The 72,089-nt window shown below is 40.2% G+C and overlaps 1 protein-coding gene and 1 long non-coding RNA gene across 7 annotated transcripts; one reads left to right on the top strand and one right to left on the bottom strand.

The window, feature by feature from the left end:
- Nucleotides 1-42,765: 42,765 nt before the first annotated feature.
- On the bottom strand, nucleotides 42,766-48,780 carry LOC108389067 (uncharacterized). 3 transcript variants are annotated; one of them, XR_012128250.1, is made up of 4 exons: nucleotides 48,641-48,780; nucleotides 47,375-47,424; nucleotides 44,870-44,901; nucleotides 42,766-44,350 (listed from the first exon to the last, which is right to left on the bottom strand). It is a non-coding gene; the product is annotated as an uncharacterized lncRNA (long non-coding RNA). The 3 variants fall into 3 exon arrangements; XR_012128248.1 differs by lacking the exon at nucleotides 48,641-48,780 and adding an exon at nucleotides 47,895-48,034 and having other exon boundaries at nucleotides 44,031-44,350; XR_012128249.1 differs by lacking the exon at nucleotides 44,870-44,901 and having other exon boundaries at nucleotides 44,039-44,350.
- On the top strand, nucleotides 47,899-50,744 carry MSC (musculin). Of its 4 annotated transcripts, none has more exons than XM_017647642.3 (2): nucleotides 47,899-48,810; nucleotides 49,569-50,744. In XM_017647642.3, coding segments are annotated over exons 1-2 (618 nt in total). In that variant the 5' UTR covers nucleotides 47,899-48,193; the 3' UTR covers nucleotides 49,570-50,744. The 4 variants fall into 4 exon arrangements, 3 of the variants coding, with proteins under 3 accessions (XP_017503131.1, XP_017503133.1, XP_017503132.1); XR_001851186.3 differs by having other exon boundaries at nucleotides 47,900-48,890; XM_017647644.3 differs by having other exon boundaries at nucleotides 47,900-48,691.
- The last annotated feature ends 21,345 nt before the right edge of the window (nucleotides 50,745-72,089 follow it).

Raw genomic sequence — 72,089 nt, 5'->3', positions numbered from 1 at the left:
CAAATGTCCCCCACTGACCTTATCTTAAGAGATCTGCTAGTTTCAACAGTACCAGGTTACAGATTACATCCAAATTGTAGGAGTGGAAATGACATTATAGTAGATGAATCATAAGTTTATCAAATTATTGGGGAAATATTTCATAAAAAATTGACAGTGAGTCATTTTTGGCTAATGAGCCTATCATTTGTAGCTCAGCCATGCAAGTATATTTTACAATTTCTTCAGATGATTTCACAGAATATTGTCGAGAAACATAGGCTCTGCCTTCTCTAGCCCACCCAGAAATACCTAAAACACAGGGCAACATTAACTGAAAAGTTATATGGGAAGTTTGAATCAAGAAAAAACTCACATGATATACATCATACTATAAGGAACATTTCAACAGCAAGTACCAAAAAAGTTTTACTGTGGTCTGAACAAACGGGGGTTTATTTATTTCACACAACAAGAATTCTGTAGGCAAGTAAATGCTGGTGTTAGTTGAGCAGCTCAACATGGTCAGGGACAGTGATTGAAGTCCTTCCCCTCCTTTATATGATAGTTGCCACACATCCCCACTAAATACAGAAAGAAGAGAAGAAGGGGGAGGGTACAAACAGGCCACATCTGTCCCTTTCAATAGGAAAGCAAAAGTTTTTCCAGAAGCCCACTCCCCACTCCACTGCAGTCTTCTTCTTATACCTCCTGCCTGCTCCATGCTGCCGGGGAGGTGGTGAAGGTGAACTCTTAGCTCTCCCTGCTGCTAGAGTAGAAGCAAGCAGCTGGGAATGGATGCTGGGTTAGCCAACTCATGTCTGCCCATGAATTAACTTTAGGTGAGAAGACAGTCGTGGTTGGCATTGACATTTCACCCTGGCTGTCCTCTTTGGGGCTTATTACATTTCCCCATTGGGCTGCTGACACCCTGAGGGCACTGGTTCCTGTGCTCAGGTTCACAGTTGCTGGGATCCCACTCTGTGCATGAATCTTGAGAGCGACCAAGAATTTTTGTAATTCTTCGTGTCCTTGACATTTGACAACAAGTCTTGGTTGATCACTTCCCATCTTCTAGCAAGATGCAGACCCTAAGCAGCTAAAACATTTGGTCTTTTCTTAGCCTGAGGCACATGTGCCATTAAAATTTCTCCAGAGACCCACTAATTCCATTACTTGCTTAATCATGGCCAAGTTTTTCCTCTTTTCTCTCCTTGCTTTGCCAGAGTGTCTGCACCTATTAGTACCACCAGGGGCATAGAGGGTGAAAGACATGGCAAGTTTTTCCATGCAGTCTATTAATATATATAAAATGTTACTGAATATCTGCATGTGGAAGAAAGGCAAAGGCTTGGAGTTCGTTAAGTGGAATTCCTCAGCAGACACGATTAGCCGACTGGTTTGTCTGTAGGTTATTTTATCAGCTTTGTAGGACTCAGGCACAGCCTCCAGCTGTTCTGAAATCAGTCCTTCCCATTCCCATTCAGGAATGTTTCCAACTTATCACACATTTGGGAAATATTTTACTTAATGCAGCAGCTAAAATAGCCACAAAAATATCAGAAGCCTTACAGCTATTGCAAAGAGGAAAAAAAGAACACTAATGAAGCAGTTTGTCAATACAGAAATGATCACCTGAGTTTTCCTGGACTGGGAATAGGTAATCTGCAAAAATGTTTCCTCCACCTCGGTTTGACCACAGGTGAAGCTCCACTGAGAGATTTCTAGAGCTCCTCCTCCTGGCTGTGCTATAGCATCCAAGTAGATATTCCTGGGAGGGATGATAGTCAATCACTAGCACTTCAGTGTTGTCTTTAGCTCAACCTTGTCATCAAAATCACAGGGACTGGCTCAGGATAGGATGATAAGAGGGAGAAATTATGGCCAAGGGCTCAATGCCTTCAGACACCTCCTTTACCTGCCTAGATGCACCCTAGAGCAGATCCTGAGCCTTCAGCCTGGGTGAGCAGGTCTCCCGCAGCTCAGCAAGGTCATCATTCCCAACTGAATGGACCCACTAAGACACTCTGAGGGTTCTGCTGGACTTCTGTGAAATGATGTATGAGATTATTTTGCAAAATATAAAGCCCTTTATAAATGTCAGGTATGTGCCTGGCATGATGTTTAACAAATGAATGAATAAATGATAAATGAATGTTATAGTTTGATATTTATCTGTGTTAAACCTATGAATGTCTATAAACTAAAATTCATTGTGTTGTTAGCTTCTCAGCTCACATTTAAATAAAGCTATTTATTTAAAACATAAATGTGAATACTCAAAATAATTTTATTAAAACCATGCTTTAAGAACTCCAAAGTCAACTGATAGAAAATGTGTGGAGAGTCCTTCTGTTAGTGATCAGTGGTTTTGTTTTTGCTTTTTTAATAAGGGAACATAATCTGGGAGTTAAATGGCAAAAGGTGCAGTAGGTTGCATGTAATCTCTGAGTGTAGATAGATGGAAATTTGTGGATTTCATAAACCTCTTGACAAGCTCCAAATGGAATTTTTTTCTCTCTTTTTTTCAATTGCCAAACTTGCAATAGAGCCAGGACCAAAAATTGGCTGCTTTATCTCCTACCAGTGTTACTCCCTTCTCCCTGGATTTTATGTGCCCCTCTGCAACATGGAACATTATTACTGAAATGTTATGAAAGTATTATTTTCCAGGCAGCAGAAAGGCCCACCGAATGTTAGAATACATCTCTCTTTAAGCATGACTGGGAGACCTCCCTCCAAATAGTGCTTCTAAAACAACTGTAGAGGCTGCACACTCAGAAGCCCTAGTGATGCTGTGGCCCGGGGCTCAGCTTTGCCGGCTTCCTTTCTCTGTCTCCCCTCCCCATGCAGGTTTGTGTGAACATGTTTTTTTTTTGTTGGCAAGTAGCCAAATAATTTGCCATAAATAAATGTGCTGCCTGTTTACAAGAAGATAACTTAACTGACTTCCCTGGTTTTCATAATTTGCCTCAGCACTGGGAATGGCCAAGGGCTTGGGGATGGCGCAAACCTCTGAAGGATTGTGTGCATGGAAATTTAGAAATCTTATACTCCTAAACCTTCCACATGCCAGTCAGGGCACACCAGTCATACAGAACAGGTTCCTGGGCTTCCCAAACCCTTAACTTACCTCTAGTGAGTGGCATATTTACCAGAAATTTATTTCAAAGATTTAGAAGAATGAAAGAAGCAGATTCTAATCTCTTCCTATCATTCTTCATGGAAGACAGTGGAAAAATCAAGGAATTACATTTCAGTCCAAATTAAAATAGAAACAGCAAAAAGACAGCACCAGGAATTCCTTCAATGTGTTACAGACTTGATCCCAAAGCCCCAAACCCCACATTTCATCTGCTAACTGGTATTGCTAAAGTTTCTGCTGAATCAGATTAAAACCCACAGTAGAGTTTTTACCACGATATGCATATGCTTCTCAAAGTTGAACATTGATCTGGACAATTTGGGTCAGTTTGGGATGTGAACTTTTGATTCCCATCACTTTTTGTTGTATACATTTAGCGTAAATCAATTTTTTTCTTCTAAAAAAATCTCATGTACTAAAATGTCCAGAAATGAAAACTTCTGATTTCTTCTGAAATGTGTACATTTTGACAGACTGAGTAGATTCACTATAATTTGGGTCATCTTTGTGAGCTTTAAAATTAGGTTCCTGTATAATTTTCTTTTATTAAAAACATGGACTGTAGTAAACCAGAAAAATGTAAAAATCTGACTGTCAAATGTTAAGAAACCTGTGGAACAAAGGGAACACTTTCACCCCATGGCCTTCACCAAACACCATCTAAGGAGCTAAGTCCTTACGGACTGAAAAAAAGAATCCCTGGAAAAAAATAAAATGGAAATCATATTTTCAAAAAGAGAGATTAGCTCAGTACAGCCGATCGGAAATCAATTTGTCAGTGTTTAATAAAGTGGGGTGCATATTCTGCAACCCAGCAATTCTATTCCTGGTGCCAGTGCAGTATTTTAAGAACTGTTAGTTGAATGATTATGACCTGATAGCAGTTAAAAAAATAAATACAGAGGAGCATAAACCAGAATTTTAAAAAAATGAAATGGAGTGAAATGGACTGAATAAAAAATGTCAAAAGGCATCCTTTATAATCAAAGTATTATTTTGTAAAAATTTTGCAAAACCAATTTATATCTTACTCAGACCATGGTTAGAAAAGCTTATAAAATGCTATTCTAGAAACTCTTGCATGTCAGCTCACATTTATAATAGGAAAACAATATTTCTAAATTATTTCACATTCTATGGGTTTATACCCACTAACTGTAGGCCCTGAAATATTTGTGCATTATAATTAGAATGGATAAAAATATCTGTGAGACATTATTACAAATGAACATTATACAGTAGTAAACATGAATAACTGAATCTCAGGCATCAACATAATTAAATGTAAAACATAACAGAGAAAAAAAGCAAATCACAGAGGAACACATACAGTAGATTCCACTTACATATGCTTCAGCAGTATGTAAAAATGTTAAAATATTTATTGCATATGGATACAGACATATGTAATAAAGTCCTAATGAAAGGAAGGAGAATGATAAACACTAATGCACAGGAATAAAATGCAGGTTCACAACCACAGCCTTCAGGAGGGAGGCAGAGGAAGGGACCTCAGAGGGAAAATGGGGATTATAAAGATACTGGAAAACTTCAATTTCTTAAACTGGGCGCTGGGAAAATGGCTATGTATTTTACTGTTCTCTAAAGTGTCTGTATATGTTTTTTACACTCTTCTGTAGGAATGATCCATGTCATAATAAAAAAATACAGGTTGTGATGTTTCCAGAATTTCTCACTACGTTTTATGATTCATGTGGCTCATCTCAGCAATGTCACAAATTAATTCCTTAATGTAAGTTAAAATACAGCTCTGTTTGATCTATTACCTCTATCTCAGATGGTGCTTTCACCTCTCTTGTATAATTCGTGATTTGATACAGATTTCATTGCTGCGAGGGTTAAGTGAAATACAATATTCAGTGAGGTCATAACATTCCAAGTAGGAATCCATTCTTTGGCTTCAGTAGTTATAATAAACATGCTAAACTGTGTCTACAACACATGAAGAAGTTCTTTGCAAGTTTCCTTTATGCCCCTTTCATTGATATCACTCCTTACCACCCGTAAGCATAATATGGGTGAGTAGGTCATGGGAGTGGTACCATTCCTGCGAGTATAATCAAATGTACACTTTTAAAATTCATATCTCTGTCTTGTTTTGCAACTGGGTAAAACTCAGTCTCAGTATGGTTTTAGGAAAAACTAAAAAAAAACAAAAAAACACCTCACAATCAAAAAAAACAAAACAAAATTGAGAGTACGATTTTGTAAAGAACCTAGTGCTAATATGTTGGATTGAATTCTCTTCCTAGGCCTGACCATTTAGTCCCTCACAATGGCCATCACACTTTTTCAGGGCAGAGAGGTATACACTTACACCAACCTAAGGTAATAGACTGTGTTAGAGTCCAGGATCTATTTCCTGCCCAGTTAGAATGGTTAAATATACAGGTAATGAACATGCAGAAAAGATATTCAAGGAATATTAGGTCGTCTATTTGAAAAAGCATAAAACCAAAATTCAGCAAATGACTGTTTAATTTAGATTATAATTTATCTGAAAAATTTTTTTCTTTTTTGCTTTTTAAGACCTAACTCAAATTTTGTATCTTCCACAAAGCGTTTCTTGCTTTCCTCTCCCCAACACCCAGATAAATATTATTGTTCTCCCTCTGAGTCTATATAATTTTTCTTTTTATAATTAGCACTGTTCCACATTATGTAATATTGTATATCACTAAGAATAGACATTGAAATGTATATTAAATATTCTATGAATAATCACTGACTAAAATCATTTAAATTTTAAAAAGCAAATGATATCAGCCAGGATTCTAGGTTGTTGGAAAGAGATATCTGGCTAAACAAAGCAAGAGGTAGTTTATGAAAAGCACACTGAAGGTCTAAAAGGGAGTTTGGAGAACCATCCTTGAGAACAGAAAAGAACCATGGGGAGACATAGCAGGAAGAGTGGTTAGCACCGCACCTCACGACCCCTGTCTTCCCTTCCATGCATGTGACTTTGATGTGTATAGGAGGCAGGAAAATAAGCATCCACGGAGAGGAGCAGATACCTACCTGAGAACCCCCTCAGACAGAGAGGAAAGGGTAATTCTCAGATAAGGGAAAGAAAGGAGGGGTACAGGGAAGAAGGGAAAGAGAGAGGGAGAGGAGGAGGGAGGAAGAGAGATCTCAGAATGGCCAAAATAACAAAATAATGACACCAAATGTTAGGATTCAGAGAAATTGGACCACTCACACATTACTGGTGGGGATGTAAGATGCTAAGCCACTCTGGAAAACAATTTGGCAATTTCTTATAAAACTAAGCATGCAATTACCAAATGACCCAGCAACATTGCACTCTTGGGGCTTTATCCCAGAGAAACTGAATTTGTCATCACCTAAAAATCTGAACACAATTGTTCACAGCAGCTTTATTCAGAATAGCCCAAAATTGGAATTAGCCCAGGTAACTTTCATGAAGTGAATGGTAAAAACAGTGGTATGTACATGCCTTAGAATACTACTAATAAAAAGGAATGAAATATTAATGTATTCAATGACTTAGATGAATCTTCAGAGAGTTACATTGAGTTAAAATAGCCAATCCCAAAAGATAAGTACTATATGATTCTATTTATGTAACATTTTTGAAAGTACAACATTTAAAAAATGGAAGACAGATACATGGCTCCCAGAGGTTCAGGATATGGTATGAAACAGGAGAGGGTGGAAGTACATAGATTATGAAAGGGCACAGGAGGTATGCCTGTGGTATTGGAACTCTTCTGGACTTTGTGATGTTGGATATACAAAACTACAGAGGAGATACATTTTTATGTAATCTCAACACACACACACACACACACACACACACACACACACACACACACACACACACACACATGCAAATGAGTCCAAGTAAAACTAGGGAAATCTGAATAAAATTGGCGGTTTGTATCAATGTCAACATTCTGGTTTTGATATTATACTATAGTTTTATAAAATGTTACCACTGGAGGAAAATGGGCAATGTATCCAGGGGATTATTTCTTACAGCTGTATGGGAATCTCAAATTAGATAAATTATTAATTTAAAATTATTAGAAATTTCAACTAAACACACACACATGCACATTAAACATCAGCTAGGATGCAAAAATTTTCTGCATAAATCACTTAAGGGTAATAATAGTATAGTGAAAGACACAAATGAATCATTAATTTCCAAAGAGCATGAAAAGTGCAATAGTTAGAAGTTTGTACCACAGGCTATGGAAGTGGTACAGGCTAAAGGAGGGCCTGAAACAAGCAGGAAAGCATTCACAAAGGGTCTGACATAGTTGCCAGACTATAAACAGAAGCTAAAACTTACAGGTCAATGGAGAAAGAAGAAAAGGGCATTGCAGGCTGAAGGAAGAGCACATGGAAAGGCGGGGAGCATGGAAGAAAGTGGAATGTTTAGGGAACAGCTTCAAGTGCAGCTGAAGTTTAGAGGAAAGGACAGGAGAGAGAGGTGCGACCTGCTGTGAACAGTGGCACACTCTGCCCTCAGACGTTGTTGGTTCCTGTGGGCAACCTGGAGCCAACCAAGGGAGTGACCTGGTTTTGTCTGATTAGCTACTTCTGCGACCTAGGGGGATCTCATCTTTTCAAGTCTCAGTTGCCCCATATGTAAAATAAGGGAATAACATTGTTATGAAGTTTAAGTTGATATAAAGTTGTTAATTATTAGTAGTCACTCTGGGGGAAATACATCTTCCCAGCCTAGGGCAAAATGCCTTTGAAATCAAAATCAGTCAAAGGGAGAAATAAAGTGGGAGAAACCCATTTATTGTTTACAAGCAGTCATCCACTTCTGCTCGCTCACTTGCTCATGTCTCTTGTAACCACAGCTGCAAAAGGGCCTCACCCAACCTCTCCAGTCCAGATATGCCCATGCCCTGGCTCCCCCTTGTAATTGCTATGGGGATGGACTACTTCTCTCCACCCCTTGGAAACACCTATTGAAGGAGATGCACTAAGGCCAGGAGAGAGAGTTTTTGGAAATGTTGCGAATTTACCCACATTAGTTAAGAGGACATACATCTAATGAGTTTAACACTGTACTCAAAAAATATTAACTTAGAGTAGGAGGAGCAGAGGGGAAGAGAGGAGCCATCATAGTCCGTGTGCTGAGACCTGAAGGAAGGTGAAGGAGCACTGGCTAGGTAATGAGTGACGACAGAGAGAACAGACATAGGGACCCGGGGCAGGACCCTGAGCCAGAGGGAGCAGGGGAATGATCTTGGAGAAAGAAACATGAGGTGTCACAAAGGAACAAAAACCAGAATGAATTGTCTACCATGGACTTTACATCAGCTCATTTAATCTTTGCAGCTACTAAGGCAGGTATCATTATCCTGTTTCAAAGAAGAGAAAAATGAGACTCAAAGAGGCAAACTTGCCAAAGTTATATAGGTAGTAAGTGGGAGAGCTGAGGTTCAAAACCAGGTCTGTCTGTACAATGTCCATGCTCTTCCCACTGACCAGGTAAATCATTTCCAAGTTTTAGAAAATGGCCCATAAAAACAGTTCACCATCAGTAATAAGTAATTCTATACAACAAATAATTTTCTGTGACGAATGGGGTTTTATGCCTCACAGCTCCCTTCCCCACACCCCCAAAAAGTCCAGTCACTCAATTAGAAGAAAAAAAGGGAAAAAGTCAACAGCAAAGGAACACGTAATTGATTATGATAACGCTGGCATTCTAGATGCAGAGAAGATAAATGATTACCTAAATTGAAGCTGAGTGTCTGATAGCATCGTGTACTGCCATCCAGTAAGTTACCCCTCAGCTCTCACCTTTCTCCATTTAAAATCCCCCCATGTTTTAAACATATTCTCCCAACCTACACACCAAATTAAACACAAAGATCCAGGAATCTGAAGGAGGAAATCCATCAGAAGTGAGAGAGGAATGGTTGTCCACTTTGTGGCTCTTACCCTAGCTGGGTTCAGACCTTTCATTTCATATATTAATTCACCATTTAGAGTCCAGATAATAAATCTACTCAATCTCTAGGTACCATATAGACCAGAAAAAAAAATTTAGCAATGATTGATCTTGATCACTTTCTATTACATTGAACAGTAAAATCTATGATTTATGATTTATCCAGTTTGCCTTTTCTGAACTGTGGAGATGTATGTTCAAGGTAGCTGATTTTCCATGATTTTATATATATATATATGATATATATATACACACAGACATATATTACATATACGGATATACCGTATAAACCAGTGAGACAGTTTTTTTCATAAGTTACAATAATCTAAACAATGATACAATGTCTATTTTTCCTAAAAGTACTTTTTAGCATGTACTTGTTTGAAACTGTATGCACAAAACATAATTTTATTTTATAATCTATTAGATAATGTGAGAAAGCCTGGGCATTATAAAAAGGTAGAGAATTCAAATCCATTTTAGATAATTGTGTTATATACCCTTTCTTTACTGAAAAGTGTTTCTCAATCCTGGTTGTATTAGAAACACCTGGCATCTTTTAAAATAAATACTTAGGTTTGTATAGCCTCTCTGCTCCCTCAAGTGATTCTGATTTAATTACCTGGGGTGGAGATTACAAAATTTAATTTTAAAGTCCCTTTCATGTGATTTTTTAAAATTCATTTTATTATCATTAATCTGCAATTGCATGAAGAACATTATGGTTACTAGACTACCCCCTTCACCAAGTCCCCCCTCACAAACCCCATTACAGTCACTGTCCATCAGTGTAGTAAGATGCTGTAGACTCACTACTTGTCTTCTCTGTGTTGCACAGCCCTCGCCGTGCCCCCCCACACATTATACATGCTAATCGTAAGGCCCCCTTTCTTTTTCCTTGCCCTTATCCCCCCCTTCCCACCCCTTCTGCCCAGTCCCTTTCCCTTTGGTAACCATTAGTCCATTCTTGGGTTCTGTGTTTCTGCTGCTGTTTTGTTCCTTCAGTTTTTCTTTGTTCTTATACTCCACATGTGAGTGAAATCATTTGGTATTTGTCTTTCTCCACCTGGCTTATTTCACTGAGCATAATACCCTCTAGCTCCATCCATGTTGTTGCACATGGTAGGATCTGTTTTTTTCTTATGGCTGAGTAATATTCTATTGTGTATATGTACCACATCTTCTTTATCCATTCATCTACTGATGGACATTTAGGTTGCTTCCATTTCTTGGCTATTGTAAATAGTGCTGCGTTAAACATAGGGGTGCACCTGTCTTTTTCAAACTGGAGTGCTGCATTCATAGGGTAAATTCCTAGAAGTGGAATTCCTGGGTCAAATGGTATTTCTATTTTGAGCTTTCTGAGGAACCTCCATACTGCTTTCCACAATGGTTGAACTAATTTGCATTCCCACCAGCAGTGTAGGAGGGTTCCCCTTTCTCCACAACCTCGCCAACATTTGTTGTTGTTTGTCTTTTGGATGGTAGCCATCCTTACTGGTGTGAGATGATATCTCATTGTGGTTTTAATTTGCATTTCTTTGATGACTAGCAATGTGGAGCATCTTTTCATGTGTCTGTTGGCCATCTGAGTTTCTTTGGAGAACTGTCTGTTCAGCTCCTCTGCCCATTTTTTAATTGGATTATTTGCTTTTTGTTTGTTGAAGCATGTGAGCTCTTTATATATTTTGGATGTCAACCCTTTATTGAATCTGTCATTTATGAATATATTCTCCCATACTGTAGGGTACCTTTTTGTTCTATTGATGGTGTCCTTTGCTGTACAGAAGATTTTCAGCTTGATATAGTCCCACTTGTTCATTTTTGCTTTTGTTTCCCTTGCCTGGGAAGATATGTTCATGAAGAAGTCACTCATGTTTATGTCCAAGAGATTTTCGCCTATGTATTTTTCTAGGAGTTTTATGGTTTCATGACTTACATTCAGGTCTTTGATCCATTTCGAATTTACTTTTGTGTATGGGGTTAGACAGTGATCCAGTTTCATTCTCTTACACGTAGCTGTCCAGTTTTGCCAGCACCATCTGTTGAAGAGACTGTCATTTCCCCATTGTATGTCCATGGCTCCTTTATCATCTATTAATTGACCATAAATGTTTGGGTTAATATCTGGGGTCTCTATTCTGTTCCACTGGTCTGTGGCTCTGTTCTTGTGCCAGTACCAAACTGTCTTGATTACTGTGGCTTTGTAGTAGAGCTTGAAGTTGGGGAGCAAGATCCCCCCAACTTTATTCTTCCTTCTCAGGATTGCTTTGGCTATTCAGAGTCTTTGGTGTTTCCATATGAATTTTTGAACTATTTGTTCTAGTTCGTTGAAGAATGTTTTTGGTAATTTGATATCCATGTGATTTTATGTGCATGCAGGTTGAAAACCCATGTACTGGACCAGAATCTCCAAAAAGTGGCTATGTCAGTTTTACTTACTTTGTATCTCCAGTACAGGTAAGTACCACAAGGAGTAAAAACTGAGTAAGACAAACTGCTTCTCTCATGGCGCCTATGACCTAAAGCTTTGTTGTCCACTATGGTAGCCACACTAGCAACACGTGGCTGCTGAAATTTAAATCTTAATTAATTTAAGTTACATGATGTTAAGATTTCAAGCTCCCCAGTCATACCAGCCACAGTTAAATGTTCAGGAGTGGTCACCATATTGCACAGTGCAGCTACAGAACATTTCCATCACTGCAGAAAGTTTTAACATTTGTGTCTTTTGGATCCTTAAAAGCCACGGCTGCTACACGGTTGCAGTGTGATTCCCTGTCTGCCTTGCTCCTCAGCAAGAAGAACAGTGGTGAGTGAGAAGCAGTGACCACAGTGTCTTCCTCACAGAGAACTGATGTCTCTTTTGTAACATTTAACTTCTGAATGGTTAATGAGTTTACCTTCAAATAATATTATCCCACTGTATACACAATGTAACACTAAACCCAAGTGCTCCTGTCCTTATGCCATGTTACCACACATTTCACTTTTACTAATGGGATAAACAATTTGTCACAAATTTTACTTAAAATAGCTTTTAGAGCAATTAAAAATAAGAAAAAAATACTCAATTTTACCTTCATTCTTCATTCTGCATATAAATCCAAGTTTCTGGTTAAAGATTTCTTCTTCCTGAACAACTTCCTGTAACATTTCTTATAGAGTAGATCTGTGATAATAAGTTATCTCAATTTTTATTTATCTAAGGAAGGCTTTACTTCTGCTTCACCTCTGAAAGATATTGTCACTGGGCATAAGTCAGTTATTTTCCTTTTCATCACTTTACAGGCATCACTTCATTGTTTTTGTGTTTACATGGTTTCTAATGAGAAGTCTGTGGTAAATCTATCTTGCTACACATATGTAATGTCAATTTTTCTCTGTCTGGCTTTGAGGATTTCTGTCTTTGGCTTTCAGAAGTGTGAATATTATACTCAGAAGTTCTAGGATTTTGGAAAATTCTTACTCATTTCTTCAAATATTTTTTCTGCTCCCTTCTTTCTGTTCTGGATTTAATTCATGCATATGTTAGATCATTTGATATTTTTCTACAGCTTTTGGGTGTTCTGTTTCATTTATAATTTTTCCCCTCTGTTTTTCACGTTGGACAATTTCAATCGATTTATCTCCATTTTCAAGCTTACTGGCTCTTTTTAAAGCTGTGTCAAATCTACTGATGAAATTGTTGAAGACATTCTTCATATCTATTACTGAACTATTCTTTTCTAGGATTTTCTTTTACAGATTCCATGTCTCTACTCAAAGTATCTATCTGACCATGCATGTTGTCTACCTTTTCCATTAGAGCCCTTAACATATTAAACATATTAACTATAGTTACTTTTAAATAACTTGTCTAATAGTTTCAACATCGAGGTCATACCAGCTCTACTGAATCCTTTGTCATTTCAAACTGTTGTTTTTTCTTCCCTCTTCTTATGGCCTTATAAGGTTTCGTTGGACACTGGCACATTATACAAAACAATAGATGTTAAGATAAATCATTGTTATGCTTAGAAATGAGCACATATTTCTGTCCAGCTGGCCGTTAGGGTAGAGATTCATGTCCATGTAGTCAGAGGTTGGGCTGGGTTTGAACTGCTTCCTACTGGATGTTGGGTCTCCCCACTTGACTTCGGTTTTTCCCTTTGTGCAACAGAGCATCTGTCTCCTGCAGCTTCTCCAGCCTAATTTTCTTTGACACTTGATAGGGTGATAGAGGTAGGAGGGTAGGGGAAGGAGGTGGTGTCTGATATTCTCATTAAGCCTCAGATTTAGGCAGACATATGAACCTGGGGCTGTCATTTTCTCACAGATTCCTGTTCCTTCTCCAGGGGTAATACTAAGACTACACAGTCCCACCCCTATCCCAGGGATTTTTACTCTGTTTCTACTTTTGTTCTACACTGTTGTCTACACGGTTGTTTCTTTTCCCTGCATAGTAAGGCTTTTGTTCCTCTGAGATGATACAGGCAGAAGTGTGGCAGTGTCCCTGAGGGACTTCTGTCCCCTTCAGCGCTCCAGCCGTATCACAGGTCAATATTTCTTAGGCCTCTTCCCAATCTTCCCTGTGAGTTCTTAGGGTAAAATACTTCAAGATAGTGTGACCCCCTACACGCACACACACATCTTTACTGCCAAGGACTTCACACCCGACCCAGCTTTAGCAATTCACTAAAAATTTCTAGCTGAATTTTCTTTGTGGCTTATATGGAGTTTGGCAACATCTTTGTTTAGAAGCACTTGGCTCTCCTCATATTTCAGGGTAGTTGTTTGCCCTACAATCTCAGTTCTTTCAGGCCTTCATGATCATTAATTTCCAGCTTGTAAGCTATTTTTCTTGTTGTTCAGGTAGGACTGATAGTCTTCTCAGCACTCTTCATCTCTAAGCTGAAATATGGATTTTTCTACAAAGAGAAAAAGCCCACATATTCTGACATATCCCACTTATTTCTCATAAAATAGTGAACAAGTACAAGGTAAAGACTTATGATTTTTTTAAAGGAAAGGAAAAAAACAAAAACAAAACACAAAACTGGTTTCTAATTCCTGCCACATAATTAATTACATGGAGTGAAAAGGACTGGTAAGACCCGTTGGAGCCACCACCCCAAAAGGATCAAATGATACAATGACGTGAAAGTGATCTGAAAGGTAAACGAAAATATATGGGATAAATGCAAAGTATAAGCTTATATTTTATTCCTTAGTTGAAGGTTGTATGGTTAAAAATAAAATAGTATTTTACATTTGGCCACATAAGGGTTCACATCAGGTCAGTAACATTTAGTGAGCACCTATTATATGTCAAACTCTGTCTTAGTCATTTGCCCATTTGAGGAATGAATAGGACATAATCTGTGCCTGCAAGGATTTTTTTAGCCCAGTAAGAACTCAACCATTTAATTATAAATTAATTATAAATATCTAAACTAATTTAGAACAAATCTGTCTACTTCATTTTAGAAGAAAACTGAGTAACACAATGTACACATAGCAAAAATTTTTTTACAGTTTAAATTATTCCATCTTAGGATACTGTTTTAAATTAGAAGAAAATGACAACTGATCTTCTCTCAAAATATCACCCTAATTACAACTTCATTAGAGATATAAAAATTCTTCATACAACTAAAGGCGTATTCTACTTCTTAAACAATTGATTTGTATTTCAGATATTTCAGTAGCAAGCTTTGAAAAATTAAAACTTATCCTCACCAGAAAAATTACATTAATACTACTCTATTTTTAAACAGGAACCACATTTTAATGTATTATTTAGGTAGCTTCTTAAAGAATTACTCTTTTTTTTTTCAGTAGGTCGTTTATAACTGATGGGATTCCTAAGGCTGAACAGTCAGTTGCAAAAACATGTGTTCAAAGTTGAGACAGAAACGGCAAATGGCCACATTCTTAAGATCATGTAATTGAGTGAAATAGGGAATTCAATACCTCAGCAGATGACAAGTTCAAGGATGACCATGTTTTAGCAAAAGCTAGTTGGAACACATGAAACCATCTGATTTTGAGTTTTCATGTGAATTGTTTCAGAGCACAAGGATTAATGAATGTATGAGAATGTGTCCTTGGATTAGAACGCATTCCTACAGAATGAGAATAAGAAATGTGAGAGATATTAAAAAGAAAACAAGTATAGCATTGTTAATTTCCTACTATGTAACTACAAGACTTGAAGAAAAGGATTCATGTGACTTCAACTGTGGGTTATTCCCACAATGTACCTGCGTGCAAAACACAACTGTAAACATTATATGATTCTGTTCAGAAATATTCACAAGCTACCATCAAACTTGGTTCTGTTTTACACACTGCTAGGTTTGTCTTCTGGAATTTACAAGATGAAAATTTCAAATCTTCTTATGCTTTGGGCTAAACAGAATTATCTAAAAACAGATATATACATGTACCAAATATATACATACACATATACAGACATATATAGAGAGATTTAGATATATAAAAAATTATGACCTGCACAATTTGAGACCATTTGGATAGTTAAAAAATATGTGAGATTAAATCAACTATGTAATTTAAACTCAGTTGGTATGTGGAAAAACTATCTTCAGTTTATGTGAATTATTTCAAAAACATAACAAAAAATGATAAGCTAAGTAGTTAATATAAGTAATTTAGACCCTGCTCTGTTTATAAAAAAGGTAAGTCAAAGGTCTCTAAGGATTGTAAACTTTTCTATGGTTCAGGGTCATCTGAACAAGGGTACCAGCTGTTCTATTAGGTAATGTCTTGGATAAAGTCACAGGAATAAAAATGTTCACACTTTATAATAACAATGCATCACTACTGAAATGAAAAAAAAAATGACAAATATCTGAGATAGTCAGGAAATGAATTCTTTTCCATGACCAAATTTATCTTCTAAGCCAGAAAAGAAATAACCAGCATTTTGCCAAACTCCATACTTCTGCAACTATTTAGAAATTAGTAATACAGTATTAGTACAATAAGAACATGTATTCAAAGTGCATTGCAGTTTATCTACTGTGAACTTCTCATTTTAAGGAGAAACAAAAATCAATGAACAGCTATGACAATAACTTGGAAAAACTAAGGATGTCATGCAATGTCATACTGGAATTGCTCCTTGTTCCTTCTTCTAAAAGTATCATTCTTCATCTTCCAAAATCTATCAGTTGGTAATGAGAGGAAAGGAAGAATACTCTTGTCTGTCATAGAGACACAGGTGGGAATGTTAATAAACTTATTCTGGCAGCAGCTGCTCTTGTGGTAGTAATGAGATTTAAAGAATCTATTTTACTTGTTCAGCCAAAACATACTTTACCAGTTGAAATGGTTAGCTATATAAATGAGGTGTTATTTTTAGATTTTCTTTTTATACTACAGATTTCTTTTTAGATGGCACAAAATCAAGAATTGTTTGTTAAATTTCCCTCAGTCAGGTCATAATGATTTCTGGGAATTAAGAAGCACTGCTGAAGATTTGCTAATAGTAAATCATGTTCTTTATTCCAACTGTGGCTTTACAATGATGTGAATTATGCCAGGATTCTGTTCTAGACAATTTGAAATCAAACATGAGAATATTAATTTCTTGCAAGCAAGAAATCTCATACCACAATATGATACGCATGGCTGCTATTCAGTAATAGCCGAGCAACATTTTTTAAGCAGAGAGCAGTTAGTGTTCTTAATCAGGGCAGATGTTTTCCAGATTTGCTATTGTCACTCATTAAGAAAGTAAGAAGTCTGTGAGTTATGATAATGTGAGGTACGATACTGTATATGCCCATCATATCCATAAACCACCACTGATTTTCTCAGCTAATTCCTTCCTTTGCTTGCTTTAATTGGTTCAGTGTGACTATTTTTCCATTAATGTAGAAATACTTATTTTATCTGTGTGATAAAATGCACCCAGAGAGAATAGATAGGCAATGGGAATCTTGATAAAGTAGAAGGGAGCAGGCATTTTAGTTAACAGAACTTAGTGTATATTCAAACACTGTGTTGTTTTAAAGTAATTTTGAGAGGAAGTGATTTTGTGTATTTCATGACTGTATTTAATTGAATTTGGGGAACAATGAGTTTATCTGGGAGGAATTAAAAACACTACAAATATTATCCAATGAACATTTCCATTTAAGAGAATAAAGGAGGTCTTATGTGCCCATAGTTACGTGGAGTAAAATGCAGTTCAATGGCTTGGTAGTGACAATGAAGCACTTAGGATGTATAACAATGAGACAGAATAAAACAATAAGGAATGCTTTTCCCCTATTGAAATTGCATCTAATGCTTGAGTTATCAGAAAGATAATGTGTTAAAATACCCTTGGGTTGACTGTAATTTCCTAATTACATGCCTTCTTCAAGTTTTATCTGTACCTAAGGTAAAATCTGAAATATGATGAGATATATAACATCTTGTTCAATAATCTATTGTAGACCTATTAACATTACCATCCTAAAATTATAATAATTTATATTTAATATCATCCTTCTTTCATATTTTTCTTCTAAATACTTGAGTTGAAATGCCTTCATCTTAAAAAATAGAGATTTCCCAATAGCTTCTATTAAAAAATCTCTTTTTAAAAATGTATTGAATCTATAGGAATCATGAAGTAATGAGACAAGTTTCTATTTCCCACAGCAGTGGAGCATGGTATCAGCGCATGACTCCCATCCGGTCTGCTGCACAGAACTGAATTTGCACACCCCCATTCCAGATTGCCTCAATACTGCAACATGAGATGACCTGAAGTAAAAACACAAATATCTTACAAGACAATCAATGGAAATAAAACAACTATTTTACGAATAAATGGAGAGCATAGAAAAAGCACTGTTTTTCTTAACTGAAAAATGATGACAAGACCCATATACTACTCATGACACTTCAGCAAGTTTATGCAAAACAAAGAACAAAATATTGAGCCTTATAATACAGAAGACTCATAACTCATTAACAACACCCCTTGCACATAACTTTTAGCAGTAGCACTCAGGAATTTATATACCAAATGCCACAGACTCAGCTGTGGGCATAATAATGGCTCCCAGAGCTTAGTAATTCCAAGTATAATGCATATCTCTTTTTTTTCCCATTATACTAGAAGCGTAAAATTTATTTCCATCCCAGGGAGCAAGCATGTACAGTCAATTTATTGTGATTATAATGGCATGAAGGGAGGGAAGGTTGTGGCTCAAGAAGAAGGGACATCACAAACATGAAACCACTTCTTTGCACTGACTTCGATATCCCGGGCATTCTGAGATTAATTGGAGAACCCAGATGTCATGGATGAGTCTTCTACATAGATCAACTGTTGAGCAGTCAAGGAGATTTTTCTAACGCCCTTCAAAGACAGCCAATGGCTGAACTACACTCATCTCTGATCTGAGTCTAGTTTGTGGCAACCGTGGTGGTGAACTGAGAAACCCCGTGCTGAAAGAGAACTGCAGTCTTGCAGAAAGATGCTGAATTTATTACCTTTAGATGACAATATTCCTCTACAAAATAAATGATTCTGGCCCCAGGCAGACTGATACTATCTGTAACAATCTGCAATAATGTCGACTCTGGAACCAAGAAGAGGCAACCAGAGTTCATGAATTAGCTTTTGAGCACCCAAAAAGCCTCCACACGGTGAGAGTTAACATGGCGACAAAACCCCATTATACTTAATAACCTGTCACATTCAAAAGAGATTTCACTCTTGGCAGAAAGAAGACATATAATCAAAAGACATATCTCTCTAAAGAAATCCAACTACAACTTACTGAATGACTTTTATGTCCGAGGCATTGTCCTTGGGCACTTCACACAACTCTTTCACTTGATTCTCAAAACTCTATGAAAGAGGTTTTATTAACCCCTATTTTAAAAATTGAGGCTAAGTAATCATGGATAGGGAGTGACGAAGCCCTCCTGAGACAGATTTGTCCAACTACAAATTTCAAGTTCTTCCTGCGTTAGCCCACCACCCTGTGGTAGATAAAAGATGGCCATTTTGATACTCTTCTCACTGAAAGATGAAGTCTAATTCCCTTCCTCCTTGAATTTGGTTGGCCCTAGTGGCTTGCCTGACCAAAGAAAGAGATGAAAATGGCATCCTTGGGCTTCTCAGTCTAGGTTATCAGTCTTGCAGTTTACACCCATGACCTGTGGAACAATGAACTGCTGTGAGAGGAGGTAAAGACACCCTGAGACTAAATGGAAATCGGCTCTAGTTGAACCCAGACTTCCAGCCACCACCCCAAGATGCCAGGCATAAGCCATCTTGGACTGTCTAGACTAAGCCAGCCATAAGCTGAACATTCAAGTGAACCCAGTTGATGTCATGTAAAGAAGAAAAATCATCCAGCTGATCCCAAGCCTTGGGAGTAGATCGGTGCATCTTTACCATGTGGACTGACAGTGGTGTTCCCAAAAGAAGCCGGTGTAAATTTTTCAATACAAGGACTGGAGACTAAATACTACAGAGAAGAAAATGCTCCCTTGAAAGGCAGTGAGAAGGAAATATTTGTTCATAATTAAAATTCATGTTTATTTCATCTTATCTAAATCATGATGTATATTTGAAAAAATCTTGATTTAAACAAAATTATGATCTCTGTCTCCTCCACCTCCATTTAGCTCTCCTCTCCCCTGTTTGAGACATACTCGCCTGCTCTCCAGAGTGCCCAGTGGTCTTATGCTGCTTGCTGGTAGCCCAGGGCCTCCAACAAAGCCCTGCTCTCTCTAGTGAGTGTCCTGTTTTCTGGACCTTATCTTATGAGAACTAGACAATTGACATCAACTAGTTGAGCCGGTCCCTACCTGCCCTTGGCCCTTTCTTCCTGTAAAACGAGAGGACTTTTTAAGTAATCTGTAATACTCATTATACAAACAATTTCCCCAGACAGAGACAAACCCCATATTCTATTGGCAAACCCTAATCTATTTCATACCTCATTGCCATGGCTGGGAGAGGGGACTCTAGCTCTCCTTCATAAATCCAGAGGGGCAAACTCCCAATCTCTTCCTCGCTCTGGAGGGTGATGAAGTCAACACTCTCAGTCTCTTTCTCCCTTTACCTGTTCCTCCCCTCAGGAGGCAGAGGTGCTAACCTGTTTGGTAGAAGCCTGATTTCCACTACAGCCTGTTTCCCTGCATGATGCACAGTCCCTGTGCACCTGCAGCCTGACATCTAGTTTTCTCCAACAGACCTGTGCTCATGCAGTGAGATCTCTCTGCTACTCTGGTGCAAGCCATGGCACTTCTGTCTCTGAGCCAATCCGTTTTGGAAGTGCTGCTCCACTCAGTGGGGTGCTTGCCATTTTCTCTGTGTTCCAGTTCCTCCTGCCCCCCAGAAGAGGTTGTTGAACTTGCAGTAAGTGGACTGAAAGACTGCACAGCAGACTCGGCTCTCTTTATAAATAGAGGCTTTTATTTGGGCGGGGAGGGAAGGGATCCAATTTTGGTTTCGGGTCTAGGCCACGTTCTCCAATCCAGATTTCTCAGAGCCCTGAATTTGATTTGCTACCTCTGTGCCTAAAAAGATGATATTTTGAACCACCATTTAACTACTGATTCTTCTCTCTATAGGTGAGAACCTGGCAGGGAGGAGAGGTCATTTTTAGCTCTTGTCTGCCTCTCATAGCCATTTCTAAACCATTTTCACATGCATTCTTATCATTTCATTCTCAAAACCACCTTGTGATATTGCCAGGCAGGGATTATTAATTTCAATTTACAGCCAAGAAAATGGAGATTTAGAAAAATTAAGTGACTCACCCATGATCTAGTTAACTAGTGTTAGAGTGGAACTAAGTCCAGGTCATCAGACACTGAGGACAGAATTTCAAAATCAGAGGCACAATAACATTCTAGCAGAAGAATAACTAATCCAGTAGTTACTCCCTATCCCTCTTACTGCTCTGGCAAGAAATTACTATGTAAACTTAAAGAGTTCCAATATTTATGTAGTTTACAGAGTACAGGCAAAAAACTTAGAGAGTTCAAATCTTTACATAGTTTACAGAGTAAAGGCAAAAAGAAAAACATGCAAATAACAAAGTATCATAATGTCAGGTGCATGATTTAATTTCTAAGCTGCTGTGACCATGCAGATCACGAAAATAACACATCGCAGATGTTTTATCCATGTAGATCTGAATGCACATTATGAAACTGTATGCCCTGGTGAATATGTGCAACTGTGTTGCCTCTGTTGTTTTTAAGGACCTTATTGAATAGGATATTGAATATCACTACAGATAATGCAAGCCTTAAAGCCTGTCAAACTGAAGCAGTCTATGCACCTGCATCCAGCCGTCCCCCACCACAGCCATTCTGGCAGCTGTCAGTGTTCCCACCCTCCTCTACATGACTATGAGTACCAAGCCACATGCTAACTATGTACAAAGAGGAAATAAGGTCACAAAGTGTAAATAGGAAAACGATGGCACTAACACTGAACCAGGAAATTCTGAATCTTACAAAGTAAATTTATGAAATATTTTTGAAAATGATACCATACACATCTTAAATGTAGAGGTAGAATCTTTCTTTTTTATTTTATTTTATTTTTATTTTTTAGAATAAGGGTTACATAAGTATTTTATTCCTAAACAGTAATGAGACGGATTTTTAAGGATAAAATCAATTTACTATGTGTGAGAGAAGATTCATCACTTGCGATGATTGTGTGTCTTATAAAGTGTGGTTTCTTTTATACTTAACTATTAAAGATCTCTTTTCTTGGGTGAAAAATGTAATTGAAAGACAATCCAAAAAGGGAAACTATGTTGGAGACTAGCATAAGCCTGGCTGGCAGAGTATAGAACAACTGTTACAACTATGTGTTTATGCAAGGTGAATGTATGTAATATATTTTTTCTTTTTTTAAATTAAGGGATCATTGATATACACTCTTATGAAGGTTTGACAAGAAAAGCAATGTGTTTATTACATTTACCGTTATTATGGAGTCCCCCACCACACACTCTATTGCAGTCACTGTCCATCAGTGTAGTAAGATGCCACAGAGTCCCTGTTTGTCTTCTCTGTGCTACACTGTCTTTCCTGTGACCCCGCACACACCATGTGTACCAATCATGATACTCCACAATCCCCTTCTCCCTCCCTCTCCACCCACCCTCCCCCATCCCTCCCCTTTGGTAACCACTAGTCCCTTATTGGAGCCTGTGAGTCTGCTGCTGTTTTGTTCCTTCAGTTTTGCTTTGCTGTTATACTCCACAAATGAGGGATAGAGGTAGAATCTTTCAAGAGAAGAATCTCCCCAATCTGAACACCTCAAATTAGTATCAGAACATTAGTGTCTGGATGTTGAGCAAAGCCAAAGGGAAAGGAACCAAATGCTCACCATTCTCTGGTATGTCTTATTTCATACCGGGAAGTGGTATACTTAAAAAAATTATTTTCACTTAACATTCCTTGGTTTCATAGGTAGTTTTTCTATTTCACTGCATGTGTATGTGTTTGTGAGAGAGGGAGAAACAATGTTGAATATTTTGTGTGACATTTGGGTCACTTTGTTCTGTGTTCATAGATAAAGCAAGGGGGTGGTAAAAAGAAAGGCAATTCCATAGTCCATGCTTCACACCAGGATATGGAAGGAATAGGAATATTCTGGATTACTGGAAAATTATAACAAATAATTTAATCACATGCCTATTGCATTGTATGTGCCCACTGTGTCCTTGCTGAAATAATGAACTTATATTAATTGGATTTGCCATAGAGTTTATTGATTAAATATAAGTTAAAATGACTATTGCTACTTGGTAGTAGTGGTAGACTTGTGTGTGTATGTGAAAGTATTAGGGAGGTAAGAAAAGAAAGAAGCCAAATACTTTGTTTCTTTTTATTCATCTAGGAACATTTTACAAAAGTATTAAACAATATCAAATTGACATCATCATAGATGCAAATCGTCAAACCCATCCCTTTCTTAAAATCATTTTCCCTCTTGGATGTGGAGGGAAAGCCTTTCAGACACAGCTGCTCCTAGGACAGACTCTCTCAAGGGAATGATTCAGCCCTTGCCATGGAAAGTCTAACCAGAGAGAAACTATTGAGGAAGGTGGAGAAGATGTAAATGTACAGGAGTATGGTTTACATAGGGTTGTGGTAGACAAGCAATGTGAAGATAATCTTGTTGAGTCCCAGTAGCTAGCTGCTCCTTCATTCACCTGCTCTGTGCTGATTCTTGTACCATGGGAAGCTGAAACTTCAGAAATTATTAAACATGAATTCCTCAACATATGTGGGACCTCTTAACATTCTCCTTCCTACATGTGATCAGAAAAATTATTTTCCTGGGCAATTAATTTATTGCCCTTCCAATTGGATGACATGATATATATGATATACACCAAGAGTCGATGGGAAAGGGGATGATGCCAACAAAAATGGTGTATTAAGGACCTCCAAAAATTCTCTCCTCCATAAAAACAATGAAAATACTTACAAAAAATGTCAGAACTAATATTTTCAGAATACTAGAAATTAACAAAAGACTTCCAGCAATCTGGATAGTGGTTTTTTAAGAAAAACATCTGAATCTTGGTAAGAACAGTGTGCTCTGTGGCATTTTTAGCTGCCCTTTTCCCATTCCCCCTCTCCAACTTCACAGTAGCCTTGAAAACAGAGAGCACATAATTACAGTGAAAACCAACAGTCTGTCAGCCAGTGGAGCGAGCAGAATGTGTTGGAGTTCCTTTAAAGCTTCATTCCAAGAGAACTATCATCATTTGACCTGTTAATTCCTTGAAAGATGCTACTTGTAAAGATGTTTAAGTAACTGACTCAGAGTTCACCCAGTGTTATAAGTCTTTTCCTCAGGAGCATTTGTCAAAAACAATTATAGGCAATAGTTTAACTTTGAAGCTGCCTAAGGTGATAAATACCAGTTGGGAAAAATAATAGGCTAACCAAAAATTTTAAAAGGAAAAGCTGGGGAATGAGAATTCCATATGGGCTTTAAAAGCTCTGACATGCTTCTTGGAATTGAAAAGCCACAAACACGCATACATTCCCAGAGCTGTGCACATGCTTAGGAAAGACCTGAAAGGCCCTAAACTTTTACTTCTGGCTGACCTTAAGGCTTTGTGCAGGCACAAAGTGAAGGTTAAGGCAGAATTGTAAATTCTTTCGGCTAAGTGTTGAAGTTATGCCCCCAATACACACAGAGAGCCCCTTAGCAAAGACTGGGAGGTTTAGTGGTTCCAGGAATTTAAGCAAATCTCTGTCCAATCAGTAGTGGACCATTCTGCTAACCAAACAGAAGCCGAGGTGGCCACGCATGACAAAGAATACAGAATTAGTGAAGGAAAGTCACAAAACAAGCAAAAATAACAACAAACAACAATAACAAACCCAGATGAGGAGGATGAATATGATTTCCAGAGCTGCCACATTACATTATTTTAAATGTCCAGTTATCTACAAAAATTATGAGGCATGCAGAGAAAAAAAATGGTTCATACACAGGAGAAAATAAGCAACCTATAGGAAATTATCCTTAAGGAAGCCTAGATATTAAACTTAGTAGACAAATACTTCAAATTGGCAACTTTAAATATGTTCAAAGAACTGATAAAAGAAAACCATGTCTAAAGACTAACAGTGTGAGAATAATATCTCACCAAATCAAGAATATCAACAGAGACAAAAATTATAAAAATAAAACAAAAATAAATTCCCAATTGAAAATACATAAATTTAAATGAAAAATTTACTAGAGTTTTTAACAGGAGATTTGAGGAGCCAGAAAAAAGAACCAGTAAACTAGAAGACAACTGAATTGAGAGTATCCAATCTGAGGAACAGAAACAAAAATTAGTTAAAAATATAAAAGAGACTCAGACAATAAATGAAAAAACACATCCCATGCTCATAGATAGGAAGAATTAATATTGTTAAAATGGCCATCCTGCCTAAACCAATCCTATCAATGCAATTCCTATCAAAATACCAACAGCACTCTTCAATGAACTACAGCAAATCATTTTAAAATTCACATGAAACCACAAAAGACCCTGAATAGCCAAAACAATCCTGAGAAGGAAGAAAAAAGCTGGGGGGATTACACTTCCCAACTTCAAGCTCTACTACAAAGTCACAGTCATCAACACAGTTTGGTACTGGCACAAGAATAGAACAATAGACCAATGGAACAGACTAGAAAGCCCAGATACAAACCCAACCATATATGGTCAAATAATATACAATAAAGGAGCTATGGACATACAATGGGGAAATGACAGCCTCTTCAACAAATGGAGTTGGCAAAACTGGACAGCTACATGCAAGAGAATGAAACTGGATTATTGTTTATCCCCATACACAAAAGTAAACTCGAAATGGATCAAAGACCTGAATGTAAATCATGAAACCATAAAACTCTTAGAAGACAACATAGGCAAAAATCTCCTGAATATAAACATGAGCAACTTCTTCCTGAATGCATCTTCTCAAGCAAGGGAAACAAAAGCAAAAATGAATACATGGGACTACATCAAACTAAAAAGCTTCTGTAGAGGAGAGGGAGCCAAGATGGCGGCGTGAGTAGAGCAGTGGAAATCTCCTCCCAAAAACACATAGAGCTATGAAAATATAACAAAGAAAAATCTTCCTAAAATAGAGACCACAGGACACAGGACAACATCCAGACCACATCCACACCTGCAAGAACCCAGCGCCTTGTGAAGGGGGTAAGATACAAGCCCCAGCCCGGCGGGACCCGAGCGCCCCTCCCCCCGGCTCCCGGCGGGTGGAGAGAAACCGGAGCAGTTTTTTTTTTTGGCGAGCGCTTTTTGGAAGCCTTAGAGGGACGGGCCCCCGTTGCTGGGGAGGCAGGGTGGCGGGACCGGTGAGGAGGTGCCTGGGAACGGCGCCGGAGGACAAAGAATATCCCGCGTTTCTCCCTGCGAGACCTGGGGGCGGGTGCCTGAGACCGGTGCCTGAGGACGGAGGAGGTCGCGCGTTTTTCCCCTTTTTTTTTTTTTTCTCTTTTTGGCAAGCGCTTTTTGGAAGCCTTGAAGGGACGGGGACCCCAGTGCTAGGGAGGCACGGTGGCGGGACTGGTGAGCGGGTGGCTGGGACCGGCGCCTGAGGACAAAGAATATCCCCCGTTTTTCCCTGCGGGACCGGTGGGCGGGTGCCTGAGACCGGCACTTGAGGACAGAGGAAATCGCGCGTTTTTCCCCCTTTTTTTTTCTTTTTTCTGCGAGTGCTTTTTGGAAGCCTAAAAGGGACAGGGACCCCGGTGCTAGGGAGGCAGGGCGGCGGGACTGGTGAGCGGGTGCCTGGGACCGGCACCTGAGGACAAAGAATATCCCGCATTTTTCCCTGTGGGACCGGTGGGTGGGTGCCTGAGACCAGCACCTGAGGACGGAAGAAATCGCGCGTTTTTCCCCTTTTTTTTTCTCTCTTTTTGCCAAGTGCTTTTTGGAAGCCTTGAAGGGACAGGGACCCCGGTGCTAGGGAGGCAGGGCGGCGGGACTGGTGAGCGGGTGCGTGGGACCAGTGCCTGAGGACCAAGAATATTGAGCGTTCCTTCCCTGCGGGACCGGTGTGTGGGTGCTTTTTGGAAGCCTTGAAAGGACAGGGACCCTGGTGCTAGGGAGACAGGGCAGCAGGACCAGTGCGCGGGTGCCTGGGACCGGCACCTGAGGAAAAAAAAAAAAACCGCGTGTTTTTTCTTTTTTTTTTTCCTTTCTGTTCCCTCTCCCATTGTTGCTGTTGTTGTTTTGGTTTGGAGAGTGCTTTTTGGAAATCTTAAAGGGGCAGGACAGGTCACTTAGACCAGAAGCAGGGAATCTGGGGATCTCTGGGCACTCTAACCCCCTGGGCAGCAGGGAGCACAGAGGCCCCTTACGGAGATAAATAGTCTCCTGGCTGCTCCCCCTCCAACGGGGCTCCACCATTTTGGAGGAACAGCCCCAGCCAGGCCAAGCCCACAGCAACAGTGGAGATAAACCCCAAAGCAACTGGGCAGGAAGCAGAAGCCCTGTCTGCGCACAGCTGCCCAGCACAAGCCACTAGAGGTCGCTATTCTCCCAGGAAAAGGCTACAAACCAACAAGAAGGGAAGCTCTTCCAGCGGTCACTTGTACCAGCTCTGCAGACTATCTCTATCACCATGAAAAGGCAAAACTACAGGCAGACAAAGATCACAGAGACAACACCTGAGAAGGAGACAGACCTAACTAGTCCTCCTGAAAAAGAATTCAAAATAAAAATCATGAACATGCTGACAGAGATGCAGAAAAAAATGCAAGAGCAATGGGATGAGATGCAGAGAAAAATGCAAGAGCAGTGGGATGAGATGCAGAGAAAAATGCAAGAGCAGTGGGATGAAGTCCGGAAGGAGATCACAGATGTCAGGAAAGAGATCACAGAAGTGAAACAATCCCTGGAAGGATTTATAAGCAGAATGGATAAGATGCAAGAGGCCATTGAAGGAATAGAAGCCAGAGAACAGGAACGTATAGAAGCTGACATAGAGAGAGATAAAAGGATCTCCAGGAATGAAACAACACTAAGAGAAATATGTGACCAATACAAAAGGAAAAACATTCGTATTATAGGGATACCAGAAGAGGAAGAAAGAGGAAAAGGGATAGAAAGTGTCTTTGAAGAAATAATTGCTGAAAACTTCCCCAAACTGGGGGAGGAAATAATCGAACAGACCATGGAATTATACAGAACCCCCAACAGAAAGGATCCAAGGAGGACAACACCAAGACACATAATAATTAAAATGGCAAGGATCAAGGACAAGGAAAGAGTTTTAAAGGCAGCTAGAGAGAAAAAGGTCACCTATAAAGGAAAACCAATCAGGCTAACATCAGACTTCTCAACAGAAACCCTACAGGCCAGAAGAGAATGGCATGATATACTTAATGCAATGAAACAGAAGGGCCTTGAACCAAGGATACTGTATCCAGCACGACTATCATTTAAATATGATGGTGGGATCAAACAATTCCCAGACAAGCAAAAGCTGAGGGAATTTGCTTCCCACAAACCACCTCTACAGGGCATCCTACAGGGACTGCTCTAGATGGGAGCACCCCTAAAAAGAGCACAGAACAAAACACACAACATATGAAGAATGGAGGAGGAGGAATAAGAAGGGAGAGAAGAAAAGACTCTCCAGACAGTGTATATAACAGCTCAATAAGCGAGCTAAGTTAGGCTGTAAGATACTAAAGAAGCTAACCTTGAACCTTTGGTAACCACGAATCTAAAGCCTGCAATGGCAATAAGTACATATCTTTCAATAGTCACCCTAAATGTAAATGGACTTAATGCACCAATCAAAAGACATAGAGTAATAGAATGGATAAAAAAGCAAGACCCATCTATATGCTGCTTACAAGAAACTCACCTTAAACCCAAAGATAAGCATAGACTAAAAGTCAAGGGATGGAAAAACATATTTCAGGCAAACAACAGTGAGAAGAAAGCAGGGGTTGCAGTACTAATATCAGACAAAATAGACTTCAAAACAAAGAAAGTAACAAGAGATAAAGAAGGCCACTACATAATGATAAAGGGCTTAGTCCAACAAGAGGATATAACCATTCTAAATATATATGCACCCAATACAGGAGCACCAGCATATGTGAAGCAAATACTAACAGAACTAAAGAGGGAAATAGACTGCAATGCATTCATTGTAGGAGACTTCAACACACCACTCACCCCAAAGGATAGATCCACCGGGCAGAAAATAGGTAAAGACACACAGGCACTGAACAACACACTAGAACAGATGGACCTAATAGACATCTATAGAACTTTACATCCAAAAGCAACAGGATATACATTCTTCTCAAGTGCACATGGAACATTCTCCAGAATAGACCACATACTAGCTCACAAAAAGAGCCTCAGTAAATTCCAAAATATTGAAATTCTACCAACCAATTTTTCAGACCACAAAGGTATGAAAGTAGAAATAAATTCTACAAAGAAAACAAAAAGGCTCACAAACACATGGAGGCTTAACAACATGCTACTAAATAATCAATGGATCAATGAACAAATCAAAATAGAGATCAAGGAATATATAGAAACAAATGACAACAACAACACTAAGCCCCAACTTCTGTGGGATGCAGCGAAAGCAGTCTTAAGAGGAAAGTATATAGCAATCCAGGCACACTTGAAGAAGGAAGAACAATCCCAAATGAATAGTCTAACATCACAATTATTAAAACTGGAAAAAGAAGAACAAATGAGGCCTAAAGTCAGCAGAAGGAGGGACATAATAAAGATCAGAGAAGAAATAAACAAAATTGAGAAGAATAAAACAATAGCAAAAATCAACGAAACCAAGAGCTGGTTCTTTGAGAAAATAAACAAAATAGATAAGCCTCTAGCCCAACTTATTAAGAGAAAAAGAGAGTCAACACAAATCAACATAATCAGAAATGAGAATGGAAAAATCACGACAGACTCCACAGAAATACAAAGAATTATTAAAGACTACTATGAAAACCTATATGCCAACAAGCTGGAAAACCTAGAAGAAATGGACAACTTCCTAGAAAAATACAACCTCCCAAGACTGACCAAGGAAGAAACACAAAAGTTAAACAAACCAATTACAAGCAAAGAAATTGAAACAGTAATCAAAAAACTACCCAAGAACAAAACCCCGGGGCCAGACGGATTTACCTCGGAATTTTATCAGACACACAGAGAAGACATAATACCCATTCTCCTTAAAGTGTTCCACAAAATAGAAGAAGAGGGAATACTCCCAAACTCATTCTATGAAGCCAACATCACCCTAATACCAAAACCAGGCAAAGACCCCACCAAAAAAGAAAATTACAGACCAATATCCCTGATGAACGTAGATGCAAAAATACTCAATAAAATATTAGCAAACAGAATTCAACAGTATATCAAAAGGATCATACACCATGACCAAGTGGGGTTCATCCCAGGGATGCAAGGATGGTACAACATTCGAAAATCCATCAACATCATCCACCACATCAACAAAAAGAAAGACAAAAACCACATGATCATCTCCATAGATGCTGAAAAAGCATTTGACAAAATTCAACATCCATTCATGATAAAAACTCTCAGCAAAATGGGAATAGAGGGCAAGTACCTCAACATAATAAAGGCCATATATGATAAACCCACAGCCAGCATTATACTGAACAGCGAGAAGCTGAAAGCATTTCCACTGAGATCGGGAACCAGACAGGGATGCCCACTCTCCCCACTGTTATTTAACATAGTACTGGAGGTCCTAGCCACGGCAATCAGACAAAACAAAGAAATACAAGGAATCCAGATAGGTAAAGAAGAAGTTAAACTGTCACTATTTGCAGATGATATGATACTGTACATAAAAAACCCTAAAGACTCCACTCCAAAACTACTAGAACTGATATCGGAATACAGCAAAGTTGCAGGATACAAAATCAACACACAGAAATCTGTAGCTTTCCTATACACTAACAACGAATCAATAGAAAGAGAAATCAGGAAAACAATTCCATTCACCATTGCATCAAAAAGAATAAAATACCTAGGAATAAACCTAACCAAGGAAGTGAAAGACTTATACTCTGAAAACTACAAGTCACTCTTAAGAGAAATTAAAGGGGACACTAATAAATGGAAACTCATCCCATGCTCATGGCTAGGAAGAATTAATATCGTCAAAATGGCCATCCTGCCGAAAGCAATATACAAATTTGATGCAATCCCTCTCAAATTACCAGCAACATTCTTCAATGAATTGGAACAAATAATTCAAAAATTCATATGGAAACACCAAAGACCCCGAATAGCCAAAGCAATCCTGAAAAAGAAGAATAAAGTAGGGGGGATCTCACTCCCCAACTTCAAGCTCTACTACAAAGCCATAGTAATCAAGACAATTTGGTACTGGCACAAGAACAGAGCCACAGACCAGTGGAACAGATTAGAGACCCCAGAAATTAACCCAAACATATATGGTCAATTAATATTTGATAAAGGAGCCATGGACATACAATGGCAAAATGACAGTCTCTTCAACAGATGGTGCTGGCAAAACTGGACAGCTACATGTAGGAGAATGAAACTGGACCATTGTCTAACCCCATATACAAAGGTAAACTCAAAATGGATCAAAGACCTGAATGTAAGTCATGAAACCATTAAACTCTTGGAAAAAAACATAGGCAAAAACCTCTTAGACATAAACATGAGTGATCTCTTCTTGAACATATCTCCCCGGGCAAGGAAAACAACAGCAAAAATGAGCAAGTGGGACTACATTAAGCTGAAAAGCTTCTGTACAGCGAAAGACACCATCAATAGAACAAAAAGGAACCCTACAGTATGGGAGAATATATTTGAAAATGACAGATCTGATAAAGGCTTGACGTCCAGAATATATAAAGAGCTCACACGCCTCAACAAACAAAAAACAAATAACCCAATTAAAAAATGGGCAGAGGAACTGAACAGACAGTTCTCCAAAAAAGAAATACAGATGGCCAAGAGACACATGAAAAGATGCTCCACATCGCTAATTATCAGAGAAATGCAAATTAAAACTACAATGAGGTATCACCTCACACCAGTAAGGATAGCTGCCATCCAAAAGACAAACAACAACAAATGTTGGCGAGGCTGTGGAGAAAGGGGAACCCTCCTACACTGCTGGTGGGAATGTAAATTAGTTCAACCATTGTGGAAAGCAGTATGGAGGTGCATCAAAATGCTCAAAACAGACCTACCATTTGACCCAGGAATTCCACTCCTAGGAATTTACCCTAAGAACGCAGCAATCAAGTTTGAGAAAGACAGATGCACTCCTATGTTTATCGCAGCACTATTTACAATAGCCAAGAATTGGAAGCAACCTAAATGTCCATCTGTAGATGAATGGATAAAGAAGATGTGGTACATATACACAATGGAATACTACTCAGCCATAAGAAGTGGAAAAATCCAACCATTTGCAGCAACATGGATGGAGCTGGAGAGAATTATGCTCAGTGAAATAAGCCAAGCAGAGAAAGAGAAATACCAAATGATTTCACTCATATGAGGAGTATAGGAACAAAGGAAAAACTGAAGGAACAAAACAGCAGCAGAATTACAGAACCCAAAAATGGACTAAGAGGTACCAAAGGGAAAGGAACTGGGGAGGATGGGTGGGCAGGGAGGGATAAGGGGGGGGAAGAAGAAGGGGGGTATTAAGATTAGCATGCATGGGGGGGAGGGAGAAAGGGGAGGGTGGGCTGCACAACACAGAGAGGACAAGTAGTGACTCTACAACATTTTGCTAAGCTGATGGACAGTAACCGTAATGTGGTTGTTAGGGGGGACCTGATATAGGGGAGAGCATAGTAAACATAGTATTCTTCAGGTAAGTGTAGATTAAAAATTTAAAAAAAAAAAAAGAAAGAAAGAAAGAAAAGGGGGATTACTCCTTAACAGGATAAAACTATTGGTAAATCAAAGATCAACGCATGCTTTAAATATCCTTAATGTTGATCACTTAAAGGGTGTCAGATGATCAGCTATGGAGGTACTCTTTTCTGATAATATTCCTTTCTCTTAAGTAAAAAAAAAAAAAAAAGCAGTTACTGTGTGCTGACCTCCAATGAGTTCTGCACAGTGGTATAGAGGGCATGTCAAAGTGTGGGCAAAGGGTCTGTTTGTTTCTACGCAGAAGATCAAGGCCTAGCTTGGATACCCAGAAAATGAACTAAGATACGATATGAGGAGGAGCTTCCGGCATCAGCACTCTCTGGAGGACTCGTGCCCAGGGATGATCATCAAAAAAGCCTCCACAGGGATCCGGACGATGCTGCGGTTGTGGCTGCATCCAGCCCACCGTCTCCTGGACTTGCCATAAGAAGGAGGAGGGAGATGTCTAGGCTGGCATGTGCATACAGTGAGACAACGAATTTGACTGGATCTGTACTGTTGGAACTCAACCAGGAGTTGGGAGGGGTGCAAGTTGTAGCACCCCAAAATCTCATGACTATAGACTATCTATGGTTAAAAGAACATATGGGATGTGAACAGATCCCAGAAATGGGCTGCTTTAATTTGTCTGATGGTTCAAGTACAGTTGGAAAATATCCATCATATCATAGATAAATTTTCACAAATGCCTAGGGTGCCTAAATGGTTTTCTTGGCTTCACTGGAGATGGCTGGTAATTATAGATTTGCTTTGTTTATGTCACCATATTCCTATTATGTTAATATGTGTGTGCAAATTAGTTAGTAGTTTAAAACCTATACATACTTAAGGTACAATACAAGAAGATATGTCAAAGAAATAATCAATCCTCCCAAGTTTCCTTCATATGCTACATCTATAGCTTTTCTTCTTCCTTCCTAATTACAAACTTTAAATAGAATTCGTGCCTCATATCGAATTTACCGAGTATCATAATTCCTCCAGGTGGTAAAGATACCTCGAGACAAGTGCTGGGCATAGAAGCCACAGGGCATAAATCTGCAAAGAAGTAAAAAGCTAACCTTTGCAAACAATAAGGCTTCTCTCTCACTTACCAACTTTACATTTCCCTGTATGGCCCCGGAAGATGACTGGTTAGCCAGAGACGGGTAAGATTCCTCAAGGGAGGAACAACCTAAGACAGGCACAGTCGCAGGGGGGCCATCAGGTGAGAATTTGGGGATCAACAGAGGTGAGGCTCAGAACCTCACCCCCCCTGCTTTGAGAGAAATCTTCTGCATCCGTGGATGTCTTGCTGCCCTTGTCTAGCCTGGATTAATACTTAGTCCATAGGCACACACCTGATCATCTGATCATCTACATTTGCCTTCTTACAGCACTAAACTATGTTTTCTACCTTTATCTTGCATCTACCTACCACTTCAGCATTTTATTAAAAATAAAAATAATAATAATAATAGGAGAAATGTGGGATGAACATATAAATCAAGTACAAAAATCAAATGAATATTCATATTTGACCTGATGGTTTATAGGTCATATTGCATGATCAAAACCGAAAGTTTCTGTGATGACTGCCCTTGTACTGTTAACCATGTAAGAATTTATTCACTCTGTAAGAATTCGTTCACCATGTAAGAACTTGTTCGTTATGCTTCAGAAGATTGGAGACTGACGAGAATTAGGCTTGAGATGGATTAATGATTGTACATTGAGCATTGACCCCCCTATACTGAATTTTATTGTTGTTAACAACCATTTGATCAATAAATATGAGAGATGCCCTCTCAAAAAAAAAAAAAAAAAAAAAAAAAAAAAAAAAAAAAAGCTTCTGTACAGCAAAGGACACCATCAGCAGAACAAAAAGGCATCCTACAGTATGGGAGAATATATTTGTAAACTACATATCCAACAAGGGGTTAACATCCAAAATATATAAAGAACTCACACACCTCAACACCCAAAAAGCAAATAACCCGATTAAAAAATGGGCAGAGGATATGAAGAGACAATTCTCCAAAGAAGAAATTCAGATGGCTAACAGACACATGAAATGATGCTCCACATCACTAATCATTAGGGAAATGCAAATTAAAACCACAATGAGATATCACCTCATACCACTAAGGATAGCCAGCATCGAAAAGACTAAGAACAACAAATGCTGGAGAGGATGCGGAGAAAGGGGAACCCTCCTACACTGCTGGTGGGAATCTAAGTTAGTTCAACCATTGTGGAAAGCAATATGGAGGGTCCTCAAAAAACTAAAAATAGAAATACCATTTGACCCGGGAACTCCACTCCTTGGAATTTACACAAAGAATACAAGTTCACAGATTCAAAAAGACATATGCACCCCTATGTTTATCACAGCACTATTTACTAGCCAAGAAATGGAAGCAACCTAAGTGTCCATCAGTAGATAAATGGATAAAGAAGATGTGGTACATATACACAATGGAATATTATTCCACCATAAGAAAGAAACAAATCCTACCATTTGCAACAACATGGATGGAGCTGAAGTATATTATGCTCAGTGAAATAAGCCAGGCAGAGAAAGACAAGTGCCAAATGATTTCCCTCATTTGTGGAGTATAACAATGAAGTAAAACTGAAAGAACAAAACAGCAGCAGAGTCACAGACTCCAAGAAGGGACTAATGGTTACCAAAGCTGGGGGGTGGGGTGGTGGGTGGGAGGGGGAAGGAAGGGTGAAGGGGATTGATGAGTATTATGTTTAGTACACATGGTGTGAGGAGTCACAGGGAAGACAGTGTAGCACAGAGAAAGCAAATAGTGAGTTGGTGTCATATTGCTACACTGATGGACAGTGACTGCAATAGGGTATGGGTGGGGACTTGATCATATGGGTAAATGTAATAACCACATTGTTTTTTTCACGTGAAACCTTCCCAAGAATGTATATCATAATACCTTAATAAAAAAAAAAGAGAGAGACTAAGGGACATGCAGGACACAAACACACTATATGTATTATGGGAGGCCCAAAAGGCGAGAAAAGAGGGAAAGAGGCACAAAGAATATTTGAATAAATCATATGTTGGGGAACAACCCTGAGAATAAATGATTGCCAAGTAGACCATGAGCTGGACCCCAGCAATTGGAGGCTCCTCATCCTTTTCCCTATCTTTGGAATGTGGGTTCTGTCTACCTTCCCCTCTCCCAGAGACTGCCTCAAGGATATAGCCCTGAGATACTGATGTGGTGTTGAGACTATCTGGACCATATACATGACAGAACCCAGTTAAGGGTTCATAACACTTCTAAGATTTAGTGGGTAGGTGTAGAGATCTGCTTATCTTGCAGCTGCCTAAGACAAACGTCATATGTAAGCTCCCTTTGCTTATTAAAACTGCCATCTACTAACTTGGAGTAGTCTGCATCATTCTTGGGTGTCTCCCTACCCTCTGCGTAAGGGGCCAGTTTCAGATTACACTTGGGAAAGAGCTTGCAGGCCAACATAATGACTAAAACCTTCACACATTTAATGAGAGGCATGAATCTACACATCCCAGAAACTCAACAAGGTATGGTAGAACAAATTCAGATATCCACACTGAGAAACATCTAAATTAAACTGTTAAAAGGCAAAGAGAAAGAGGGAGCCTTGAAAATAGCAAGAGAGAAATGACTCATCACATAAAAGAGATCTCTATAAAATTGAAAGCTGATTTCTTATCAGAAACCATGGAGACCACAGGTAGTGAGATGGAGTATTAAAAATTGCTGAAAGAAAAATATTCAATATCCAATAAAGCTATTTTTCAAAGATGAATAGCAAATTAAAACATTTTCACATTTAAAAAAAACAGAAAATTTTCATTAGCTAACTTGTCCTATAAGATAAAGGGAGTCCTGTAGTCTAAAAATAAAGGACTCTAGACAGTAACTCAAGTCCCTGAATCCAGATAAAGAAAAAAACAGCACTGCTAAAGGTAGCTACATAGATAAACATAAAAGATATTTTAAATATTTTTTGTTGTTTTTAACTCTCCTATTTGATTTAAAAGACAGCTGCATACAGCAATAATTATAAATCTGTGCCAACAGGCTTTCAAATACATAAAGATATAATTTGTATATAATAACAGAACAAACAAGGGGAAAAGAACAGAGTCTTGAGAAGCAAAGTTTTTGTATGCTTTTTAAGTTAGTACTAATCTGAAACAGCTCATTATAAATTAAAATATTAATTGGAATTCCCAGAACAAAAAAAGAAAATAATTCCAAAAATATATATAGCAAAAGAAATAACAAGATAATTAAGTGATACACTATAAAATATATTTTTAACACAAAAGAAGGCAATAATAGAAGAATAGAGAAATTAAAAAGATGTAAGATATGTAAAAAGATATTAAGATGGCAGTCATAACCCTATGTCACTAGTAGTTGCATTTTATATAAATAGAGTAAAGGCAGAAATTGGCAGAATGCAGTAAAAAGATATGATCCAACTATATGTTCTAGATCCCATGACATGAATAGGTTGAAAATAAATATATGAAAAAAGATATAGCTTGCAAATAGTTACTAAAAGCTAGAATGGCCATACTTACATCAGACAAAATAGACTTTAAAACATTATTTACTAGATTAAAGAAAAAAATCATCATCATCATGTCACTCCATCAAGAAAATATAACAATTATAAACTTATATGAACCTAACAACAGAGCCCAAACATGCAGCAAAAGCTGTCAGAATTAAAGGAATAAATAGAAAAATTCAATAATAACAGTTGGAACTGTAGTGTACCCTTTTTGATAATGGTTAGAACTAGAAAGAAAATTAACAAAGTAATTGAAAAGACATTTCTCCAAAGATATGCAAATGCTAAAGGCCATATAAAAAGATGTTGAACATCACTAATCATTAGAGAAATGCAAATCAAACAATAATGCAACAACACTTCATACCCACTAGGTTGACTATCATCAAAACAAAGGACAAAAAAAGTGTAGGTGAGGATGTAGAGAAATTGGAACCTTTCTACATTGCTTCTGGAAATACAAAATGGTATAGCCACCTTGGGAAACAATGTGATATATTTTCAAAAAGTTAATATAGACTTATCATATGACTCAGCATTTCCACCTCTAAATATATACTCAAGAAACTTGAGATCATATGTTCACATAAAAGCTTGTACACAACATTCATAGCATTATTATTCATAATAGCTGAAAAGTGGAAACAACCCAAATGTCCGTCAATTGATGAACAAACAAAATTTGGTATATACATACAATGGTATTTTATCTGGCCATATAAGAATGAAGTACCAATATATGTTAAAACTTGGATAAATCTAGAAAAACATTATATTAGTGAAATAAACCAGAAAGGTGTGTGGCTTTTATGGATGGCTTATAAATGGAATTAATTTCCATTTATGTAATAACGCCCAGAATAGACAAATACATAGAGACAGAAAGATTAGTGGTTTCCAGGAATTGTGGAGCAGGAGGTAGGGAGTGACTGCAAATTGTTAGGGGGGTTTCATTTTGGGATGATGAAAATGCTTGGGAAATACATAATGGCAATTGTTGCACAACCTTGTGAATATACTAAAAACCAATGAATTGCACATTTATAATTTTATTACCAATGAGTTTTATGGTATGAGAATTACGTTTCTTTTAAAATATTCAGTGATTATATCTATCTGAACAATATGAAGAAAAATTTGTAATTAAAATTTATATTTTTTCAGCCAAGTAGCATAATATTATTAAAATAAAGTAAGAAAAGTTAATACGTTGGTAAGTTACTTGGGGTACTTTCCTCCCTAGATAGCCTTATTTTTCCATGACTTCTCCAATGAGGACTAAATTTCAAGAACAATGAGAGTCACTATTCCTTTATAATTTAAATATTCCCAATTTAAGCACAGAGTGCCTAACATTACTCATTACCCTGCTTACTAAATTCTCTAGGATTAACATTCTTTGTCCAAGAGTATTATGTACAGGGTAGGCCAGCAGGCTGGAGACAGACAGAAGAACTGCAGTACAAGTCTCAAAGCAGTGTCCCGGAAGAATTTCCTCTTCTGGTGGTGGGGGTGGAGGGGGAGAGGGGGTATCAAATCTTTTTCTTTTAAGATAGTCACTGGATCAGATAGGGTGACTTCTTACAGAGGATAATCTGTTTTATTCAAAGTCTGCTGATTTAAATGTTAAGCTCATCTAAAAAAAAAAATCCTTCATCAAAACATCTAGAATAATGTTTGACCAAATATTTGGATACTGGGGCCTCACCAAGTATACACATAAAAATTAACCATCATGGGCATGATATGGTAATAAGAGCGCTAGAGCCTTTTCTTGGAACTCTGAGTTCCCTTTCAACTATCTCTGAGACTCTCAGGAAGGGACTTTGCCTCCCTTAACCTTGACACCTTTATCATAAAATGTGGGACCACATTGAAATTTAGTGTGCCGAATGAGAAAATAAGGGTATGGTGGGGTGGGAGGGCAATCTGACCTAACTTTCCTTCCCATTAAACCATACATCACATGCCAGTGAGCACCCTAGGGCTAATAATGAGAAATCAGAGACTTATTATTGATTTAAAATACCCAATATTTGCTGTGTTCTAAATGGCTACGGGATACATTGAAAGAAATCTGCTAATACCTCCAGATAGCCTAAATGTTGAAGAATAGTTTGTATTTATATATGTATGAACACATGCACTTACGTATTTTGTTCTTAAGGCCACTTAACATAGACAAAGCACAACTGAAAAATGTAAGAAATATATAGATTCTTCCACATTGTGTCCTATTGTCAGTGGCACTCAGTTTGTTTAACACAGTGGTACTGCATCTTTGCAGTTTGCCCTCTCCATTTACCTCAAAAATAAATGTATGCCTTCATTTTGCCTCCCTCCTGCATATCCTGGGTCCCCAACTATAGAAGCTTCATCTAAATCTCTAAGAGAGTCTCCCCTAAACTCCATGTTCCTAAATTGACTCTCTACTTATCAAAACCTAATGAACACATTAATAGCTTATTCTTTTAATTTCTTGTTCCCAAGGATGAAACAGGTAATTTTATCAAGATTCAATTATTTTAACTGAAAACACCTATATGTCAATGCCTGTTCTAGGTAACTTCATGTGTTGAGGGGTATAAATGCTAATCAGTCAACCTCATCAGGGCCCTTACCACTGCTTTGAAATACTTTTTCTTACGCCTAGTCGGATCCCTCTTATATTCTCCAAAATGGTTTCTCCCCACATTTCCTACTTCTGTTAGATACCTCATGCTTACTCACCTATTCTAAGTTAAGAACCTTAATTTATATTGCACTGAGAAAACAAAGACCATCAGAGGCTAACCTCTTTAAATTCATATACAAACCTCTACTGATCTACAGTAACATCCCACATAATTATTTTTCATCTCATTTCCGTCAAAAGATGTACCTCCTGTTCTTCAAAGCCAATCCCCACCCTCCACCTCCTCTGGACACTTCGTCCATAGCTTATTTCCCTCTGCTTCTCATATTTTTAAAATCTTAAATCTCTTCCTCAAAATACATGTGCACTTAAGCAACACTCACCCTTAAAAACAAAACAGAAAGAAAACAGTTTCCTACTAAAGGGTAATTTTGAAGACTTCCACTTGTGGCCAAGATTGATGATAAGTAAGACACTTCCATCTAAAACAACCACAAAACAGGAAAACAAAAAAATGAAACAATAGTTGTCAAAACAATGGCATGAAGCAATGAAGGACAGCAGACCCTAAGAGACAGGAAACACGGCAACTCTAGACTTGCTGCAATTGTCCCAGCATTTGCCATGACAGGGGTTTCCAGGTGGAGGAGCAGAGAGGGAGAACCTAGCAGACTTCCTGAGTGGAGAAGACAGAACTAAGAGGAGAGATGACAGCTAGATTTCACAGGAAAGAGTTCTAGAAAGAGAATGCTGGAGATCTGCAGAGGGTTGCCCTGAAGTATTCAGTGAATCGACACAAGCACATGAGAAAAGTACCACAGGCTGAAGGAAGGAAGACCCACCAACAGAGAGGAAAGGGAAAAGTGCTAGGTACTCACACAGGGCCAGAAATAACACCTGCTCCAATCAAACTGGAAAATACCATGATTCACAGGGCACTGGAGTCTTGCCTCAGTAGGGGGAATAATTAGCCCAAAAAGGAGCACTGCTCTGATTCCTTCTATCCAATTTCCAAGCAAGACTGAAAAGAATTACACCATTGCAAAGCATTTGAATTGCATCTCAAAGATCAGTAATATTTATAGGAGTATGAAGATACCCAACAGGCAAAATTCCCAGCACCCAACAGGCAAATTTCACAATGTCTGGCATCCAAACAAAAGTTAACAAGAATGCAAAGAAGGAAAGTGTGGCCCATTAAGAGAAATTAAGAGAAAAAAACAAGTGAAACCAACCCAGTTCTAGACCATATGCTGGCTGGGCCTGCTTCCCTTGCTTCCTTAGTGGTTGTGTTCACTAAGGTGGAGCCCTGCTTCAGCATCCTAATTTAAGCAGTGCCCATGGTCAGCTGCATTCCTCTTATCTGCAAAAGAACTCAATTCCTGGGTGCTCCTGTCTAAAGAAGCCTTCAGTGATCTTCCTGAAGCTTCAACCCATTCAACATTCAGTTTCTGTTTGACTCCTGGTCCACAGAGGTGTATTTTTGCTTTTGAATATGGCTCTGTTTTTTTTTTTTTCTAGTTTTACACCTTAACTCTTATGGCCATGTGTTTGAAGCGTAAGGTAGCTTCATAATGTGACTTCACCATACTATCTCACCCGCAAGTCCCCACCCATTATTTCCTGAATCTCCTACCTTGGTTTCGGTAACATGGCTGTATCTTGGTTTTCCTCTCATCCAGCCGATTATGCCCTTTTCTGTTCAACCATCAGATGTTTGGACCTTTAATGGCTCCATTCTCTCCTTACTCTGTGATAAAGGTTTAATCTGAGACCCTGTAGGTCTATGATCCCTTGAAATTTTATGAAAATTCTTATTTTTTTTCAATTGAGAAAAAAGTGACAAATGATATTTAAAGCTGGATTTCACTTTATAAGGAGACATCTCATTGCTGTGGTAGTTATAATACATGTAATTTCTCAGATATTTAGAATTAACTTTGGGGTTGTGGCTAGTATAGCACATGACAAGTAAACAGACATATGAGCAACATCTGAAAACAGAAAATATTCTTTAAAAGTACGTAACTGTGTCCCTGTAAATTGACAATAAGGGAGAACAAGTAGGAATAAACTGAGTTAGTAAAATGAAGGGCAAAAAATGGGTTGAGTGTGCCATTTGTTATGGGTGAAGACTGGATTGTGTTCATGTGATTGTGTTTTCAATCACCAAATATTTAGGTAGTGCCTTTCATAAGCTGCTAGACCCTGGGGATACCCAGATGAACAAGACATAGTCTCTTTCTTCATTGAGCTTACACCTTGGTCTTTTTTCTTTCTTATTTCAAGTTGCCTGAGCATGGAAATCTAAGAGGGTCAGGATGACGAAGCAAGGCATGAGGATACCTTATCAAATTCTGTTTCCAACAGCCTCAAGTTCTCCTTTGAGACTGAAGCCTAAAAAGGTAAAAAGGCATGTAGCAGGGTGGTCCTTCCCCCCTCCCACCTGCACACTAATCTGCTCATTATCCTTGCTAATTGGGCAGAGCAGCACAAATAAGGCAAAGGAACATCAAGAAAAAGTGGGCACACTTCCCAAAACACATCCCTGTTCTCTGGTCACCTAGGAGGTCAGAGGGGCTTGGGGCTAGGGAAACAGAGCTTGTATATAAACAAGCCAGGCCCCTCTTTTACAGAAGAGTTGGGTAAGGGACGGGTTGACAAAGTGTACAGATTCCCTGCTCCCTGACACCACAGAGTATCTATTACATGAGAACTTCCTTCTGGCGCCAGGAGGCATTTAGTTTTCCCTCGGTGTTGTATAGGGGATGAGGGGCTGGGCCAGGGCGGTTGGAGGGCAACAGAGTATTTTCACGTTTCCAAAGTACTGCCAGTAAAAATCAATAGTAAAGGAAAAATCTCCCGAGACAAGTTTCTCAGCTTCTGCCTAACAGTGAAAGGCTGTCTCAAGGGATTTTTAAAAATAATATGGCTGTCAGACCCACTAGGCACAACCCAGACTAGCTTACCATCAGGATTCTACAAATCAGTGAGGTTCAGGGATTCTGCAAACAGGCCTCCAAAGGAGGTCTTCACTACAGGACTTTCTCTTTCTGAGGGCTGAGCTGCTTTGCTAATGCAGTTGTTGAAGTCATTTGCCAGAGACACACAGCGTTCCTGTTGGAATGTGGGGTTTGTGCACAGCTACACTTTGGTGTCAGCTCCCAAATCTGTTAATACTTAAAAAAAATAAGTATTTTCCCAAAGTTGCCCGCATTTGTAGCTGTCAAGACAATCAATCAGTATTTTTTTCTTCTCTCCTGATTGGCAAAGAAAACCAGATCTCTGAGTCTTATCACTTTCCCTCTCCCCTTTTTTCATTCTTAACCCAGGGTTTTCTACCTTCAACCTCTGCAAACTTGATGTGGCCACGCGCAGGCCTCTCTCCACACCAAGGCCTCAGGGGCTCCAAGGAGGCAAACATCTTGATGCAGGTCTTGGATAAATAAACCACAGCGGAGGTCTGATTGTGTGCTGGACAACAGAGAACTCCTCCTGTCGGTTCTCACTCTTCCCACAGGCGCCTGAGCACGTGGCTGGCCAGCTCCAAAGGCCAGCAGTTCCTTACTTTTCAGGGTAGGGAACGTGGGGACACCCTGAACAACCTCAGGGTCTGCAGAGGCTGCAGCTGACCTGAGGCTGGGCCAACACTTCACAAGGCCACGAAGAAAGAAGATGTCCAGACTGGAGAAAGGCCAGCGTTAACTCTGTGCTTCCCACATGCAGTCCCTCTGCAACCTGCTCTGCCTTGTGACCCACATTCCACGTGACCTGCACACCACCTGACCCACATGCCGGCGCCTTCAGCTCGCCGGCCTCGGTGTTGGGCCCTGCACCCAGAGATGTTCTGAACGGATGACGAGCTGGGCACCAGAGCCCTGGCAGACGTCTGTAGGGTGTTCCATCCTGCCTGGGGAATCGCACCCAGCACTGCTCCCTGGCTAAGGTTTCGGTAACCAAGGGCTGCGGAAATCCAAACAGGAAGCGTTTCCCCCTGTGTTCTAAGGTTGGGTGGATTAGACAAGGCCGGGCACACGTAGTGAAGTACGGGTGAGATGACAGGGACAAGTGAGAGGACACGTGATGCAGATGTGTGATCCCTGAGTACTCGTGGTTTTTCCTAGGAGAATGTGCCTTCCGAGTTGGGGGCAGTCAGGCTCGCCAGCACCTGCCAGTAGACACTCAATGCATAGTTGCACAATTAACCCCTGAATTATCCAATAGAAATATAACATGAGCCACATAGGTAATTCTACTTCTTTAGAGGCTGCATTATAAAAATAAAACAGGTGAAGTTAATTTTAATAATGTATTTCCTTTAATACAATATATTCAAAATATCAGTTTGACACATAATTTTTTAAACTATTACTGGGAGAGTTCACACTATTTTATTCATAGTGTCTTCAAAATATGATGTATTTTACAACACTGTGATGACTATCCACATAGCGCTCAAGAGCCTCGTGAGGCTAGTGGCTTCTGAATTGGCCGGTGCTGATCTAGACTGTTCATTTTTCTAGATCAAAAGATGGGCAATTTCTTCAGCCAGCTGGGTAGCTCAGAATATCAGTAGACTGTGGGGAGACACAACCAAGAAAGTCATGCGGTGGGGGGCCTCTATCCATTCAAATGCGTTCCTACAACTGTTTCTTAAGCACCTACTTACTACATGTTTTGACTTGGTGTTCAAGACAGACATTGCCCCTGCTCTCCCTGAATCCTAGACACACCTGACCTGCCCAACTTCAAACTTCCTCATGCAGTACTTAAAAGAGTTGGAATGGGGAGTGGCAAAAATGGCCTTTTTTTCTATGGTCTATAATTATCATCACACTTCATTTTCCCACTTGAGAAAACCAAAGGCTCCATTGTAAAATATTTTAATATATTAAGCACCTTTTCTGTGGTACACCTGAGCATGCTGCTTTTATATACGCCACAGTCTCATTTAATCCTTCCAGTAACTCTGATTTAGGAGTTTATCCCAGTATCCAAATAGGGAAAGTGAGGCATGGAGAAGTGCTGTGACTTTATGGTGGGAGAACCTGAAGAAAGAAAAAGATTCTAATGCAATTCTAAAAAAATTTTCTTACCCATTTTCCCTCAGTGAGATTCTTCATGAGACCTGTGGGAAATGCCAGGTGATGAGACTATGCACTTTAGACCCTAGAAGCCTTCAGTTAAAGCAAATGAAACATCCTGGTGCCATCTAAAACCCAGAACAAGCCCTGGAGTACAAAACCTGGGTCAGCTCCGGGCCCTGGCACTTTCTGTGTGATGTTGGTCAAGGCAATTCTTAGTAATAAAAATTACTAGCATTTTCCTGATCTTCCATGTATCAGGCTCTGGCCCAGACAACTGATCATATACTTCTTCTTCCTCACAAGACAGATAGTTCATTTCACAGATTAAGAATCTGGCCCTCAGAAAAATTAAGTTACCAAAGGTTATACAGCCAAGAAGCAGGAGAGTCAGGATTAGAAAATGTTATTAAATATACATTAATTGTTTTATAATATAACTTAAGTCCCACCCACCCCCACTGCTTACTTAAGAGAACATCTTAAAGAATTTCAAGACCATCAATGTATACCATCAGCAACTGTATGTTTACACTGCAAATCTAAAAGGTTGAAAAGCATGGGCAAAGGGGAATTTTTTCCCATTTCCTTTCTTTAAAATATAAAAATAAAGTCTTTATTATTCATTTGCAAATGTGGTAGTTTGCCAAAACAATGAAAACAACTGTGCTTTCAAAAGAGATATTTACACTTGTACTGTTCAGCTCATGGAGCTGTTGAAATCATTGAGAGAGAAGGGAAGGAAAAGTGTTTTGAAAGTATAAAGAGGTGACAAACATCAGATATAATTACAAACAAGTTAAAGCAAACTGCAGCTATGTACTAACATGAAATATATATGAAGGTACATTTCCTAATCATTAGGAGTCTGCAACTTGAAAAAAAAAGTAAAGGAATGAAAATACAACTAGAAAGAAATAAAAGGAAAGGGCAAATGAAAGAAAGATAAAATAGCTGTCTTTCTTGAAGAAGAGAGGGATGGAAGGAAGGAGGGACAGAGAGAAGGAAAAAGAAGAAAGGAAGGAAAGAGGGAAAAGAAAAGGAGAAAGGAAAAGTAAAGGAAAGAGCTATAAAAAAAAGAAGCAGGAACTGTTGGGGTCAGTCAGTTTCTTCTTCAAGAAAAAGAAACTGGCTATGACCTGCTTAGTGTTGAGTACAGTTTTTGTGACTGTTTAGAGGAAATCTAGTGCTCTCTTCACCATTAATCTTATTAAAAGAAAGACTTTGTTCTGCACCTGTATAAACAATCCAGATTTTTAAAACCTGTATGCCTGCCTCCAATGTGTGACACTATGTATTTATACTGATAGCTTCAAGTCATCAATAGGCGATGCAAAAAGCTAGTCTAAGATCTCCCCTTTACACCTTTTTGCTCCCCCTTCTCTCTTTTTGCTTCCCTCCTCCACCTGGCACACCTAGAGTCAAGTTTAAAGTCCAAGAGCTCCAGGAAAGCTTCTATGCTCTGTCAAATACTCCCTGCATTTTACCAGCCTGGAGAACTGAGAGCCAGTGATCTTCTTTTACTTATCCTAGAAGGAGCCCCTCTCTCACCCCCTCAACAAAATGACAAAATGTACAAAGAAAAAAATCTCTGCAAATGGGGGGAAGCAGGAGGGCCTGTGTGAAACGTCCCTGATGAGAGAGGCAAGGTCTGGAAGAGAAGGTGGACCCATGCCTGCTGTGATGAAGTCAGCCCTGGCCAGCCACCTGCTGTGGCACTTCAGGCATGGAGCTGGGTGCCCCTGTTCTGCAGGAGAAGCCAGCCAACCAGGCTGGCCCCACGACTTCTGCCCACTCCTAGGCTGGCTGGACATCCATCTCCCTGCACTTTGCTCAACTTGGGAGCCTGTGGGCTTTAAGGGGAAGGACAAGTAAACACTTAAGTCAAATATGAAGACTCAGTTTTCTCACTGTATAGTGGGATAACCCTACCTTAACCTCATAGTTTTAATTATTTTGTGGTTGCTTTTAGTTCTGTTTTTTTGGTTTACTCAGTGGGCACTCATATTCTGCCTAGCCCAGTGACTGACACACAGCAGGCACTCAGGAACTGGTCAGGTCTGCTCCCCAAATGAAGTACCCTTCTCCAGGCCACTTATTTCAAAGGCCCTTAGGGCTAGGAACTGATGACACAACAGATTTGTTTTGTTTTCCCTTGGGGGGGGAGGGGGGGCGTTATATTCTTTGTTGGCATGAAGCGTGATAATTCTGGGTGCTGTTTTGCCTTTTTAAATTTCGGATGATTGTGCTAACTTAGCATTCTGCACCCAGGAGTGAGCTCTTCAGTAAACAATCTAAAACCTTCATCAGCTTCCTAGGCCATAATTCAGAGAGCTGGGGCAGGGGCCTCCATCTTATGTTTTGTGGTTTTAAAAACAAAATCACGCATGAAACCCTCAAGGCAGTAGAGAATAGCAGCCACAACATCCTGTGGTGTGTGGCCGGAGAGGCAGGTAGCAACCGGAATACAGGGGCCAGGGATTCTAAATGCGGATTTTGAGTCCATAGTATACTTACCAGCCTGGTGATTTGAAGTTCTTTACTATCTATTGCTGCCGCTTAGCTCTCTGTAAAGTGGAGATAATAATAAAAGTCACAAAAGTTGTTTGAAAATGAAACGAACTGATACAGATAATAGTGCTTTGTAATCATAAATGGATGTTAGAGGAGGAGGAGAATTCTTTTGTCAGGAAGCCTTGGATAGGCACTCATACATCATAAGGGATGAACTTGGAAAATAGAGTTTAGAAAAGGCGGAAAGAAGCAGAAGTCGTGATCCTGGAGTTTCTAAGAGTCTGGCAATCTTCGCCATCTCTAAGATTACTTGGGGGCGAAAGTGGGGTGGGTACGAACAAGGTCCCCATCTTCCCTGGCCCAGCGCACACTTATCTCGCACTGACAGTCTGAGGGTCCATCGGGCCCCATGGTCCGAATCTCGGCTCAGCCGACTTCCCCTCCCCCGCCCCACCAGCAGATCCTCTGCCGGCAGAAAAGCGGTCCCCACCCCTTCCACGCCTCCGCCCCACCTCTTGCCCACCGTTCCAACTCCCTCTTCTTTGCCCGTGGTGGTTTGTTCCGAGGGGTACAGATAAATAGTCTTGTCAAAAGGCGCAGCTAGCGGTTGTGCGCGCGGAGCCCGGGCCGGGGCGCCGACTTCCCGGCGGCTCTCCGGGGTCAGCGGCAGGGCTCTCTAGCAGCTCCCAGCCTCCCGACCCAGGTCTTCAGTCCTCCTGGGAGTTCTGCCCAGCCCCCGCCTCTGCGAGCGAAAGGAAGGCGGAGACCGCTAGACTGGCCTGGGGGAGGAGGTGCGCGCGCGTGGGCGTCGGGGAGGCAGCGATGTCCACCGGCTCGGTGAGCGACCCCGAAGAGATGGAGCTGCGGGGGCTGCAGCGGGGGTACCCGGTCCCCGCCTCCAAGAGGCCGCCCCTCCGCGGCGCCGAGCGCAGCTACATCTCGCCCAGTGACAACTCGTCGGCGGAGGAGGAAGACCCCGACGGCGAGGAGGAGCGGTGTGCGCTGGGCGCGGCGGGCGGCGCGGGAGGCTGCAAGAGGAAGCGGCCCCGTGTGGCTGGCGGCGGCGGCAAGAAGCCCCTCCCGCCCAAGGGCTCGGCCGCCGAGTGCAAGCAGTCGCAGCGGAACGCAGCCAACGCCCGCGAGCGCGCCCGGATGCGCGTGCTGAGCAAAGCCTTCTCCAGGCTCAAAACTAGCCTGCCCTGGGTGCCCCCCGACACCAAGCTTTCCAAGCTGGACACGCTCCGGTTGGCTTCCAGTTACATCGCGCACCTGCGGCAGCTGCTGCAGGAGGACCGCTACGAGAACGGCTACGTGCACCCGGTGAACCTGGTAGGGGCGTCGCGCTCGAGGCCTGGGGCGAGCGGCCGGGAGATGCCCAGGGAGCTCCCGCTTGCCGGGCAGAGTCAGCCCTCCAGGAAGAACCCGGAAGGGGGCTTCTGGTACGGGCAGTGAGGAGGCCAGTTTAGTTTCTCCCAAATCACAGGAGGGGCCAGCGAATTTCCTGGAGAACCATCCACCCGTATGTGTTTGCATCATTCTGATGATTGTACGTGTCGCTTTGCCCAGTGACAGCTATTGGCTAATATCCTGCTTCCGGGGTGAATCTGGGTTCGATTTGAGTCTACTACCCGGTCGCAGATTGAATGGCAAATCTCCCTCGCCCAACTCTTTCCAGCTAAGAGGCTGATAGGTTTGATTCAACAAGCCATACTTTCTGAAAGGAAGGAGGGAAGGCCGAGCTCTATTTAAAAGTCTTTGGACTTTTTAATTATTGCAGAATAGCAGAGGTTTCCCCTGAAGGGATTCGCTTGGAAAGTCCCTCTCCGACCTGCCAACTCTCCCGGCTTGAGAAAGATCATATCCCAGTTCCTCCTTGGAGCAGAGGGCTGGTGTGTATGTGACGGGGGAAGGGAAAGGGAATTGTGAAATGACAAAATCCCAAACTCACTCAAATTTTCACTGAGTTACCGTGAGGGCAAAGTCCAAGAGGAAGCATGGACGGACACCTCACATCTCATGTAATCAAAATCCAGTAAAATTAAAATCCTAGTCTAGAGAAAAGACACGAATTCCCAGAACACCGATAAAATCTGAGCTACTCAAAGCCAGGGATATTCCAGGGTTCACTTAGGAGAGCGGTTTCGGTCTGAGACGGTCGTTTCTCCTCCAGTGTCTGATGCTCTTTTTACTTTTACAGACATGGCCTTTCGTGGTCTCGGGACGACCCGATTCAGACACCAAAGAAGTTCCCGCAGCCAACAGATTATGTGGGACCACCGCTTAGACAGAACTTGAACTCACTTGATGGGATCTTGTTGAAGCGCGAGTGTTTGGGGATCGTGGAGAGAAGAGCGACAGCGTGAGAACCCCCAGAGAACGGGAAGAAAGTTCCATTGGATTCTCCTAGATTCTCCCTTACCCCAAGAACTGTGAACACTGAAGGTGGTGGGCGTGGGGGCAGAACCCGAGGGGTGGCGGCGGCTGTCACCAAGGGCACTGACTGTATGGCTTCCGCGGATCTGGGAGAAGACGCGTTGCTTCTTCAAAAAGAGCCTTCTTCGGTCTTGAGGGCGTGGACCCATATCCAACCAGAGTTTTAGTGTGTAGTCTAACCCCTGCACTGTGGACTACGCCCAGGGTCAAAAGGCCTTTGGAATTGGTTTCCAAGCTGAGCCAGGTGTTTGTATGTGAGGGTACGACTCTGCAGAACTCAGCGTGTTACGGTTAGGCCAAGTTAGAATGCGCTCTGAAGGACTGGCTTTAAAGACAGAAGTCTTCCCGTGAGATCCACAACGGGGCATATTTTTAAGTTGTAAAGGGAGAACAGTGGCATATCTGGGCCACGTTTGTGTTGCACGGGACAGAGCCCTTCCAGCGGACAGACGTGCGCTCTCCGCACCGGGAGATATGGAGGCACGCGTCCAGAGACCACCTGGGCCGGATTTTGCCCACGGCGCTCCCGGCGGATGGCCTCCCTGCTGCAATTAGCCCCCTCCGCCCCCATTGCTTACCTCTTCCTAACCAAGTTTGGGTCTATCCACCTCTCCTTCTTGGCTGGAGTCACGCAGCTCCCACCCCGACCCCCGAACCAGGCTCCTGTCTCTTCGGGCCTCCCTCTACTCTCTTTTCCTGCACTTCCTTGGAGCCACCCATCCCCGATTCCTGACTGTCCTCTCCTGGCCTCCCTCTACAGCTGCGATCGCCCCTTCCCCCAATTCCCAAGTTCTCCCAAGCCGCTGGGAGCCTGCTACGTGGGCCGCCGAGGCTGTCGGGTACCTAGTGACACAGCTCCCAGACAGCACTACCACAGTAATTAGCAAATGTAAATAAATTTATTTTTTTATGAATAATAAAACGCATTGTGAAAACCGAGTGCCCCTGCGCGCAGGAGAATGTGGTCGTTGTGCCTTTTACTAAGTTTGGCCTGGAAGTTAACGGTAAAGGTGCCCTCTTGGCAATGGACGGATTGGGTCCTTGCCGGGGGAATGGTGATGATTTCATTTGCATCACCGCATTTCCAAATACAACGTTCACTAATTTCTATGATTCGTTTCTCCTTGAGGCAAGGGTTACTGGAGGGGCTTGGGCCCCAAGTGTCTTGGGGCTATGGCCACGTTGAAAGGTATACACTGTACAGAGTAACGTAAGTACACAGTTTTCTCACACACACACAATGATGCTTTGTCCACCTTAAAGCACACTGCAGTGCTTATAATTGCAAGTAGTCCAAGAAGCCCCTACAGCCCACACACTGGACTCGGGGGATGGGTCTCAGGTCTTACTGCTGGAATAAAACTGTAACAGAAGGCACCAATATGTATGTCTGGAGAGCTATTCTTTTTTTTTCAAATAATGTTTATACAGCATTTTAAATGTACACAACCTCATTTGCCGTGCTGTCTTCCATTTTCACAGAAAGTAATAAAGTAATCATACGGTTTTTAAAATGCTGGTCCTTTTAAAAGCAGCTTTCTAAATGTAGAACATTTAGAGTATTTAAAGGATAAAACTACACAACTGCCCAATTTGGGGTGCATCCATTCTTTTATAATATTGAAAGGCAGTCATCTTGACCAGAGAGAGAAAATACAGCTAGAGTTTAAGAGGTGAGAGGGAGGTGGGGGAGCATGATATCCTGTTTTGAACTAAACCAAACCAAAACTCTGGAGAACTGCTTTTTTGACACTGTTTTCTTGGGCTTTGTTTATACCTGGGAGAGATCTGGCCCTCGGGATCCAGTCTTGAGCAGCCAGGGCCAGGTTCAGGGTTATGTTAGCTGGCTTCTGTGGCATCCGGGGCTCTCCCGGAGAGAGAACTCAGGAGTGGCCAGTGACAGGAAGCACGAGTGTAGGGGTTAAAGGCAGTTAGGCCAGCCAGGAGTTCTGGGTGGCCGGCTTCTTGGGGGTGGGTCTGCTGGAAGCCAGCTCTTCGTCAAAGTCTTCTCCAAAGCTTCTAGTAAATGAGGAAAGGAAGTAACACAGTATATTGTGAAGTGAACCTGAACATCTACAGAACCCAGCTTGAAATCCAAGCTCTGCCACCCAGTAGACTAGTGACTCTCTGCAACCCTTCTAAGCCTCATTTTCCTCATCTACAAAATGGGGGTAGTAATAGTGTCTGCCTGAGAAGACTGTCATCAGCATTAAATGTGATCGTAGTATTTAAGCAACCCTTCTAATAGGTAGTGAGCAGCACCCTAAATGTTAACCACTAAAGGTAAAGGTGGGGGATGTGCTTTGGCAGAGGGGGACACTTTAAACAGCTGGGTTTTTCAGGAATCCAGTCTTTAAGGTTGGGCTGGTTTTGAGATGCCTAGGGTACAACTATAAAAGAGAAGTGCCCCACAAGAGCAGAAACAGAAAGAAAATGAAGAAAAAAGGAAAGAAAAAAAAAGCTGTATTTGTAGTGAATAAAGGTTAAGAACAAGCATTTGAACATACAAGGAAATACTTGGGCAAATTATCATAAATAAACATTTAAATGATTTTCTATAATTATATTCTCTCAGGGCACCGCTGGGGTAAATTCACAGATCTTCTGCCCCTACTCTTCCCTCTCCTCCCCCACCCCACTCCCCCATGCACATTGAGGTGGTGCTATTCACCCACTCACATGTACAGAGTGTTATACCCTGGAAACCCATTTTTATTATAATTTTATAATCCTATAATTTATAGAGAAGATTCAAAAAAACTTTCTCAAGCATTTTTTTGCTCTATGATTTCTGTAAAAGGCCCAATGCCAAGAATTCAAGAATTATGTTATTAAAAAAAAGAAAACTGATTTCTAGTAAATCCCAATGAATCAGTGTAAATTGCTCAAGCTTCTGGGCAAAGACTGCTGTTGGGAGAGACTTTAAGTACATTGAACCAGTCTTGTCTGGAGCTGCTCCACTATCCTATGCTCTAAGTTGTAGAAAGCATCCCAAAGGATTCCTAATTTTTTTTTCCTTCATCATTTTCCCTTAGGAATTTGGGTTGGAGAAATAGGAGTTGGGGCTGACGAACAAAAGGGGTAACAAGAAAATGAGAAATGTCTGTTCCTAGGGTTATTTCAATTTGATGACACTGCTGGGAGAGAAAACTTGAGGGGAAAAAAGTTTAAGAAATACAATGTAAAAAGTACTGAATAACAAGTAAAATGAGTAAATTGAAAAACACTCTTCAGGGGGCTTTTTGAGGGACAAAAAGCATCATTATTAGTGCTAATGACTCAATCAAAGAGAACAAAAATCCCCTTTCACAGGCTCTTCCTAAGATGAATATTTTAGAAGCAAGCTTTTGGCACTGTAATTTTGAAACATTTAGGCATTTCGCTTTGTTGTGGAGGTCGAAATGATCTTGTGCTTGCTCTTCTGCGCTGACCTTCAAGTTACAAAGTCACTTTAGTCTGATGGCTTTTTCACTAGAAAATGACCATTACAATTTACAAAGGAGATTTTCTTTCAGGCACAGCTTTCCCCCCAGTAAGAAATGCTTCGTAAGTTAGCAAAACAATAACAAAGACATCTTTCCTCCATCAAAAGAACTAAATGGAACACATCCTACCTTAATAGGTAAAAGGTAGATCATTTAGTCAATACTCTTTCAAAAAATGAAAACAATAATGCGGAAATCATTTTAGTAATGTTTAGAAGGGCAAAAACAGGTAAATTCATATTCAACTTCTCACTGTCAAGTCTCTAACTTCTGGAAAAATTCACTGGGAGGTGAGATTGGCTCCCTCTGTAGTGAGCACCTGGCTGCACACCACCTTCTGCTTATCCACCTGAGGGCTGCCAGTTTTCTTAGATCTTTGCACTCACCATACACGATACATCTCCTTTTCTGTTCTGTTCTGCCTTTTTTATTATTTTTCTTCTCTCTCCCACAACAGTGAAAATTGGTCCAGAGAAATTCTTTGAATCCAAGGCTGTTAAGAAGGTCTAGAAATCAGCCAGGATCTGAAATCCACATGTAATCGTGTAAACACAATTAGTGCTTAGGTACTAGTTGTCTTGAGTTATCTTGGACATTGTTAGCTCTACTTATCACCAAGATAGGTTATGGATCAACTCTCAGATTCTTGCTGCTTGTGGTAAAGAGGATCATGGAGCATTTAAGAGAAGGAGCTTTCACTTTAGTAAAAATACAGTCTCTATAGTGACTCTTGTTAGCAGTAATGTGGGCAACAAGTAGCAAAAGGCTTTTTTTTTTAAATTTTATTTTGGTATCATTAATCTACAATTACATGAAGGACATTATGTTTACTAGGCTCCCCCCTTCACCAAGTCCCCCCCACATACCAGTTCACAGTCACTGTCCATCAACATAGTAAGATGCTGTAAAATCACTACTTATCTTCTCTGTGTTGCACAGTCCTCCCCATGCCCCCGCTCCCACACTATACATGTTAATCGTAATGCCACCTTTCTTTTTTCCCACCCTTATCCCTTCCTTCCCACCCATCCTCCCCAATCCCTTTCCCTTTGGTAAATGTTAGTCCATTCTTGGGTTCTGTGATTCTGCTGCTGTTTTGTTCCTTCAGTTTTCTTTTGTTGTTATACTCCACATATGAGTGAAATCATTTAGTACTTGTCTTTCTCCGCCTGGCTAATTTCACTGAGCATACTACCCACTAGCTCCATCCATGTTATTGCAAATGGTAGAATCTGTTTTTTTCTTATAGGTGAGTAATATTCCATTGTGTATAAGTACCACATCTTCTTTATCCATTCATCTACTGATGGACATTTAGGTTGCTTCCATATCTTGGCTATTGTAAATAGTGCAGCGATAAACATAGGGGTGCATCTGTCTTTTTCAAACTGGAGTGCTGCATTCTTAGGGTAAATTCCTAGAAGTGAAATTCCTGGGTCAAATGGTATTTCTACTTTGAGCATTTTGAGGAACCTCCATACTGCTTTCCACAAAGGTTGAATTCCCACCAGCAGTGTAGGAGGGTTCGCCTTTCTCCACAACCTCGCCAACATTTGTTGTTGTTTGTCTTTTGGATGGTAGCCATCCTTACTGGTGTGAGATGATATCTCATTGTGGTTTTAATTTGCATTTCTCTGATGACAAGCGATGTGGAGCATCTTTTCATGTGTCTGTTGGCCATCTGAATTTCTTCTTTAGAGAACTGTCTATTCAGCTCCTCTGCCCATTTTTTAATTGGATTATTTGCTTTTTGTTTGTTGAGGTGCATGAGCTCTTTATATATTTTGGATGTCAACCCTTTATCAGATCTGTCATTTATGAATATATTCTCCCATACTGTAGGGTACCTTTTTGTTCTATTGATGGTGTCCTTTGCTGTACAGAAGCTTTTCAGCTTGATATAGTCCCACTTGTTCATTTTTGCTTTTGTTTCCCTTGCCTGGGAAGATATGTTCATGAAGAAGTCACTCATGTTTATGTCCAAGAGATTTTCGCCTATATTTTTTTCTAAGAGTTTTATGGTTTCATGACTTATATTCAGGTCTTTGATCCATTTCGAATTTACTTTTGTGTATGGGGTTAGAGAGTGATCCAGTTTCATTCTCTTACATGTAGCTGTCCAGTTTTGCCAGCTCCATCTGTTGAAGGGACTGTCATTTCCCCATTGTATGTCCATGGCCCCTTTGTCGAATATTAGTTGACCATATATGTTTGGGTTAATGTTTGGAGTCTTTATTCTGTTCCATTGGTCTGTGGCACTGTTCTTGTGCCAGTACCAAATTGTCTTGATTACTGTGGCTTTGTAGTAGAGCTTGAAGTGGGGGAGTGAGATCCCTCCAACTTTATTCTTCCTTCTCAGGATTGCTTTAGCTATTCGGGGTCTTTGGTGTTTCCATATGAATTTTTGAACTATTAGTTCCAGTTCATTGAAGAATGCTCTTGGTAATTTGATAGGGATTGCATTGAATCTGTATATTGCTTTGGGCAGGATGGCCATTTTGACGATATTAATTCTTCCTAGCCAGGAGCATGGGATGAGTTTCCATTTGTTAGTGACCTCTTTAATTTCTCTTAAGAGTGTCTTATAGTTTTCAGGGTATAGGTCTTTCACTTCTTTGGTTAGGTTTATTCCTAGGTATTTTATTCTTTTTGATGCTATTGTGAATGGAATTGTCTTCCTGATTTCTCTTACTATTAGTTTATTGTTAGTGTATAGGAAAGCCGCAGATTTCTGTGTGTTAATTTTGTATCCTGCAACTTTGCTGAATTCCGATATTAGCTCTAGTAGTTTTGGAGTGGAGTCTTTAGGGATTTTTATGTACAATATCATGTCATCTGCAAATAGTGACAGTTTAACTTCTTCTTCACCAATCTGGATTCCTTGTATTTCTTTGTTTTGTCTAATTGCCATGGCTAGGACCTCCAGTACTATGTTGAATAACGATGGGGAGAGTGGGCATCCCTATCTTGTTCCGGATCGCAGAGGAAAAGCTTTCAGCTTCTCGCTCTTCAGTATGATGTTGGCTGTGGGTTTATCATATATGGCCTTTATTATGTTGAGGTACTTGCCCTCTATACCCATTTTGTTGAGAGTTTTTATCATGAATGGATGTTGAATTTTGTCAAATGCTTTTTTAGCATCTATGGAGATGATCATGTGGTTTTTGTCATTCTTTTTGTTGATGTGGTGGATGATGTTGATGGATTTTCGAATGTTGTACCATCCTTGCATCCCTGGGATGAGTCCCACTTGGTCATGGTGTATGATCCTTTTGATGTATTTTTGAATTTGGTTTGCTAATATTTTGTTGATTATTTCTGCATCTATGTTCATCAGGGATATTGGTCTTTAGTTTTCTTTTTTTGTGGGGTCTTTGCCTGGTTTTGGTATTAGGGTGATGTTGGCTTCATAGAATGAGTTTGGGAGTATTCCCTCCTCTTCTATTTTTTGGAAAACTTTAAGGGGAATGGGTATTATGTCTTCTCTGTATGTCTGATAAAATTCTGAGGTAAATCCATCTGGCTGAAGGTTTTGTTCTTTGCTAGTTTTTTGATTACCGCTTCAATTTTGTTGCTGGTAATTGGTCTGTTTTTATTTTCTGTTTCTTTCTGGGTCAGTCTTGGAAGGTTGTATTTTTCTAGGAAGTTGTCCATTTCTCCTAGGTTTCCCAACTTGTTAGCATGTAGGTTTTCATAGTACTCTCTAATTATTCTTTGTATTTCTGTGGTGTCCGTCGTGATTTTTCCTTTCTCATTTCTGATTCTGTTTTGATATGTGTTGACTCTCTTTTCCTCTTAATAAGTCTGGCTAGAGGCTTATCTATTTTGTTTATTTTCTTGAAGAACCAGCTCTTGGTTTCATTGATTTTTGCTATTGTTTTATTCTTCTCAATTTTATTTATTTCTTCTCTGATCTTTATTATGTCCCTCCTTCTGCTGACCTTAGGCCTCATTTGTTCTTCTTTTTCCAATTTCGATAATTGTGACATTAGACCATTCATTAGGGATTGTTCTTCCTTCTTTAAATATGCCTGGATTGCTATATACTTTCCTCTTAAGACTGCTTTTGCTCTATCCCTCAGTAGTTGGGGCTTTGTGTTGTTGTCATTTGTTTCCATATATTGCTGGATCTCCGTTTTAATTTGGTCATTGATCCATTGATTATTTAGGAGCATGTTGTTAAGCCTCCATGTGTTTGTGAGCCTTTTTGCTTTCTTTGTATGATTTATTTCTAGTTTTATGCCTTTGTGGTCTGAAAAGTTGGTTGGTAGGATTTCAATCTTTTGGAATTTACTGATGCTCTTTTTGTGGCCTAGTATGTGGTCTATTCTGGAGAATGTTCCATGTGCACTTGAGAAGAATGTGTATCCTGTTGCTTTTGAATGTAGAGTTCTACAGATGTCTGTTAGGCCATCTGTTCTAGTGTGTTGTTCAGTGCCTCTGTGTCCTTACTTATTTTCTGTCTGGTGGATCTGTCCTTTGTAGTGAGTGGTGTGTTGAAGTATCTGAATGCATTGCATTCTATTTCCTCCTTTAATTCTGTTAGTATTTGTTTCACATATGTTGGTGCTCCTGTATTGGGTGCATATATATTTAGAATGGTTATATCCTCTTGTTGGACTGAGCCCTTTATCATTATGTAATGTCCTTCTTTATCTTTTGTTACTTTCTTTATTTTGAAGTCTATTTTGTCTGATACTGGTATTGCAACACCAGCTTTTTTCTCTCTGTTGTTTGCATGAAATATCTTTTTCCATCCCTTCACTTTATGTCTGTGCATGTCTTTAGGTTTGAGGTGAGTCTCTTGTAAGCAGCATATGGATGGGTCTTGCTTTTTTATCCATTCTATTACTCTGTGTCTTTTTATTGGTGCATTCAGTCCATTTACATTTAGGGTGATTATTAAAAGGTATATACTTATTGCCATTGCAGGTTTTAAGTTTGCTGTTACCAAAGGTTCAAGGTTAGCTTCTTTACTATCTTACTGTCAAACTTAAATCACTTGTTGAGCTATTATAAACACGTCTGATGATTCTTTATTTCTCTCCCTTCTTATTCCTCCTCCTCCATTCTTCATATGTTGGGTGTTTTGTTCTGTGCTCTTTTTAGGAGTGCTCCCATCTAGAGCAGTCCCTGTAAGATGCCCTGTAGAGGTGGTTTGTGGGAGGCAAATTCCCTCAACTTTTGCTTATCTGGGAATTGTTTAATCCCTCCTTCATATTTAAATGATAATCGTGCTGGATACAGTATTCTTGGTTCAAGGCCCTTGTGTTTCATTGCATTGAGTATATCATACCATTCTCTTCTGGCCTGTAAGGTTTCTGTTGAGAAGTCTGATGACAGCCTGATGGGGTTTCCTTTGTAGGTTACCTTTTTTTCCTCTCTGGCTGCTTTTAATACTCTGTCCTGTCTTTGATCTTTGCCATTTTAATTATTATGTGTCTTGGTGTTGCCCTCCTTGGATCTCTTATCATGGGAGTTCTGTGTACTTCTGTGGTCTGAGAGGCCATTTCCTCCCCTAGTTTGGGGAAGTTTTCAGCAATTATTTCTTCAAAGACACTTTCTATCCCTTTTTCTCTCTCTTCTTCTTCTAGTACCCCTATAATGCAGATATTGTTCCATTTCGATTGGTCACAGAGTTCTCTTAATATTCTTTAATTTCTGGAGATCCTTTTATCTCTCTCTGCATCAGCCTCTCTGCGTTCCTGTTCTCTGTTTTCTAGTCCATTAATGGTCTCTTGCATCTCATCCATTCTGCTTTGAAGTCCTTCCAGAGATTTTTTTATTTCTCTATTCTCCCTCCTTAGTTCTTGCATATTTCTCTGCAAGTCCATCAGCATGGTTATGACTTTTGTTTTGAATTCTTTTTCAGGAATATTGGTTAAATCTATCTCTCCAGGTTCCTTCTCAGGGGAAGATGTAGAAGATGTCGAAGATGTCTGGGTTAGTCTTGTCGGGATCAAATTTTGTTTGCCTTTTGTTGTTGATAGGTGCAGTGGTATGCTATTGACTCGTCTGTCAGCTGGGAGAGCCAAGACTCTTTCAACTTGCTCCTGGCCTTTCTTTACCGGGACAACTGCGACCCCTAGCAGCTTGTGTTGGGCAACTGCATGTATACTGTGTCTCTGTATCTTGCCAGGCTGGAATGGAGGAAGCTCCCTTGCTGTGGGCGTGGCCAGCCTCAGGCCGCTGCTCTGCTATGGTGGGCCCCCGGAGGGGTAATGGACGGGGGGCTGTTTGGCTGTTTACCTCCATGAGGGGTGTCAGAGCTGTTGCTCAGGGAGTTAGTGTGCCCGGAGTTCCCTGGAATTTCCAGTTGCTGGACTGTGACCCGGGATGCTTCCGTCCAGCTGTGAGGTCCCTGTCCCTTTAAGACTTTCAAAAAGAACTTGCTTTTCTTTGTCCCAGGAGCGCCGGCTGTGGGACCTGCTCACAGGTCTTACTGTCCTGCTTCCCTAGTTTCCAGCACCCCATGCATGCACTGTGTGTCTGCGCTCTGGTGTGGATGGCTAGGGCTGGGTGTTTAGTCCTGGGCTTCCTCTCCCTCCCCGCTCCGACTCCTCTCCTCCTGCCAGGAGGTGGGGTGAGGGGCCTCGGGTCCCGCCGGGCTGTGGTTTGTATCTTACCCCTTTCACCAGGTGCTGGGTTCTCGCAGGTGTGGATTATGTCTGGCTGTTGTCCTGTGTCTTGTGGTCTCTCTTTTAGGGACAGTTGTATTTGTTGTATTTTCAAAAATATATGTGTTTTTGGGAGGGGATTCCCACTATCCTACTCATGCCGCCATCTTGGCTCCGCCTCCAGCAAAAGGCTTTTATCTTTTACTTTGTTAAATGAATGTATATGTTATTTTTGGAATTAAAAAAAATGTATCTTTTAAAGATTGCAAGCTGCTGTGTCTCACCCAGCTGGTTCCAGGCTAGCCCCACTATTTGGTAGCTCTGCAACGTTGGGCATGTTCCCTGTCTTGGGTGAGACAAGAGTACATCCTACTCACAGACCATTTTACAAATGGACTGAATGAGATAATTCTACTAGGCACTTGGGAAGTACTCCATAAATGCTGTTCTTTGAAAATTGCAGTCTTCATTGTTTTCTTTTCCTCTAACAGTAGTTCAGCTATCTTTAACCTTCATCTGCAAATACATCCCATCATTTCCCTTTGCTACTTTTATCACCTTGCTCTTTAATGCCCTGTGTAATTTTCCTATGTTAACTGACCTTTCTCTTTTTACCACCCAGGAGAAATTTTCATTTCATATCTTTTTAAAAAATAAAGAGCATAACACTCAACATAAAAAAAAATTATCCAGGGGATATAAACAAACTGATTTAGGAGTGAAAGATGGAGCAGTGGATCCTGATGTAACAGAGTACAAAAAGTTCATTGATATGATTTCAGATTCCACACTGCAGTCAACCTTTCAGAAATTACACTTGTGGAGTCTTGGTGTGGTGTTAAAAATATTCATAATTGCCTGAAAGGGCCACTAAAATACTTCTTCCCTTTACATATCTGTATGAGTTTGGATTGCTTCATATATCTATCGAATTCAAATAAAATACCATGGTGGATTGATGTAGAAGGCAGAAATGAGAATCCAGCTGTCTTCTATTAAGTCAGATATTAAAGAGATTTGCATGAATATAACACTCTGATCATTTAAATGTTTTGGGAAAGTTATTTTTTCATTTAAAATGTTATTTACATTCACATGTAATTAGTCTATTATTTTTTTACAGTGAATTATCAAACGTTTTCTCTCAGTTCAGATTTCTAATCCACTAAATATATACACATATACATATCCAGAGATAAGCCACATAAACAAAAGCTTTTCAGAATCTTCAATAATTCTTAAAAATGTAAAGAGACAAAGTTTGAGAACCACTGGCCTGGATAATTCCTAATGCTCTTTTCATTGGTAAGATTCCATGCTTCCTTGATTTTGTGGCGATCTCAGTAGGACAGGAGTTTGTGGATCATGTCTGGATTGGATATAGGAGCAAATATGCGATCAGAAAGATTCATTAGGCAGGTTAGGATGGTGGCTTTTGTGCGCAGACTTTCTCCTGGTGGTCCAGCCGGCAAATCAGCAGGGTCAACACCGGAGCCAGTTTCAGAGAGGCTGGCCTCACGAGGAGTTCGGTACTGCTTCCGACTCTTTCTGCCCCACACCCTTCTCTCCTGTCTCCCACATAGGTTCCTACATTTTGAGCCTTTGTAGTCTCAGGGCTGAGCCTAGTTTTCAGATGAAAGAGAATGTAATGCTGAAAACTCAGTTTGGCAAAAATCCTATTTCTTTTGTCCATATCCTAGTATTCTCTGAGGGCTGTGTTAGAATCATAGCATTATATTATCCTAATGAAGAAATTTAAGGAAATGTGGGAACCTGATTTTCACTGACCCTCAGCAATGAGTTTTCATCTGTAGGTCTGCTGTGGCATGATAATATAGAGTACCTTATACAGAGCACATCACTGAAGTAACTAAATGCCTCAACGTGCAGAATTTGAGTATAAAAAACAAAAACAAATAAGGAAAACTAAGGGAACCCTCACATGCTTTGGAAGCAAACATCTTCAAATGTGAAGAAAGGAGCCATAAAATAAAAAGCTCAGGGACCTGAGGTCCAGGGGATTTGCGTGATCCTTCAGGAAACTGTTCCAAGAGCCAGGGAGTAGGGAGGGGTTATCACTGTGCAAAAACAGCAACCAACTCCTCAGGCTAAATCCAATTAAGGAACATCTAAATTACAAAGGACAGCACCCCAGGAGGCGGCAGTCAAGGCCTCAGGGGTCTGATGGGACAAGGTGTCTAAGACCAACAGGCTCTGAGAGAAGGTGGGAGCTGTCAGGGAGGAAAGACCTTAGTTACACTACATGTGTCAATATCTGCATTGCTAGGCCCAGGCTATGTTTTGTTCTAAACGATATTTTAACTGCTTCTGATGTGGTGCTGTACCTGGCTGTTTGCACACAAAAGACTCTGGAATCCCTAACTTCTTTCTGCTTTAATTATAGGTTTCCCTCAAACTGTGGTGAAGGAATAGGTTGAGCTATCCTCCTCTGGCCCAGTCCTCTAACGCCAGCTCTTTGGAGGCCTGGGCTGGGATGGTGTTGACTCATTAGAGTAAGAGGTACCTAGTCATCAAAAATGGTCCTTAATGAGCCAGACCTCCATTACCCAGGCTTTCATGTAGGGCTGCTCCATGGACTTGCCCTAACCAATGGCAAGTGGCAGCAGTGACTATCAGATCCAGGTCTAAGCCTTATGAACTGGAAATTTCTGCTTTTACTTATTTGGGATCCCTGAGCTTCTATGTACGAAGTCCAAACATGTTCCTGAAGAGGCTGCATGAGAGCAAAGCCCTGAGGCTCCACACATGAGAACTGAGGAGCCCAACTGACCCCAAGGACTGAGCCCCAGACATATGATCCCAGAGCAGGAGCTGTCGAGGACAGACAGCACAGGTGAGCCATCATGCTGAGCCCTGTCCTAATTCCTGGACCACTGAATCATGAGAGGTGATAATACAGTTGTTGTTTTAAGCTACTGAATTTGGGGTAATCTGTTACTCAGCAACAGATAACCAAAACATGTCAAATAAATGCTCACGTCAGCCATTTATTCAAGAAACATGCATGTGATCATCTGTAATGAGCCAGGACATTGCTGGATAGAATGAAGTTGTTTCCCCTCAAAGTGCTGTAAAGGAGGAAATGTTCCAGTGGACTGATTGATAATTGAGGTATAGTGTGCACGTGCTATGGGAGGAGGTGGTGCTCTCATAGATCCCAGCCTTGTATGGTCATGGATGGCTTCCCAGAGAGCTGACAGGTGAGATGGGTATTGAAGGAAGGCTGGACAGGGCAGGAGAGGGGCTCACCAGAGGGAACTATGAGTAGTGGAGGGCTTCCAATACCAGCCTGATGACTAGGGTTAATGTCCACTGTGGTTGTTAAGAGCAGGGACTCTTACAAGTGACTTAAAATCACTGAGCCTCAGTTTCCTCATTTGTAGAATAAGAACACAATAGATATACTGGATGGAGCTGCTGGGAAGATTCAAGGCAATAGTAGATGTCATACACTTTGCACAGTGCCTGGCACAGTAAGTCATCAACAGATGTTTGTCCCCTGGCCTGAGCATCAGCACTGGCACCCTGAGATGATCTGCACCCCCTTGGCATGTGTGCAGGCAGTGCTAAGGAGCATATCCCCAACAGCTCAGGGAACTTTGCTTTTCCTTCAATCTGGAGAATCTGAGCCTTTACCTGATTATGTTTCTGCTCTCCTTTAAAGGGGTCGGCATGTTCAGAATTGTTAAACCTTCAAGTACTGATTTTCATGACATGCCACACATCTAGCTTGCATTGGGGTATGAGAATAGATTGTTGAAATATATTTGTATGGTCAGGACAGCTGGCAGAAAAAATGTGTAGATCAATTACATGGCTGCAGTAACACATTAGGGTTAAAACAGCACCGACACTAGGCCCTGGTTCAGATGCTCCTACAGATGCACTCTGGCTTTTCAAGTCCCCTCTGATCTGCCCCACAACCTCTGTTCTGGAGGGAAATTTAAGACCCTATGACCAGAATTGTCCAGGATTAGAATTCATAGACTCTGAGTTTCCCCTTGGCATACAGCCCACCCAATCTGAAGAATACCAGCAGATAAGAATTTGGCACTATGACAGCTATTTTCTGCAGCTGCTTTAGATGTGTATCGGCCAAGCTCTTGGGAGTCGGCCTGGGGAGACGAGCAGAGTGTTCTGAGAAACTGACTTGTTGGGTGGCCCTGGGCAGTCATTCACTTTTCCAACTCTGGTTTCTCACCTAAAACCAGCCACCTGAGCTCCATGAAGCCTTAAATCTCTTACATTTCTAAACTGCTCAGTTTCTTATGGTTCTTCTGAGCTGCATCAGTGACACCTCCTGCAGTTTGTTGTACAAACAGGGAGGCTGAGAACCTGAGCCGAAGGACAAAGCCAACCTACATTTAACTGTGTTAGATGAGCTCTGGTGTCCTTTGACTTGTTGCACAGAAGAACTGAACTATTTTTATGAGATTTTATTTCCGATGATAAACTTCACTTTGCTGTTCATTCTTATTATAGGTCTCAGTCTTACCAAGGTACAAAAAGGCTCTTTCAGTGTACTATAGAAATCAAATAAGCACAGCAATTGCGGTATTTAAAGCTATTTCCTTCTAAAGACAGATTGCCATTTATCTAGAAAAAATGGTAAAACAAGATTTATCAGAACTTTTAAAACCCATTCTATGAGTGTATTTGATTTGTCCCAGAGTAAAAATTATACTGGAAAATTATCAGATCCAAATAAAACAACTCTTGGAAGAAAACATGATGATTTTCTGTAAACTCCTAGAAGCCTAGGAAATGTTGAAATTTGGTCTATTGTTTTGAGAATCTAGTGAGTTTTTTCCGCTTTAGGTAGGTTATTTTTTCATTGCTTTCTTATGGCACTTTTCAACCTTTCTCCAAGATTTCTCAAAATGCATTGTTGGTACTTTAGCATCACACCTTTCAGCTTGTTTTGAGATATGATTTCCCTGAGCCTGAGCCGTTTGAGGGCTCATTGGCTTGTGGTGAAAGGATGGATTGAAGTAGTTATGGATTGCACACACCAGGCAAGAGAGACTGCGGGCTTCAGCTGAGAGAGGTGGTGGGAATCTAAGGGATGGATTCAAGAGACACTTCACTGCTAGAGTCAAACTGACTGACTGGCTTACAGACTACATACAGACTACACGTGGCTGATGAAAGACAAGATGAAATTAGCAATGACTAAAAGGTTTCTAACTTGGGCCAGATAGTAAACAATAAAGTCACCATGAGTCATCATTTATCACTAAAATATAAAAGGGCAAGTTTAAAAAAATACAGTTTAGAAACTATACCATTCATTTAGGAACTCTACTGTCCTTTGGCCTGATGGGATTCTTATCAAATTTGGTTTTGTTCTAGGGGTTCAGATTCAAAGGAGGTTCACTAACAACTAAAAGCTTAAAGATGGACAAAAACGACTGGGCTCAGAGATACAAAGCTTGGAAACAATGTCCCTGCCTCCTACTTGTATGAGCATGCATTTTTTTCTGTCATGGGATTGTAAAAACCTTCAAAACAGGGATCATCGTTTTTCATTTTGTATCTTTTGAAATTATAACCCCCACCTGTCTGGTACAAAGCAAGCACTCAATAAAAAATAAATTATTTTTAATAGAAAATGGTTTTTGATACTCCTTGGTTTAAACTATTTTTCTGTTGTGAAACGATGGGGATCTGGGAAATCTGAAGCCACCTGAGATATGTACTTATCTCAGCCAGCCAGGACACTGGTTTAATTAGTAACTGCTGCTTGGTAAGCTACGCTAATGCCTGCTGCACACGAAACATATCAGCTATGCCCGTAACCTGATGGTTCTCAGGAGCCCTTAGGAAGAAAAGAAACGGAGTACTACCATTAACAAAGCTTTAAAATGGAAGGCAATTATTGTAAACAAGCTATCTACTTTCAAATATTATCCTTTTAAGTCTCTCATTAGACCATTAGCAGATCTATTATTCTCTTCATTTCCAGATAGGAAAACAGGCTCACAAAGCTTCAGTAACTTCCTGAGGGCCACACAGGGAATAGGTGGTAGCAATCAGAGTTGAAACCTGGTTCTCTCCAGCTCAGAATCTGAACCTTTAAACCACCCCAGGATCCAGCCTCCCCAAGGATGTGTCCCAGGTAGAAAGGGAGCTGATGGGAAAATACTGCCCACCAACAAGTACACCTTCGCTTTGGGTGTTAACTTGAGACAATAGATGAGTTCCAGTGTTATACCTGGTTCTGAGGGCTCAAGGTGGTATGGAATTGAACAGGGCTGAGGCCTGTCTTGCTTAGCCAGCAGTGCTGGCCAAACAACCCAGGAAAAGGCTCTTGTCACCTCTTAACAGATGTATTTCTTTTGGGTTTTGTTTTCCTGTTTACCACCTAATGAAGATGATTTGGAAAATGCCTAAGGTGTATGTTCTGAGCTGAAAAGAGGGTAGATCTATCCACACCTGGGATTTTTAGCTCACAGAATTACATCCTCCTGGAGAGCCCAGCAGTGGAGGCAGAAGTCCAATCTGAGGATCAGAGAAGAACTGCTGGGGGGAAGAGTGACGGGAAGGAGAGCCAGAAAAGCATGTCTGAGAGTCCTTCTCACCACAGATGTGTGCGGATGGTCTCCCCACTCTGCCTGGAACAGCCAGTCAGGTTTAGAGGTGCTTAATAGATACTTGTTTATGGGAGTTGAAGAAGAGACAACTTTCCCTTAGCAACTGTGATGTACTATCTTCCATCTTCAGGAGGACAGGACGAGAGACAATTTGAATGGAGACACGAGGATCAGAGTAGATTTAATGAAACTGCCTGATAAAGAGGTTTTCTAACCATCTCAGATTAGGGATTAGGGATTTGTGGAATTGGGGAGAAACCTGTGGTATAGATTTCATGAGATCATAAAGCCCTAACATTTTAAATCTAGGTGTCTCATAATCTACTTTGTGTTCATCATAATATGCTAAAAATAATGAAAAATAAAGACTAATCTTAATGTTTACTGTGATTACCTAACCATAGGCTGTTGTAATAGTTAAAAATTATCATCCACAAATTATGTACGTATATAGGAAAGGTTTATGATATCAGCTTGATAAGAAATTACAATTATAATAATGATAATCAAAACCAAAATAATCTATTCATTTCATAAATAAGGAAAGGGAGGCTGGATCTTTGGAAATTGGATAAGGCATCCCATGTATCTGGGATTAGAGAAAGGCTCTGCTCGAAGGTTTGGCCTTCATCTCCTTACCATTCAAGGTCATTACTGTCTGCTTTTACTGATTGGCTTGTCTTACTCTTTCTCCCTTTCATCCCTCCCAAACCTTCTTTCCTGATCTGCAAAATTAACTTTACCTCATTTATATTCCTGAAATACTTCATATATGTCTTCATTTAAAAAAAAAGCTATTAAAAATATATGCCTAGGAACACAAGGGTGGTTTTAACATGAACAAATCAACCACTATAAGTAAATCAATCAATATAACATTCTACATTATAGAATGAAGGGAAAAACACTCACTGTCATTTCAGTTGACACAGAAAAGGCCATTGACAAAAAGCTAACACCCCTTCATAATAAAAATATTCAGAAAACTAGAAAAAGAGAACTTACTCAACATCATAAAGGGTATTTATGAAAAACCCAGAGCTAACATTGAACACAATAGTGAAAAAGACTGAAAGCTTTCCCCCTAAGATCAGGAACAAGACAAAGATCCCCACTATTACCTCTGCTATTCACTATTGTGCTAGAGGTTCTAGTTAAGGCAATTAGATAAGAAAAATGAGTAAAAGACATTCATATTAAAAAGAATTAAAACTATCTCTATTTGCAGCTGATATGAACTTACATAGCCAAAAGAATCCACAAAGAACTATAAGAACTAATAAATGAATTCAGCAAAGCTGAAAGGCACAAGATCAACACACAAAAATCATCTGTCATTCTATATTAGCAATAAACAATCTGAAAAGAAAATAATTCTGTTTGTAACAGTATTAAAAAATATAATACTCCTAGGAATAAATTCAACCAAGAAGATAAAGACTCATATACTGAAAACTATGAAACATTGCTTAAAGAATTTAAAGAACAACTAAATAAATGGAAAGGCATCCTATGCTCATGAACTGAAACACTTGATGTTGTTAAGATGTCAATAATACATAAAGCAATCTAGAAATTCAGTGCAATCTGTATAAAAATTCCAATAGCCTTTTGTGCAGAAATGGAAAAGCCAGTCCTCAAATTAATATGAAATTGCAAGGAACGCAAGCTAACTAAAACAATCTTGAAAAAGAACAAAAATGGGAGGACTTACATTTCCCACTTTCAAAACTTACTATAAAGCTACACCAATCAAAACAATGTGGGACTGACATATAGACCAATGGTCTAGAATTGAAAATCCAGAAATAAACCCATATATCTATGGCCAATTGAGTTTTGATAAGGGTGCCAAGACCATTCAAAGGGGAAGTATGTCTCTTTAATAAATACTGTTGGGACAACTGAATATCCCCATGCAAAAGAACAAAGTTGGACCCCTACCTCACACCATATCAAAAATTAACTCAAAATGCACACATGACTTAAATATAAGAGCAGCTAAAACCATTAAATTCTTGGAAGAAAACAGGAGTAAATCTTCATGACATTGAATATGGCAGTGGATATAACACCAAAAGCACAAGAAACAAAAGAAAAAATTGATACATTTGACTTCATCAAAATTAAAAACTTTTGTGCCTCAAAGGATTTATCAAGAAGGTGAAAAGATAACCTACAGAATGGGAGAAAGTATTTTGAAATTATGTATCTGATAAGTGTCTAGTAACCAGAGTATTTAAAGAATTCTTACAATTAAACAACAAAGGTCAAACGATCCAATTATTAATAAATGGGCAAAGGGCTTGAATAGATATTTCTCCACAGAAGATATGCAAGTGACCAACAAGCACATGAAAAGATGCTCAACATCATTAATCCTTTGGGAAATCAAAATCAAAATCACAATGAGATATAACTTTACGACCACTAGAATGGCTATAGTAATTTTAAAAAGGACAATAGTAAGTGAGGATGTGGAGAAACTGTAACCCTCCTACATTGCTGGTGGGAATGTAAAATAGTTCAGGTGCTGTGGAAAACAGTTTGGCAATTCCTTAAAAAATTAAATATAGAATTACCACATGACCTACTAATTCCACTCCTAGGATTGAAAACAGGTACTCAAATAAGTACATGCACACAAATGTTTATAGCAGCACTAGTCACAATAGCCCCGTAGTGGAAAGAGCCCAAATGTCCTGAATGAATAAACAAATTTCGTATAGCCCTACGATAGAATATTATTCAGCCACAAAAAGGAATGAATGCCCCAATGTGGATGAACCTTGAAAATATGGTAAGTGAAAGAAACCAGACACAAGACCACGTATTGCATGGTAATTTATGTAAACTATCCAGAGTAGATAAATCCATTAGGACAAAATATAGATGGTTGGTTGCCAGACACCGGGGGCAGAGGATTTGGAAAAACTACTTAAAATGGGAATGGTAGAAATGTTTTGGAACTATAGTCATGGTTGCACAACATTGTCAATCTCCTAAATCCACAAAATCATTCACTTTAAAATGGTTCATTTTGTAGCATGTGAATTTCACCTCAAAAAGTGATTTAAAAAAGAGTAATACATGTTATCAAGCACTATATAAGAAGAGTCATTTACAGCCCATCTTCAAGGGTAGTAAATACATCTGTTAGTGGATATTTCCACACTATATGCTATTTGCTTACATGACCATAGTTTCTGCTCTTTGGGGAATTCTCTGCAACCCCAGCACTTAACCACAGGATTTCATCAGAAAGATACTTGAATCCAAGTAGGCAGTCTCTGAGCTCCTTCCACCTGCCCCATCACTGAAAGGATGTGATTAGCGCGCCCTCTGGTAGTCAATAAATAAGTTGCAGCAAACCCTTAACCTGCACGTGTTAACCTCTGGGTTATCTTCTGCCTTTTCTTCAAGCTGAGGTGGTTTGCCACTGGTCAAGCATACAAGAATCAGGGTTAACGCCTTCCTGAAAACCTCAAATTCTAAAATAAGAGAACACTCTGCCTTGCCCTGAATTTCCTAAGAGACAGAGCCTGAAGCAAAGGTGTGCTTGCTAACACCTGATTGGGAACTGTGATCCCAGGAGAACAGGTGGAGGGAGATGGAGAGCCAGGAAGGGAAGGAGGGAGAGCAAGCATCAGGCAGTACATAGCCACGCTGGCCACATTCTCGGGAGCAGCGGGACATCCTCAGAAAGGCCGCAGGTATCTACCGGGTCCCTACCGGTGGTGGTGCTGGCAGGGGTCCCATGGAAGGGAAGGGAAGGGGGAGTTTCCTTCTGCCATTTCCCTGTCCCCACAGAGGGTCTGCTCCTCTACCCTCCTCTCAGCACCATGCAGGGCCAGGCCCCTGCCCTCCTCCTCTAGCCCAGACAAGATGACGAGGTCCCCCCACAATGTGATGATGCCCTCTGGGCAACATGGCCCCCTCCATGAAGGCAGCCATGGACCTCAGTACAATTTACTTCCTTAGAGGTGGAGCCTTTTCCTCTGCAGCCTTCAAGAAAGCAGCTGGTGGAAGAGGTCTTTCTGGAGACACAATCCTGCAGAAAAGAATCCATGCAGGTTTATAAACTGGGTCTACTCTTAAGTCCACGTGAAGAGCAACATCCCCCTTCCCGGTGGCTCCAACTGTCCTGTGTGAGGTAGGTGGGGAAGATTATTGTAATTATCTCTATTTTACACACACATTAAACGCAGGCCTTGTCTTTAAGAACCAAAACAAAATGGGAGGTTTACTTGCTGTATCCTTCTGAAAATACTAGAATCATTCTCCTTTTCATGGAAAGCCTGCATTCCACATGTGTAACCATCCCATATGGTTGAGTTTTAGGATGAGAACACACATTCCAAGCACACATTCCAGGGCAGTACTGTGTTCCCGTCACTTTTCCATTTTGGCTTTTCGCTCCAGTCAGGTAATAAATGGATGGAAACAGAAACACAGAAAGAATTGTTGACATATGTTTTTGCACTCTGAACTGTTTTCATTAATCTGTGAACAGGTAACACTGTGGTAATTCAAAACACACAGTATTAAAATCTGAATCTATACTTCCCCCTTGTGGTCAATAGTAGTATCATGTGAATGTGGCAGTGACAGAAATGCGAGTTCCCTTGAGAAACTGCTTGTACTATGGTTATTATTACTGTGGCACCGAATTTAATTCTTTCATTGTCCCTTAACTTTCCCAAACTCTCTTCTGTAAAATGGAGTGAATGTGAGAGTTTCTGTGAGCCGATGAAGCATGAGAAGATTTATCTCTGACTGGCTGGAGGTAAACAGGAAGGAGTTGACACCCTTGTCTGTTAAACCAGAATAACCTCAACTAAAACACTGAACATAAAAGCTGTAACTGAAGTAGTCCAAATCTTATTCTAATTTATTTGATTCTACATTAAAAATGTGCACATGCTCTGAATTTAAAAACCTTTTCAAACTAGAGGCAATACATCTAAACATTTTCTTCATTGCTAATTTCTTAGGAAAAAGGGTTTTCAACAATAACTTCAAGGTTTCTGTCTTTGGGTTTAAAGAGTTAATTTTACTTTTCCTTCTGTTGTAATGTGGAGCCCCGGCTCCCAGATTATTTTATTTTTCAGAAGAAATTTTTAAAAAAATTACAGGATTGTCCATTTGTATCTCAACAAATCAGACATTTTAAAAAAGTCCATTTCCAACTATCATCCTGACTTCAAAAAGGAAAGAACATTTTAACACTTAAAAAATGTAGGAAGTGTGTTATTTCAAAATGAAAGGCAGCCCTTTCAACTGAAAGATTTAACTGCCTTGTCTTTATGCGTCCTCACTCAGAGGCCATCCGAAACTTTCTTCAGTGTTGGCTGGCAGCCATGGATGACCGTTAGAATCCACTGAGTGAAGGGAGAGGCCAAGTGAATCGGGACGTTTTTCAGATTTGTCCAAATTAAGGCCGTATGGATGTGTGACAAGACAATGTAAATGTGGGAGTATTCAGTGATCTCTCCCTCCTTGTGCCTCAGGGTGCACTGCCGTGGTGACCAACAGCCTCCACCGTGCTGTGGGTGACTTTCCACACTAA

Source organism: Manis javanica, chromosome 2, assembly GCF_040802235.1.
Source record: "Manis javanica isolate MJ-LG chromosome 2, MJ_LKY, whole genome shotgun sequence".
In the NCBI taxonomy this organism is placed as follows: Eukaryota; Metazoa; Chordata; class Mammalia; order Pholidota; family Manidae; genus Manis; species Manis javanica.
The sequence above is the reverse complement of the archived record's forward strand: the minus strand, read 5'-3'. Positions and strand labels throughout refer to the sequence as shown.

Excerpts from the sequence above, each read along its gene's own strand:
- MSC (XM_017647642.3), top strand. The coding sequence starts at position 48,194 with ATGTCCACCGGCTCGGTGAGCGACCCCGAAGAGATGGAGCTGCGGGGG.